The sequence below is a fragment of the Castanea sativa genome, chromosome 8 (genome assembly GCF_040712315.1).
Source record: "Castanea sativa cultivar Marrone di Chiusa Pesio chromosome 8, ASM4071231v1".
NCBI classification, from domain to species: Eukaryota; Viridiplantae; Streptophyta; class Magnoliopsida; order Fagales; family Fagaceae; genus Castanea; species Castanea sativa.
This window is the reverse complement of record NC_134020.1, coordinates 29,861,516-29,933,446: the sequence shown is the minus strand read 5'-3', so window position 1 is coordinate 29,933,446 and position 71,931 is coordinate 29,861,516. Positions and strand designations below refer to the sequence as shown.

The 71,931-nt window shown below is 36.5% G+C and overlaps 8 protein-coding genes across 8 annotated transcripts; 2 read left to right on the top strand and 6 right to left on the bottom strand.

Annotated features, from left to right (window-relative positions):
* Positions 1-2,758: 2,758 nt before the first annotated feature.
* LOC142605536 (18.1 kDa class I heat shock protein-like) lies at positions 2,759-4,583 on the bottom strand. The gene is made up of 2 exons (XM_075776939.1): positions 4,497-4,583; positions 2,759-3,142 (listed from the first exon to the last, which is right to left on the bottom strand). The coding sequence occupies exons 1-2, from the start codon at positions 4,581-4,583 to the stop codon at positions 2,759-2,761; spliced, it is 471 nt and encodes a 156-aa protein (XP_075633054.1).
* Positions 4,584-12,368: 7,785 nt separating this feature from the next.
* LOC142607964 (18.5 kDa class I heat shock protein-like) lies at positions 12,369-13,189 on the bottom strand. The gene has a single exon (XM_075779653.1). It carries the CDS (start codon positions 13,052-13,054, stop codon positions 12,587-12,589), a length of 468 nt encoding a protein of 155 aa, XP_075635768.1. The 5' UTR covers positions 13,055-13,189; the 3' UTR covers positions 12,369-12,586.
* A 15,158-nt stretch (positions 13,190-28,347) lies between these two features.
* Positions 28,348-29,121, top strand: LOC142607862 (17.3 kDa class I heat shock protein-like). Its single transcript, XM_075779511.1, has one exon. The coding sequence runs from the start codon at positions 28,461-28,463 to the stop codon at positions 28,941-28,943; it is 483 nt and encodes a 160-aa protein (XP_075635626.1). The 5' UTR covers positions 28,348-28,460; the 3' UTR covers positions 28,944-29,121.
* Positions 29,122-31,362: 2,241 nt separating this feature from the next.
* On the bottom strand, positions 31,363-32,236 carry LOC142608000 (18.5 kDa class I heat shock protein-like). The gene has a single exon (XM_075779699.1). It carries the CDS (start codon positions 32,045-32,047, stop codon positions 31,580-31,582), a length of 468 nt encoding a protein of 155 aa, XP_075635814.1. The 5' UTR covers positions 32,048-32,236; the 3' UTR covers positions 31,363-31,579.
* Positions 32,237-35,115: 2,879 nt separating this feature from the next.
* On the bottom strand, positions 35,116-35,972 carry LOC142607931 (18.5 kDa class I heat shock protein-like). The gene has a single exon (XM_075779615.1). The coding sequence runs from the start codon at positions 35,773-35,775 to the stop codon at positions 35,308-35,310; it is 468 nt and encodes a 155-aa protein (XP_075635730.1). The 5' UTR covers positions 35,776-35,972; the 3' UTR covers positions 35,116-35,307.
* An 11,913-nt stretch (positions 35,973-47,885) lies between these two features.
* LOC142605942 (18.5 kDa class I heat shock protein-like) lies at positions 47,886-49,708 on the bottom strand. The gene is made up of 2 exons (XM_075777369.1): positions 49,622-49,708; positions 47,886-48,269 (listed from the first exon to the last, which is right to left on the bottom strand). The coding sequence occupies exons 1-2, from the start codon at positions 49,706-49,708 to the stop codon at positions 47,886-47,888; spliced, it is 471 nt and encodes a 156-aa protein (XP_075633484.1).
* A 3,639-nt stretch (positions 49,709-53,347) lies between these two features.
* Positions 53,348-55,960, top strand: LOC142606168 (uncharacterized). Its single transcript, XM_075777562.1, has 3 exons — positions 53,348-53,730; positions 54,271-55,186; positions 55,820-55,960. Exons 1-3 carry the CDS (start codon positions 53,348-53,350, stop codon positions 55,958-55,960), a joined length of 1,440 nt encoding a protein of 479 aa, XP_075633677.1.
* An 11,606-nt stretch (positions 55,961-67,566) lies between these two features.
* On the bottom strand, positions 67,567-68,392 carry LOC142606732 (18.5 kDa class I heat shock protein-like). The gene has a single exon (XM_075778070.1). The coding sequence runs from the start codon at positions 68,228-68,230 to the stop codon at positions 67,763-67,765; it is 468 nt and encodes a 155-aa protein (XP_075634185.1). The 5' UTR covers positions 68,231-68,392; the 3' UTR covers positions 67,567-67,762.
* Positions 68,393-71,931: the final 3,539 nt, after the last annotated feature.

The following is a 71,931-nucleotide window of genomic DNA, read 5'->3' as shown; positions in this document are numbered from 1 at the left end:
ATCGTTAAATCTAATTCAATTTCCTCATATTTCTCCCAATTTTTGGGGGAATGAAAATTTGAGCTTTTAAGCGAATAGAGAGGAATGAGTGTTCCCTCTTACCCATTCCATTCCCTCCCATTTAAACTCCCAAACAAGGGAATGGACTTTCCATTCCCTCCATTAAAACTCTTAAATAAGGGAAGGGAAGGGAAGGGAAGGGAAAACTATTTTAAAATTATTCTTTTTATTCATTTCCATTTTATTCCCTCCTCTCAAACGTGGCCAAATAGATTGTTAAAGTCCAAGAATCACATTCATTGCCACGTCTAGGGCTATACATGTTTAGACTGAAATCGACAAACCTAGTTGGAGCTAAGTTGACAGCACCACTCCTAGCTGTTACAAAAATGCATGGGATGATAGTTAGAGATTTTGAAGAAAATCGATCATTGGCTAGTTCGATTGTCAATTCCCATTTCAAAATTTCTACAAAATCCTTATTGCACCATTGTTAGGAGTACATCCTGCATAAAACCCATTGTTTGGTGTATGGACTAAAACAAAAGTCCCTACTCCATCCTCATTCTTGGCTTTTCACTCATTTCTCTCTCTCTATCTCTCTCTCTCTCTCTCTCTCTCTCTCTCTCTCTCTCTCTCAAGTTGAATAAGTGCAGCAACATCATCCACAAGGTTCGTATGCCTAGCCTATGCCTCCATGCCTTGGATTGAGGACCTCTCTCACATACTTAGCCATTCATGCAAATTAGATTGGTAAGGTAACAAAGATTTTGAATTGATCTTTAGATCTATTGTGGTTTTTATGTTTTATGTTTTAGTTTTTAGATTTTGTGTTGTGTGCGTGTGCTTTGATGTTTTATTTTTAGATCTTGTGTTGGTATCTAACCATTGCACTAATAGAAATGATCGCCGATGTAATTGAGATTATGATTCTTGTGCCCCAAAACCAGCTGCATCAAACTATGTACCTTTAGAGCATTCACATCCGGGGGTGTAAAACACCCTCACTTACTATTTTAGCCACTAAAAACCTAAAAAATGCTCCAACTCGGTATGCAAATTCTAAAAATTTTAGAATCCGTGAACAGTAGGCACTTATATTTAGAACCTACTATTCACGAGTTTGTAAACTGAAATAATATTAATTCATTCATTCTCCCTCTCTGACCCTCTCAACTCTCTTCAACTCTCTTCTCTCTAAAACTCTCCTCTCTCAACTCTCTGCTTACTCGATGCTTGTGGGTTTTGTGTGGATTTTTCTTTGACTTTTTTTTTTGTGAGTTTCTGTGTATATGGTGTTGCCGTGGTGGTGGGGTGTTGTTGTGTTGGTGAGGTGGAGGGCGTGGGTTTGTGGATCGGTGGGGTGGAGGTCACAGTTTATGAATCGGCGTGGTGGAGGTCTAACCTTGCTTTGGGTAGATTAGCGGTCGTGAGTTTTTGTATGTTAGAGGTGGTGGTGGTGTGTGTGTGTGTGTGTATCGGTGATAGGGACTGGGGTTGTTGGTTTTTTTTTTTTTTTGGTGGTTGCATGGGGTGTGTGTGGTGGTGGAGTGGTGGGTGGGTGTTAGAGGTGGTGGTGGTGTGTGTATTAGTGGTGGGGACTGTAGGGTTGTTGGTTTTTTTTTTTTTTGGTGGTTGCTGTGGGGTGTGTAGTAGTGGGGCGGTGGGTGGTTGAGCTAATCGCTAATCTTTTTGGTGGTTGTTGGAGAGAGGAAAGAGTGAGATAGGAGAAGAGAGAGAAATTAGTTTTTTTAATATTATTTTATCAAGTAGTTTATATTATTTTATTAGGTTGTATGTAAAAATAAAAACTGAGATGTAGCAGGATGAGTTGTAAGATGGGTTAGTAAAATAGATAAAGTAGGTTTTTAAGATGTAAAATAGAACTTTTGTGGCCACCTGAATGTGAATGCTCATAGTTACATAAGTTTGTAAATATTTTGTAGTAAAATTTGTTCTAATTTTAGCTTCTTTTTTTTTTTTCTAAAATTTTATATTACTCTTATTAATCATCAATAAAAAGGAAAAATTATAATTATAATCGTAATGTACATTACATAAAAATATGCCAGTTCAATACTGTTCTCTAAAAGTTTTGCTAAAAAAAGTGGTTAGAAGTACTAAGAGACCGTATGAATAAATTATGGATTGTAAACTAGCCAACCGACTATTAAAAGTTTAGGATGGCATCATTTAAAGTTTAAGCATTCGTTTCATTTAAAATCCTACATCCTACAGAAATACATCCACCGGCAAATGGACCATCTCACCTATCCTTTGATTATAGGGTCATACAAATGACATGGTATCCAGAAAATTTCTATTTCTTCACTTCGAACACAAATTTGTTCCCTCAAGCTAGGTAACACCCTAGGAGTCTGGAGAAATAAGAATTTAGAACGCGACTTAGAAGTTCAAAACGTTGATGCGTTTTGCTCTTAGAAAGATCTGAAATTTGTTAGAAGCCACTAAAATCTGTTGCTCAATTAGATGATAGACACATGATTTTGTTTGTACGTTGGCAATTTGAGGAAGAAAGGGAGACTAAAACTAGAAATGGTAAAAACAATTTTAAATCATCTGTTCATGCATTCTTTAAAATTTTCAAAACAAACCGAAGCTACTTTTTTACGTACTCCCCAGATAGACAAATCAATCATCAAACTAACATACATGTACCAAATTTATTTTCTGCAATCACAATTTAAGGCCATAATTTATTCTAATTATTATGGTATAGAGGGACCAAAATCACAATTTAGCCGGAAATCTCAATGGACTTGACATCAAGCTTCTTCACCTCCACCTTAGGAACTGTCATGGTGAGAACACCATTCTCCATTGCAGCCTTAATCTGATCCATCTTCGCATTCTCAGGAAGCTTAAACCTCCTCAGGAACTTGACGCTGCTACGTTCCACTCTATGCCACGTGTCTTTCTTCTCTTCCTTCTCAACTCTCCTCTCTCCGCTTATTTGGAGCACTCTATCATCTTCAACTTCAACCTTCACTTCCTCTTTGTTGAGCCTAGGAAGATCAGCCTTGAACACATGGGCTTCTGGGGTCTCCTTCCAATCCACGCGGGTGTTAGCCAAAGCAGAAGTTTCCCTTGCAAACTGAGGTTCAGATGAGAATGAAAAATCCTTGCTTGTTTGGAAGTTTAGAGAGGGAGGAGAGCAGAGGGGAGTAGAGGAGAGGAGAGTAGTGGGGAGGAGAGTAGAGGGGAATGGTTATCCTCCACCTTGTTTGGATGTTTTTAAAATTAGTAAGGGGGAAGGGAGTAATTAGCCCTTCCTCTTATTTAGATGTTTTAAAAATTATGATAGAAATGAGAGGAAATGGTTTAAATAGACAAATTTACCCCTATTTGAAATTTTTTTTAATCTAATTAATAAAGAAAAATTAATCTTTTTTTGTTTTTATTTGTTCTTTCGCTGTTTGGATGCCAAGAAAAAAGAAAAAAGAAAATTTCAGGATTTCAACTCTTAAATATTTTTTTCTTCTTTATTAGTAATATTTTTTTTTCTCACTACAAGATTTTCAACTACCTACGATTGGACAGAAAAGCTTATTTACTGCAACGAATTGGACAGAATAGCTTGGTAAAAATGGCTTCGCATAGTGCAACGAATCGGATGGCGAAGATTTTTCGGTCGACGAAATCACCAATTCCTTCTGGTTCGGCACCAGCGGCATATCAATTCGGGTCCGATGACCCGTAGCGAATCCGAGTGGGCGTTGATGAACTCTGTCGAGCAGTGCACGGAGTTAGAGATTCCTCCTCCGAAGACTCCTGCTGCGATCGCCGCTAATGTGGTTTCGCTAGTGGATCGTCCTTGTCGAAACCAAACGAGTTCGACGAACTCCTTCATCTGCTGTTGAATCCATTTCCGATGGCTGCTGTTGATTCCGATGAGTACCGCACAGATCTCTGTTTGATTGGATTGTTTTGGTTCCTATTCTTGGATTCTGAATATTGATCAATTTTGTTTTGTTCTTATCTTCAATCATGGAGCAGCATGTTGATCATTTAGAAATAATATACAACAACCTAGACCTGGTGCTGTGTTTGATTCTTGAGAAGATGCTTTGAAAAGTTTTCAAAATCAAATAATTGATCCCCAATTTGGTTATTGAGGAAAATAATTGTTTAATTAGGTTTTTTAATTAGTAATCACTGAGGAAAATAATTTTTTAAGTAGTAGTCATTGAGGAAAAGAAAAGAAGGATCTATGTTAATTTTTTGGTTTGTAATTTTGTAAATTTAGAAAGGGTAAATTAGAGAATTCATTTGGTCAATAATTTATCTAATCTACTCTCCTTTCAAATCTCTCCAATTTGGGGGAATTAAAAGTGAGGGGTTGGAGGTAGTTGAAACCCCTCCAAATCCCTCTAAACCGCTCCCCCTCTTTCTTTAAAAAACTTCCAAACAAGGTAATTGAATTACTCTCCCTCCTTTTACTTTACCCCTCTCATTTTTTTAACTTCTAAACAGGCCATAAGTGGGTCCCAAATCTCGAGCAAGAATGGGTCCATGATGTTGCTTTGGCGGCGGCTACCAAAGAAGCTTGGAATTAGTGACATCTTAATTAAGAGCTATACTGCTATAGTACAAAGCAAAAACTTTGAAGTGATTGTTTGTTGGGATGCTTACAATGACACTTTCGAATTCTGACTAGTTTGAGAGAAAACAATGTGGTAGCAAATTTATAGGTTCGTGGGGGATTCTTAAAGTATTTTCTCCGGAGTTCTGGTTGTTGTTTTTCTTTTTCGTTTTGCTCAACAAATTTTCTGGCTGTTTCCTGATTTTTTTTTTTCAACGAACGTTCTAGCATCATCTATGTAAACCTTCTGCAGTTCCGTCATGTGGACCTGGCCCACCTGGGTATTTCGTGGTGCCACTGAGTCGCGTAGGGCCTCCCCACAATTGGATTAGCACAAATTTGGCAACCCATTTTCAATCCATGATTTTTTTTTTTTAAATCCTGTTTATTAACACTTTAAAAAATATATATATTTATAATTCCATAGTTATAATGATGGGAGCAAGAATCTAAACTCTGATTTTACTCCTAAAGGAGAGAAAACAATATTATTGACTCTTGACTCATGCATTAATATTCGAGTGCACGTAATGTGAAAATTCTTAGATACTTCATTGTGCTATCTTCTCTTACATTTATGGTGGTAAAATTCTTAGAATTATACGTATAATTATCTAAATATGTCACTCATGAAAAAATCAAATTAATTCTATTATAGTTTTTGAAGCATCAAAATTTAAATCACCATAAAATATATGGATCATTTTGAAACCAAATGCAATTCATTGTAAATGTGGTATTCATTTATTTGATAAATCAAAGTTACAACAATAGGAAAAGGAGGATTCCAACCTTGGTTATCTTTCTAAATGAGATCAAGTTATGCCGCAAAATTACATACTAGGAGGATAGTGGTGTAGGGCTGACCAAGATCCCATGAACTTAGGACCTTTCCTTGTAGAGAAGATATGAAGTTAATGTTTTGAGATCTTAGGGTTTTACTTTCCATACGAGGAGGATATGAATATGTAGAAGGATTTTTGGATGTAGTGTGCAAGTTCTTTCCATATAGGGATGCATGAGTGGAGAACAAGCAAATGGAGTGAGACTAAGTGTCGTAATAATCTGAAGGGGAAAGCAAGGTAGACGTTGCATCATAATAAACCTAAAGGGGACGTAGTACTTAAAGGGTAAAAGGAGACCGAAGGGCAATCCAAATTCGAAAGGTAAAAGAAGACTGTAGGGTAATCCAAACCCGAAGGGTAAAAGGAGACTGAAGGGCAATCCAAACCAGAAGGGTAAAAAGAGTTAGAAAATTTTGTAGTCAAAATATTCCTTTTCAAGTATCATATTAGTAAATTATTAATTGTTGTGCATGTATTAGTAGAGTTATAAACAAGTCGAGCCAAATATTAAAAGTTTAGGATTGGTTTATTTTGAACATGGACATACTTGAGCACATCATCAAGCTATAATACATATTCAAACTTAGATTATTTTTTTGTTCAAAAAATTTGAGCTTGTTCATGAGCTATTTGATTGATTTTTTCTTTTTCCACATATAATAAATACCACAACTGAAATTTTTTACCGCCTTCACGATTTTATTTTGATAACTTAAATATAGTTAAAAAATATATATTATTTGAACCAATTAGAATTTTTTTTTGTGTATTTATAAAATTAGATTTACCAAACTTGTACTATATATAATTTTTACAACAAAATAGACTATTTAATTCACCAATAAATTATAAATAACATGTGCAATTTAGTTTCTAATGAATTTATGTGTAAACTTATACAAAAGGAGCGATCACAAGGCACTCTCTTGGGGTAACCAAATTCTTCACATCCACTACAAAACAGTGTGGTAAACAAGATGTGAACATATGTCATAATTTTCGTTAGACCATCTATGCAACTATTTTCTTCATCTCTCTTTCTAAAAGAGATCAAGTATTTATTTAATTCATAAATTTAGGGACATAGAAAATTTCAAAACCTTTTCACAACCGTTGATAGGATTTGATATTGCAATTTCAAAACTTGATGTCTCAACAAATTTAGTAAAAAATTGTGAAAAGCCTTCCAAAATTGCATTTATTAAAATTTGAGGACCAACGAGTTATCAAGGAAGAAGAAAAAACCATAATTGGAATTTAAATTGGTAATGGAATATCACATAAAATAATAACAGTTCCATAATTTTCTTTAAGGACTATATTAGCAAAGAATAAAACAAGAAAAGTAGCAGAAGTATACTAAGGTATTGTGATAGGCCAAGAATTTATTGATCCCTTTGGTAAATTAATCAATTAATTAGCCAAGTTAAGTAATTAGATTCAATTACATGTAATAAGCGTGGTAACACAAACAAATCACCAACTAAGTTAAATGCAGCAGAAAATAAATTTGATGCAGGTGATTTGTTTATGAATGGAGAAAACCACCGAGGCAAAACCCCATCGGGTGAATTTAAGGTCACCACTCCCGAGAATCCACTATTATCAAAACAAGCGGTTACAAGTAAAGGAATCCTAGTATCTTATACCAATCTACGATTGAACCCTTACCCCAATACATAATTGGACTTGTAATTTAGTGACAATCTCTCCTTCCAATGCACGGCTCCTAGTACATGACTAATCAATCAATGCGCGAATCCCAGTACGCAGCTTACACACCAACTTGAGAAAGATGTTAGCTGCAAAGTTCTTCAGTTCATCTACATGATAAAGATTAAAAAGCTCATTGGTTACAAAACCCTACGACGTATAAATGCAGCAACTACTTCAAGAGAAATATGAACAAGGACAACTTTTGTTTTCGGTCACACAATGCATGTAACAACAATTGCACAACCCCAAGACGATCCTTAGAATAATCATTATATATGTCTAGGGTTGTGAGAAAAGAAACCTACACAAATAGCTTGGATATGGGTGAAAAACAGATCTAGAAATCTGATTTTCGTAAACCTTTATAGATAGGCTATCTGTCGAGCTGCTATCGAGCTTTGAGCAAAAAACTTCTTTTAAACCTCGATAGATTCAATCTGTCGAGCTATTTGTCAAGTTTTAAAAATACAGCAATTCTTCACTTGTTTCTTGAACAGATTTGCATAGCTTTTACTCTTGACTTGAACACAAAGTTGCTTGAAAACTTAAACCATCCTAGATCTACCAAATTATAAGTAAAGTGCATTTTGTCAAAGGATTAGCCAATTCTAAATGACATATGTACATAACAATTTTCACATATGTCCTAACAAAGTATAAATCATACAAAAGGAACAATCACAAGACACTCTCTCGAGGTAACCACATTCATCAAATCCAATACAAAACAGTGTGGTGAAAAAAAATGTGAACATATGTTATATTTTGTTATGTTGCTCTCTTGGCCTCTTCAATTTTTGTTAGATCATCTGTGCAACTATTTACTTCACAGAAGAGCCTTAGGTGGGTGGTCCAATCTTGAGTTATCATAATCATAAAGTAATTCAACAATATCCATTGTTAGAACACCATGAGGAGTTAGAGCATCCACATCAGTTGGTGGATAATCATCTATAATACAAAAATTCCTCCATTTTACACATTTTGGCCAAAAAATCACCCACATTAGTGGATGCAAAGTTGTGCAAAACTGCGGAAACTCATCCATGAGCTACAGTAGCCGTGTAAATAAACACAGCTACTGTAGCTCGTTCATTTATTTTTTTATCAATTTTCGGTTCGCTCGTTTTTTTTTTCTCTCTTCTCTGAGCTCAGAAACGTCTCTCCTCATCTTCTTATTTTTCCTCAAATGCACACAAACACACTCACACATAAACACATCCACACAAACAAATCAACACAAAGATACACTTGCTCAGAAAAAAAAAAAAAAACACAGAGATACACAAACATAGATCGGAGCTTGATCGGAACGATCGGTGCTTATGGAACGATTATGGGTCTTGCTGATCGGAGCTAGGGAGATCTCGAATCTGATCGGTGCTTGTGGATCGAAGCTAGGGAGATTGGTGCTCGTTAGTTGGGTGTGGGAGGCAAATCGGAACTTATGGATCGGAGCTAGGAAGATCGGTGCTCGTCGGTTGGGGGTAGGAGGCGAATCGGCGCTTGTGGATCGGTGCTCGTCGGTTGGGGGTGGGAGGCGAAGGCTTGTCAGTTGTGGATGGGAGGCGAAGGCTCTGTGGTGGAGGAGAGAGGGAGGGGCGAAGGAAAAAGGGAGGCCGAATTGGTGGAGGGCCGAGGCGGCGAGTTGGATCGGCGGTGAGGCGGGCTGGGTGAGGCCGCTGTGATGGAGAGAGTGAGGGAAGGAGAGGAACGAGTGAAATGGGTGAGACTTGAGAGCTGAAAATGTAAAATGGTAAAGAATCAGTGAGAGTGAGTATTAATAAATAATAATAAAAAATAATATTATTTAATTAGAATAGAGGTGTAAAATAGATAAACTGATGTGGGTGTTTTAAAAATGTGGTAGTGTAAAATAGAAAAAGTCGGTTTTTAGTGTAAAATAGATGAAATTTTTAAACGGATTGATGTGGATGCTCTTAGCCAATTAACCACAACTTGGGCATCAATTTCTAAAATTAATGAATTTATAGCCTAGATGCCATGCTAGATTTATCAAATTGCCCAATGTTCAGCCAAGTTATTGGTTTTGGTGCCTAATTTTAAAGAGAAACCTTTAATTCAATGGCCACAACTATTTCTAAAAACACCCCCCTAATGGTGAGCTTGCTATTTTTATGAATTTTATTCTAGTAAAAATCTTCACTGAGCATAATTTTGATAAAAGATGCTAAATATATTTTTATTAAATGTTTTTGTTCATGTCTAATATCAAACAATACAAATTTTTTATATTCGTTATAATTTAAAAGATAATAAGTTCTCCTAAAAATATTTACTATATGTAAAAGTTTATATTTTATGTGCAATATATTTATAAATTATAACTTACTCTAATAATAAAACGTTAAACTTTGTATTAAGCTTTGTATATGTATGTGTTGAGGACTAAAATTTCACAAAAAAGCCCATTCCATGAAAAGTAAGGAAAGACTATGGGTCTTAACAAAAGAAGGCCTGATTCATGAAGTTAAGAAGAACCATGAAGGCCCAAAGTCCCAAAAAAAAGGAAAAAAAAAAGAGAGAAAGAAATAATAATAATAATACTAAAGAGAGGATCCCGGTCAGATAAGAGGACATGCAGCAAAGATCTCGGTCAGAGGATATGCAGTAAGAAGAGCATCAAGGCCTAGGGACCTTGATGTGTCCTTTGAAGCCTTGAGAAGAGGAGCTTGGCTAACACATGGGAAAGCCAAGATGTATGTTTAGATTTCTAGCAAAAAAAGCCATTAAAAAATCCAGCAAAATAAGTATTTTCTTTGTAACCCATGGTCCAAGCTCATGGGATCCCGAGTGGATAGGAAGGGAGAAGTGTTTTGGTTGGTGGGGGAGTGATTTCTGGTGAAAGGAGGATCCCGAAGGTTTCTCTTGGTTCATATATGCTTGAAATACATGAACCAATGGAAAAACTTAGTTCCCCCATTTGCATGACACCTTCCCATAATTTCCTCTCAATTGTCACTTTTAACCAAAAATGCCATCCATTGCATTGAGCAGCCCACCTACTCATTTGACTTTCCAAAAAGGAATTTTTTATTTATAGCTAAAGCCAAATGCCTCTTTTGAGTTATAATTGCCTAAACAAGTTAAACCTCTGCCTAATGCACATTTTCGGGTTCTAGAGGACATGGTTTTACCCAGCAGACCAGGGACGTCCTCGCTTGGGGTACCAGACTATGTCCACTATAAAAAGAACACAAAAGCATAGTAGAAAAAGGGGGGAAAAGAGGGATTTAGATAGAGGAAAAAAGGGAGAGTTCAAAGGTTCAAATTAGAACTTTAATAGCCCAGCAAGGAGGAGAAAGAAAGAAACAAAATAAGAGAGCCAAGGTGGAGGAATTTGTCCCATATCCTTGAGATCATTCAAAATATCACTTAGACTCAAAAGAAACATATGCCAAAATATGTACACATCAGATATCACTCTCTCCCACAAAATCCTCCTCACCTAACTATCTTGGAAAGCAATGCCCAAGCAAAGCCACTTGGACTTGAGTTCCAAATCCCACAAGTCTTGTGCAAAAGCATTAAGTCTGTGAGAATTGGGGCCAGGATCCTCGTGACTGATTCATTCTCATGAAATTCATTTACATATATGTATATGTATTAAAATGTATATCCTAATATAAGAAAATAATAATTATTTGAAGATATGTGTGTTGTATAGTGTGTTCTTATGCAGGATCTATAGAGGTAAGGGAAAAGGACAAAACTCCATTGTATGATAAGCATGCAAAAAGATCGTATAGTTCAGAGAGTCAGCATTTTGGGATTACAGGCCTAGTACGTTCGGGGTACCACGACAGTACGTCCAAGGTACCAAGTGAAGGAACTCTTTTAAATGTTTACACAATAAAAAATAAGCCTTAAATATTCTATTTCAATCTCTTTCCCATAGTGAATATTATGAATAATTATTGTACTTGTTTCTTAAGAGTAAATGGTTATTTTATGATACTAAAATACTTATAATGGTATTTTATTACTTTGGAGGAATCGCATTTTTGCCTTGAGGAGCTTTATGTGACTTGCGCACAACTTGGTTTATAATCAGCCCCATTTAACTGCAGTGAATAAGACCCAGTCTCTTAAAACAATAAGTATTGGGTCCGTAATCCTTGTTCATACTTGGGCCTGTGTCCTAAAAAAAAAATAGAATCACAACTACACCTCCCTCAAGCAAAAATTCTCAGTTACTCTCCTATCCACCCACTTGCTTTACCCGGTTTCCTGAGACACCCATTGATGTTTAGTGTGCGTTTAGATTGGGCGTTTTACCCAATTCGCGTGTTCACTTTTTTTAGTGGGTTTTGGTAATACTGTTTACATACCACTAAACTCACTTTTTTCACAGATTTTTAAGTAAATTTAGGTCTCACAGCATTATTCACACTTTTAAAAATTATTTTACTACAATGTTTTCAGCAAACAAATAATATCCAAATACAGCCTCATAGTAACATAGGATCAGTTGGCGGAGTCCAGGTTATCAGTTTCAAAGTTTCTAGGGGGTTTGGGCATAGTTGGTGTAATTAGATAGTACTGTTCATGGGCCAATCATTATACGCATAATTGTAGATGCCTGGAACCAAGTTATTACTATTTTTTTTTTTTTGGCCAATGTGTTAGGCTTATATATTTTTAGTAATAAATGATTCGCTAAACAGTATTATTTTTACGCCCAAAAAAAAAAAAAATGTTTATTGAGTTATTATCCATAGAATTTTTCTTGTTTTAATAGATGAATAGTCTCTAGCTAGTACCTTCCAGGCTTCCGTATAAAAATGCTAAGCCACATCTAGATGGTTGATCAAAACGTTGATGAACTTTGCTCCTAGAAAGATCTGGTTGGCAATTTGAGGAAGAAAAGGTATTTGTTTTGACATTAACACTTTTGAAAAATGAATAGTGTTACAAATATTATCTCATTTTTTTTATTTGATAATAAACTTAAAATCAGTTAAAAAATTATCTTTTAATTTTTTTATTTAAATTAATTTGAAATAGAGTTATTTTTCAACAATTTTAGTAAAAAAACAACTCGGTTTCATACTAAATTAAGATATAATTTTCTTTAATATTTTTTTATACTACCAAATATTAGAAAATGCATAAACTTTTCCAATGAAACAATACACGGATGTAAGCAGCAATATTATTATTATTTTTTTGTGGAGAAAATGTAAGCAGCAATATTAAGCACTCTGTTTTTGCATTCCTTTGAATTTTCAAAACATTACAAGCTTTTCCATACTCCCCGTACAGCGTATACTTGGGGAAAAATCATGACAATTATCAAAGAAACATACATGTACTAAATTTATTAGCTGCAATCACAATTTAAGGCCATAGTTTATTCTAATTATTATGGTATAGACTATAGAGGGACCAAAATCACAATCTAGCCAGAAATCTCAATGGCCTTGACATCAGGCTTCTTCGCTTCCACCTTAGGGACTGTCACAGTGAGAACACCATTCTCCATTGCAGCCTTGATCTGATCCATCTTAGAATTCTCAGGAAGCCTAAACCTCCTCAAGAACTTGCCACTGCTACGCTCCACTCTATGCCACGTGTCTTTCTTCTCTTCCTTCTCCACTTTCCTCTCTCCGCTTATTTGCAGCACTCTGTCATCTTCAACTTCAACCTTCACTTCCTCTTTGTTGAGCCCAGGAAGATCAGCTTTGAACACATGGGCTTCTGGGGTCTCCTTCCAATCCACACGAGTGTTAACCAAAGCAGAAGTTTCTCTTGCAAACTGAGGTTCAGATGAGAATGGAAAATCCTTAAATGGGTCCCAAATCTCGAGCGAGAATGGGTCCAATATGTTGCTTTGGTGGCTACCAAAGAAGCTTGGAATCAGTGACATCTTAATTAAGAGCTAGAGTACAGAGAAAACGGTGTGACACTTGCTAATTCTGACTGGTATGGGAAGAAAGAGTGCGGTAGCGAATTTATAGGTTCGTGGGGTATTCTTCAGGCCTTTTCTGGGGAATTCTGGTTGTTGTTTGTCTTTTTCCTTTCTGCTTAATGAATTTTCTGGCTGTATCCTGACTATTTTCAACGAACTTTCTAGCATCTTGGTGAACCTTCTTCGGACTTGGCCCACTTGGGTATCTCGTGTTGCACACAGCCACTGATTCGTGTATTGGGCCTATCCACAATTGCCTTAGCACAAATTTGGCAACACTTTTTCATCCCAACCAAGATTTAATAAAAAAAGAAAAACTTTGTATTAAATTATTATTAGTATTATTATGATTTTATGGTCGAAGATATTTGAATTCTGATTTTGCTTCTAAAGGAGAGAAAAAAATATCACTGATATAAGACTCTTCGCCTGTGTATTAAAATTCAAGTGCACATAATGTGTGTGAATATATAAAGCCAGTCATGAAAAAAATCAAATTAATTCTTGTAAATTTTTCAAAGCATCAAAATTCAAATGTGCATAATATATATGGGTCATTTTGAAAATAAAGGCAACTCATTGTAAACATGTTATTTATTGATTGGATAATTTGATAGTTACAACAATAAGGAATGCTATGCCAAAGAGTTACAAGGCTCTTAGAAAAAATGGTGCTTATTAAAACTTTAAATTAAAGACACAAAAATTTCAAAACATTTTCACAATTATTGATATGATATGTTATTACGATTTTTACATAATAAAAGTGACGTCGGCAATGAGTTAATGTGAACGTGATATTATCTATAATGAAAACTTGATAGGTTAATGCTAACAAGTTATGTAAAAACATGTGAAAAATTGTCTCCAACATTGCTTTTATTAAAATTCGAGGAGCAACTAATAAGAAAGGGAGAAGAAAAAAATCATAATTGGAATGATAATGTAATGGACATCACATAAAATTATATCATTTCCATAATTTTCTTTAAGGAATCTATTATCTATATATATATATATTTTTTTTTTGAGAAATAATTACAACATACTACTAATCCTGCAGCTCGAATCCTTTTCCCCCTAGACTCCCAAGGACTTTATACCTGGAGAGATGCCAATTCAGCTACAAGACCTTTGATAATCTATTATCTATATTAATAAAGAATAAATCATAGCAAAATTGCAGTAAGGTAATTTATTAGATAATTATTAATTGAGGTGCATATCATATTAGTAGGGTTGTAAATAAGTCACACTGAATATTAAAAGTTTAAGTTTGCTTAATTTAATTTAATTTCAATCATGATGCAAGTCCAAACACGTCATCAAGCTATAATATATATATCTAAACTTGGTTTATTTTCTTGTTGAAGAATTTCAAGCTTGTTCACAACAAGCTATTTAATTAAGTTATTTTTTACCACATATAATAAGAACAAAAATTAAAATTATTTACCGCCTTCACAATTTTATTCCAATAATTGATAACTTAATTATAGTTACGAATATATCATTTGAGTCAATCTATAATAAATATATCATTTGAATCAATTAGAAAGACTAGTTTTCATTGTACAGTTATAAAAATTAGATTATCAATCTAATTCTCAAAAAGAAAAAGAAAAAAAAGATTTACCAACCTTGTACTACATATAATTTTTAGTACAATATGAACTATTTAAATCACCAATAAGTTTTAAACACAATAGTTTAGTATCTTATGAATTTATTTATAAACTTATACAATTCAACCTCAAGTATATATAATTATAGGGTAAAATACATAAACTAACCCCGAGGTTTGGGCTCATTCCAAAAAAGTCCAAGATTTTTTAAAACTAACCAAATTGGTCCCTAAGCACAATTTGGTCCGAAACGGTGTGACTCCCTTTTCTCTCTCCTCACTCTTCTCTCTTCTCTCATATTTCTTACTTCTTTTCCCTCATTCTATCGCGCAAACCAAAAAAACAAAACCCACCACAACCCAAAAATCTACTCGTTGAGATCACAACCACCGCCTCACCACCATTGTTACAAAGCCCAACACCACGAACCAAAACCATAAATCAGAACTCAAATCACCATAGACCTATACTCACAACCACCTAAACCATCCAACTGTCACGCCCTGAACCCAAATAAGAGCTAGGCACGTGACAACAGCCACACACTTATAAAGTTTATACCTTACAAGTGTGAAGTGTCTTCTTAACAACTAAAGAATTATCCTCAAAGAAAATTTCATCAATAAATTTACAAATATCCTCAATAATGCAATTCTCAAAAGATCTCCAAATAAACACCCAATTAAGAAACTTTTCTTCTCACCAAGGGTGAGCTATTCTTAATCATTTAGAGTGAATTTTCCTTTTGCAATATTGAGCAAGCTTGTTTAGGTATCAATTCTCCGGATTTTCAGCATGGATGGTGAATTCATTGAAAGACTATAAAGAATCAACTTGACTGAGGAGGAGGGGGTAGTATATCAAGTCAGGGCAACCTGGAGAAAGAAATACTAGAAGAGTGTTCCTTAAGCCTTTTGGGACGTTTCCTCACAGCCCAACGATATAACCAAAAGGCGGCAAAATCACTACTAAAGACAGTATGGAAACTGGGGTACGATCTCAGGATTATTGACGTCAGGGAGGGACTGTTTCAATTCAAGTTCACTCTGAAGAGTTAGCTGAAATGGGTCATTAACAAAGGACCGTGGAGTTTTGATGACCATCCTTTGTACTTCGAAGATGGGAACGAGTATGACTGCAGCTTCAGTAACCTTCCAAACGATTCCAATGTGAATTTAGATTTGGGGCCTACCATTTGACTTACTCATAGAGGAGACGGGTAGAGATATTGGGATGGGGTTGGGTGAAGTAGTGGAGATTGATACCATAGCGTTCATGTCGGAACAAGCTCGATTTATTCGCATAAGAGTTGAGCTTCCATTGGACAAGCCTATCCATAAGGGGGGGGGATTGTATCTAGCCCTGAGGGAGATAAAATCAGAATTGGCTTCAAATACGAATGCTTGGCTGGTCTGTGCTACCGATGTGGACTCTTCGGACATGAAGCAAAAGCTTGCTCCAAACTATGGACCAAGGACTGGATGACTTACAATATGGTGAGTGGCTGAAGGCAGGTCATTGTCGAAAGGAGGAGAGCACTACAAGGGGTCAGGCAAATCAGAGGAGGACATCGACAATGAATGGAGTGCCAGAGAAAGCCAGTGATGCGAAGGAGCCACCTCACGCACCTCAGCATCTGAAACTGCTAATTAAATTGGCAATGAATGCTAATCATGAGACCATTGTAGACAGCTGTCAAACGGATACCAGTGCACTAATGGAAACCGAGTCATTAAGGGGAGGATTATTTGGAGCAAAAATATCAGGATTGACCTCTATCCAAACCGACATAATAAAGGAGGGAGTAGTTGGCTTAGTTGAAGTAACGGATTCAAACCCAACTAATGACCTAATTAATATACCAGTGGAGTACGTATCTGATGCTAGCAACCCACCTGTAGCTACTAGTAAACCACGTGAGGCAACATGTGACTTGGGAAAAAAAAAACACAAACTCAGGCTGGTAGTAAGGGTGCTACGTAGACAAAAATTGAGAGAAAGATAGGGCCTACAACAATAAACTCTACGGCTACACTCACCATCGGCTCCAAGAGAAGGTTGTCTATGGAGGAAGCAAGACTTAGCTCAGAGATTGGGTTGAGTGGCAAGCAGAACAAAGCACAAGATGCAACTCACATCAAGCTATTTTCAACAGCGGAGGCTGTGGATTAGCCCCGCCAACAACAATGAATCTATTAAGCTAGAACTGCTAGGGGCTTAGGAACCAACGTGCAGTTGATGTCCTCTCTCATATTGTGAGGGAAAAAGCTCCCAATGTTTTGTTTTTCATGGAAACAAAACAATCAGTTAAGGAGATGCGGCGGATCCAAGTTGATTTACCCTACCACTGCATGTTAGTTGTACCAAGTGCACAGAGAAGAGGTGGCTTAGCGTTACTATGGAAGGAGGATGTGGATTTACACATACAAACCTACTCACCCAATCACATTGATGCCCTCATACGGAATGGTTCAGATCCATCACGGAGATTAATAGGCTTTTATGGATGGCCGGAAGAACAAAGGAAGAGAGAATCTTGGAAACTCCTAAAACACCTGCACACAAGATTTTCAGTCCCATGGTTGTGTTGTGGCGACTTCAATGAGATTTTACAATCCTTAGAGAAGCAAGGATGTCTACCAAAACAACAACAACCAATGGTGGAATTTCGGGTTGCACTTCTTCATTGTGGTTTGGTGGACCTTGGTTTTCAAGGAATAGTTTTATATGGAATAATGGACGTCTTGGGGATGCTTTTGTTCAAGAAAGGTTGGATAGAGCATGTTCAAAATTAGAGTGGAGATCTCTTTTTTCCTATGCAAAGGTCATTCACATCCAATCTTCCTATTTAGATCACAATCCGATACTTGTCAATATATACTTGCCTAACCAAATATGCAGGAAGAAAAAAAACACCAAGAAGGTTTAAGGAAAAGTGGGCACAACATGAAAGGTATGAAAAGGTGGTCCGGGCTGCTTGGGAGGCCGAGAGTGGGGTTGGCAGCCCTATGTTTCAGCTATTTGAGAAGATTAGAAAATGTAGACAAGACTTGATTTAGTGGAGCCGTAACATAGTGGGGAATTTCAAAGAAAAAATAAAAAAGAGGTAGTTGGCCTTGGAGGAATTATCTTTACAAAATGACCCAACAAACCAGCCAACAATTAAAGCACTGAAAATTGAGATTAATGCACTCCTCCACCAAGATGAAGTTTGTTGGCGTTAGAGGTTAAGATTCTTTTGGTTACCGGCAGGCGGCAAAAACATGAAAATTTTCCACCAAAGAGCCAGCCAGCGACGTAGGAAAAACCATATTTCTGGAATCATGTCTCAAATCGGGGTATGGTGCTAGTCTGAGGATCAGATAGTTGAAACTGCCATCAATTACTTTCAGAATATATTCACATCCTCCAACCTAGCGGACTTTAGTGGGGTTTTGGACTCAGTGGACCACGTAGTCACTCCAGCTATGAACACAACCTTACCCCAAAGGTACACATCCGAGGAAGTCAAGCAAGCATTGTTTCAGATGCACCCCTCAAAATCACCTAGATCGGATGGTATGCCCCCTTTCTTTTTTCAAAAGTTTTGGCATATAATGGGTCAAGATGTTACAGTAGCAGTTCTTTCAGTTTTAAACTCTGGTCACATGTTGCATAAGATGAATTTTAAACATATTGTATTAATCCCAAAAAATAATGAATTGAAAACCATGGCTAATTATAGGCCCATAAGTTTGGGGAATGTAATATCCAAAATTGTTTCCAAGGTTTTAGCCAATTGTTTGAAACATGTCCTCCCTATGGTGATATCTGATGCACAAAGTGCTTTTGTACCTAATAGGCTTATAAGTGATAATACTACTGTAGCATATGAGTTGTTACATAGGATGAGGAATCGAAGAAAAGGAAGAATGGGACAAATGGCAGTCAAGTTGGACATTAGCAAGGCCTACGACCAAGTAGAGTGGGGCTTTCTACGCCAGATAATGTTGAAGCTTGGTTTTGACCTTAAATGGGTCTATTTGGCCATGGAGATAATCATAACAACCTCATATTCAGTCCTAATAAATGGGGAGCCACGAGGATTAAAAAAACCATCAAGAGGACTAAAGCAGGGTAAATTATGAAAATCTAGCCAACATGGGGTGTGCATCTCTCACCTCTTGTTTGCTGATGACAGCCTCTTATTTTTCCAAGCCACTGTGGAGGAGTGTCAAAGACTACTCAATCTCTTGGGGATTTATAAATCTTAAATCCTGTAAATTATGTTTAACTATTCAGTGTTCATTTGGTTTTTTTTTTTGGCATATATATATTTATATTGTGTGTGTGTGTACAGAAGATGAATGTGTAAAGGTAGAAGTTGAATTAGGGGGCTCCCTCAACTCTGATGTACTTCGATCCATGAATGTAAATATAATTGGTTGAGCAACCTCTTTATTAGGGTTGTCCAGAGACCCGGCCAACCCGACCCACCCGCCGCCGTCGACCGAACTCGACCTGCCGCCGACCGATCTGACTTCTCCGGCGGTCGGCAACGAGTTTTTTCCTTAAAAACCAGAGTTTTGTGGGTTGGACGTCGGTTTCCTTCTCCAGAATCTAATCAAAACCGATCCGACCGATCCACACGATTACTGGCGATATTTGGTAGATCCGGTGAGATCTAGACCATTTTCGTCAAGATCTCAGCGAGATTTCACTGGATCTAGCCAAGATCTTGCCAAAAATGACCAAGATTAGGCTAGATCTGAAGAAACCTCAAAGATTTTCACCATTTTCATGCACGATTTTCGTTGTTTTCACGTCGTTTTTCACCATTTTCGAGCTGGTTTTCACCATTTTCTGGATTTTTGACCCCGACCGACCCGTCCGCTGCCATCTGATGGTCTGATCCACCCGATCCGTTCACTTCGGCGGTCGGCGACGGGTTCATTTTTTTGCCACCCAATTCCGGCCGGTCGGTTCCGGGTTGGGCACAAACCCGATTCGGACCGACCTATGGATAGCCCTACTCTTCATTGCAGGAACGCACAATATTAAAACCTTAGAGAGCGCAGCAAAGTAAATTACATCAAGTGGGACTTTAGCATCATTCACAATAGGAGCCAATTTACTCCGAAACTGATAAAAGAGTTAAAATTTAGATGTCATCTGAAAATTATAAAAAGATAATGGAACACTGAACAATGAACGTTACTTTTATTAATTACGGGCATAATGCATAACCTTATCATTGTCAATATTATAATAAAATTAAAAACATTATTTGTGACGCTGAGTCATCCCTTATTGAAAGGCCAAAATGTTGCTTCGGAGCAACTTCAAATTATACCTGCTCCCACGTTTGGTATTTCAAGTTCAGCTACTGCTTTCCATCCAAAAAAATAAAATGTCAACTATTGCTTTCAGCTTCCTTGTGATCTATCTTCCTCTGTTTTCTTTCATGGACCAAGAAGAAACATATTAAGCATTCATTCATAAGCTAAAATCACCATTCCATTTCCTTAATCCAAGTTAGTCTTCATTTGATCCACTTCTGTTGGGCTCCTTTCGTATCATGTCTAGTAAGTATTCGACAACTTCAGACATTAGTGGCCTGAATTCTGGCTCAAACTGCTAATTATGCTTGATGTTCGGATATCAACTTCATTTGGAGTAGAAAACAAAATCAATTTTTCTAATAAATGCAATAATGTCTCGTATAAAATTAGTTTGGAACTCCAAGCTGATTCTATTTGAACTTTTAACGCATTTCATCTTAACTTGAGTGTACCCAAAGATCATTGAATTATTGGGCTCTGCTACTTTCAAAGAGATTAGATCCATTCGGGGTACTAGTGTGAAAGATGAGATCTAGAAATTGAAGAACACTGTTTCCAGTGTTCAAGCTATGTAAGGTTTCCATGTGCAAAAGCGGGTCACTTTGTAATTAAACTTAAATGAGTGAATTTCATGTAATAGGAGTAGCTATAGTTAGTGGCTGGTATTGATTTTATTGATGCTAGTGCTTAATTGGACACCAATTTGATTTCCAAAAAACTTTTATTATTAATGAAGCAAAGTCTTTTATTTGACTTTTTTGAGGAAATATGAAGATATAATAGAACCTTGAAATAAGTTCATAAAGGAAAGAAAATATAAAAGTCCAATATCATTTGCGTCTTTGAAGCTTCTTCTTCTTTGATGACTTGTGTTTTGTAGCTTTTCAACGATTGATTAGATCTCGAAGGAACATGTTATCGTCACTTGGTTATGCATCTTCAACATTAGAGGCAGAATTCATTGATGGGATGACACCATTATTGTGTTCCTGTTTTGATCTACTTTCATCATTATTTGTGCTTGTTAATGGTTTTGTATCCAAAACTTGAAATTTTTTTTTCTTAGAAGTTTGTTTTACGTTTTTCTTGACTTCATAATTCTACAATGCTTCCTACACCAACGAATGTTTATTAAAGTACATAGTAGATCTTTTTTTTGAATGAATTTGCAAATAAATGTAGAAGTAGAAAGCTTACTGTTGTGATATCACCATTTTTTTTTTGTTTTTTTTGTGGGTGGGTCAGCTGGATCATTATTTGTGCTTGTGGATGGTTTTGTATCAAATACTTCAAATGTGTTTTTGTCAGAAGTCTGGTCTGGACTTTCCTTGATTTCATCATTTTGCAGTCATTCTTAAAACACAATATGCGGTTTAAAGCATAATATTTGGATTTGCAAATAGGCTTAAGTTTGTAATAGTTGACATCTTACTGTTGTAATATGATCAAGTTTCATTGTCGTTTCGTCATTTGAAATGTTGTCAAACACCTTTTCAATTGTATATAACTCCCATTCTACCTTCCAATTATAGTCGTTAAGCTTTAGTTGGAACACAAATGTTTTTCCAGTGAGATTCATTTCATTTGGTAGGGTGGAATTTGCATTCATCTGATAAAATATTAAATATAATTTTGTATATTCTTTTCAAATTAAATGAAAGATTATATATGCTAATTGTATGGTCTTACAATTGCATATTTGTTTGATAGTTTTCTTGCTATTGTGTGAAGTAATTTTTCAGCTTCCTTGTCAAACAAAATAAATACAGCATGCTCTGTTCCATCATCAACGTTGAGTTGAATTCTATACCTGCATGTATAAATATATAATTTGTTTCATTTTTGTTTGATAAATATATATATATATATATATATATATATATATATATTTATATATATTGTTTAATTTTTACATATATTGAATAATTCTAAAATTGGTAATTTATATTTTACCTTGGAATTGGAAAATTAGAGTTACTTTTGCAATGGTTGTACTAGAAATCATTTTCAAATTTAACTTTTTTGTTGCACTTTGCGCATCCAATATAGTACCATCCAAAGTTTTTTTCAATATTTTCCATTGTTGCAAGGCATGTGAAGACATTTTCCTACAATATAAAAGAAAAAAAGAAATGTATTTAGTGTTAAGCTTATTGATAACTAAATATATTATTGGTATAACGTTATTGGGAAAAAATGTTGAGTACCTGATCATCTGACGTCCATTCCAAGGATGTTATTTGCTTGATTGTTTTTTTATTTTGTGTGATTTTTTTTCAATTGATATTTCTTGCTTGAATTGTAGAGGAATTCCTTCAATTTCAGTCTATTCCACATTTCTTTGATGGTAGAAGATTTAAATCAAAACATAGTGAATAATTATTTGATATGAAGATTGTATTGCACTAAATAAAAGTATCAAGATTATTTTTAAAATAATAAATTAGAATAAAAGTATGGTATGGAAAATCTAAATACCTATCAATCAATGTTGCAGTTTCAAGTATTTCTAAATTGATGTACACTTTTGTTGCACTTGTAGATGACAAATAGTGTTCCCTTGTATTTAATAAAAATATGTTAATTATGTAAAAAAAAAGATATGTTTAAAAGTTATTACCTCTAAATGTTTTCACAATAGTAGATGTCACTATTATGACAAAGGGCCCAGGATTGTTGTTGTAAAAATTGTCCTCAATTTGATTTGATGTTGGTCCCAGAGAGTGATTCTTATTTTAATTTCTTTGTTGTAAACAAACATGTAAGTGATAAAGAGCTTGAAGTAGTATTATGCAATGAATCCATATGTACATGCTAAAGCTTACTCTGGATTCATGATGTTTATATTTCTCATTGGGACAGTAGATCCTTGAACATGAACATTTTCTAGTGGTCCAACACCAACTATCTTTCCAATGATGTCTGTAGCAAATAAAGTTGATTAAGTAATTTGAAACATAATTATTTTAAAATAAATTTGAGACTTTTTAGGCAACCTGTGAATTGTTTGTTATTGTCAAAGCGATCCACGATTGTTTGGTAATCAACAAATTCAAATTTATGCTTAGAGATAGTAACTTCAATCTCTTTTAGCTCCTCAATAATTGTTGTACATAGAAAGTTTATTTTCTTCTCTTTACTTAGAGGCCGATAGCTATATTTTTCCTTTTAAGTATCTACTCTACAATTTGACAGTGAATATAATTGTCCTTCTCGTAGTTGTGCCTGAAACTTCTTAACATTGTTTTTTTGAATTGTAGCATTTATTTTTTCATCTTGGTAGTTAAATAAGCAATTTGTTAGTCACAATTTTAGTTTTAAGGTGCGAGTTGAGTAAAGAAAATATGACAAAATAGATTCTCAATTCAAATCTAACCTGTTCATCTATAAGAACCATGTCCAAACTGATTAGTTCTAGATTTTTTCGGTTGACAGCTTCCCACATTCTTGAAAGTCTGACTCTTAGCTTCCAATTCTCATTTTTATTTGAAAGTTGCTTGATGAGATTGTAACTCATTTTTGGAACAAATAATATAGTCATTAGTTGGACCCAATTGAGTTGAACTATTGTTAGAATGGAAATAGACTAATAAAATTCAACGATTTATATAACTAAGCATATCTAAAATTTCTAATGATTTTTATTCATCTTATGAAATAGAAATAAATAGTTTTCAGATGTAGTATACATACCTTGTACATAAGGAAAATTTATCTTTCCAAAATCTTGTAGTTGAAAATTTTGTCTCTATTGTTGCAAAGTAAGTTCTCTTGGTAGTTGTAATTTGTATGGTATGGTTATGAAATAGAAATAGGTATCATAAATGTCTTAAATAGTTATAGATGCGGTTAAATTGGTGGTATGTGAAAGGTTTTCCCCCTCCCCTCTAATGTTTCAAGGGAATATGAAGACATTTATTTATTTTAGTCTCAATCAATTAATGATTTGGTTGTAACCGAAGTAATAATGGCCTTACTTTTTAAATATAATGTATTTAGTGGTTAGGTCAATTAGTTGATACCAGGATGGAATCTTAATTTGATATGCGCAAAAAGGAGATATAATTTAAAATTTAAAATTTATATTATATATATGGTGCTCTTGCCTTTTTGAATATGGTTTTTGAGTCATTGGTTAATTAGGTGGGTTTTTCTTTTGTAATTTTGTTCTGCTACTAAAGGTTAGTGGTAAGGATCTTCCAATCAACATGAGGACATATAAAAAAAATTTTAACAGAAAATTTGTGACTTTTTAAAGAGTAGAAAAAAAAAACTGCTGTAATTATTTTCTTCATAATTTTCATTGTTTAGTTATAAATATTTAAATTAAAGCATAAGAATATGTAAATGCAAAGTTTAATGTAAATTTAAAACCATCCATGATATGATGAATATGTATAGACAATTTTTGTAGTTTTTAATTTTTTATGAATTATTATTTAATTGTCTAGTTATTAATGTCTAAATTAAGTAGATGAACTTTTTAAATATAAAAATGAAATACATGAATATGTAAAATCCTCTCACACGTTATTCTTACAACCAAAGAAGGTGCCATTTCACTCATTGGTTTACTACATGATTGATGGTCTTGGTATGTGGCATAAAAGATTCTTCCTTCCCCTTATAATTTTTTTTGAGACCCTAGCAATATATATTTTTTAATATAAGTGCCTAGTGTTTTGTCAAATAATAAAGTGTCGTCATAGGAATAGAAAAGTTATTCAATATAGGGGTAATTACACATAACCCACTTGTGGTTTGGGCAAAAATCACTTTGCCTACTAGTGGTTTGAAAAGTATCACTTAACCCACTTGAGATATGTTTCGTTTGTTTTTCATAACCCACATCTGTTAAAATCAGGGGTAAATAAGTATTTTTGCTTAAATTTTATGTTTCTCTCCTCCCAAAACAAAAAATAAAACAAAAATGCAAGAGAACCAATTTTCTCTTTCTCTCTCTATTCACACAAATTTTGAACATACCCAAAAAACCACAGAACATGAAGAACATGAAGAATCTACCAAAGCCATCACCACCACTACCATTGAAAGTCCACAGAATCGGAAAAAAGAAAACCACAACACCGGTCACCACCACCAAACCATAACAACCCACAAATCACTAGCCACAACCACCAAGATCCACACCCATTGCCATTGCCAAACCCACTACTGAATCACCAGTCACCACTACCAATCAAACACCACAACCCAAGAACAATCTTCAAAACCCAAAAATGACCAAGAAACCACGACCCAAGACCAATCTTCAAAACCCAGAAACATCGATCAAACCCAAGACCCACAACTCACACGATATAACCATCGATCAAACCAAGACCACAGAAACATCGATCTAAACCCAAGACTCACAACCCACACAATATAACCATCGATCAAACCAAGACCACAAAAACATCGATCTAAACCCAAGACCCACGTGATATAAACCCAGAAATGACCAATCTTCAAGCCATCGTCGTTAGTCTTCTAGCCTCTACCGTCGCCTTTGCCGTTTTCATTGCCATTGAGATAGACTTGGCTGAGATGGGAGAGTCGATTACGACGACGTTTGGCAAAACCTAGATCCAACCCAACGTCATGTTCCTCCTCAAAACCCAGACCCAAGCCAACACCGTGCTCCTCCTCAAAACCCATACCCAACCAACACAGCCAACTCCTGCTCCTCTACAGTCATCACCCAAGCCACCACGACCCAAAGCTACCAACGATTTGAACTGGAGTGTGAAGATGAGAGAGACATGGACAAAACAGAGAGAGAGAGAGAGGGGCAGAAAGAGCGTGAGGAATAAACTAATGTATAGAGAAGAAAATACGTTAATGGGTTAAGTAAAATTTTCCTTTTGTGTTATTTTCTTTTGAGTGTGTACCAAAAATATAGTTTGTGATTTATTGGAGTTCTTAAGACAAGTTTCTAAATTCTTACAAATAACATCTTTTGATCTTATTTTCTCTTGTTTTAGTGTCTTTTTTTTTTTTTTGGGAGGAGAGAGACATAAAAGGGGTGTAGAAATACATATTTACCCCTGATTTTAACAGAGGTGGGTTATGGAAAACAAACGAAACATACCTCAGGTGGATTAAGTGACACTTTTCAAACCACGGGTAGGCAAAGTGATTTTTGCCCAAACCACAAGTGAGTTATGTGTAATTACCCCTTCAATATAAATCATAAAAATTGTGAAAGCGATAAATAGATATTTTGTCAATTTTAAAACAATGGTTGAATAGAAATTAAATAATTGTGGGAATGGACCATTTGTTATGCTAGTTATTTAGATGTAGAATTTTTTGTAGGTTCTATGAAAATTTAAAACTATTCATGCTTTCAATTATTACAAATTATTGATCAAATGAAAACAACAAACTTGATACTTAATTCCCTATTATTTATTTCTATTTAATTCATGAATTCATCATTTGGGTGTCATTAAAAAAAATTAAAGTCATATTTGTTATGGGTCGATGCAATAGCAAAGCAAACTGAAACTATTCAAAAAAAAAAAAAAAAATACAAACTTGCACACAATGATACAAAAAGAAAGAGGGTGTTTTTAAGATAATACCCAATTGTGATAATCAGAGTCCACTGGTAGCGCATGTAAAAAAATACTTGTAGTCAACAACAGTAAGCGTCATTATAGTAAAAGACAATTTCAAATAACTGGCGGATAATATAAACACCCTACCAATAGTATGAGGACTATTGTAGCAAAACATTTCATTTTTAGAGAGACCTGAAGAAATATTCCAGCTTTTGTGAACTTGGAATTTAATAGATAATCTGTTATAATTTGGTAGTAACCAAAAGATAATATAAAAATTATTTTAGCACACGAAAAGATAATATAATCTCAATTTTATAATAACGTTTTCATTAATTGAGAGTTGGACATACTTTACAAAACAATCCAGCTGTTGAACTTGCAATTTAATAGATAAATCGTAATACATTGATAGAAAATATGAACAACCAACACAACCAAAAGAAAATATGAAAAATATTTTAGCATAGCCTTTTCATTTTATTTATAATTAAGATTTAGAAATACTTGAAGAAACAATCTAACTTAAAAACATGTAAATTAACAAGTAACTTGTAAGCAACTGGTGGGTAAAATTGTAATCAAAATGGTAATAGGTGTCCACATCATTGAACACGAAGACCTTTTTCTTTTTCTTTTTTGATGAATGAACACAAACACTTACATGCAAATACATGCTCAGAAACTCAAAAAAAGAAAAAGAAAATTTATGTCATCTATCTATAGTGTCTTCCTGCTTGGTAAGTAAGTTCACAACAGTATCATGAAGACCATTTTTGTAAGACTATTTGGAGACCCAAAAGCTTAAACTAAAATAGTTTTTTTGACCAAACTCATTTTTTTTTAATCTCCCTCCATTCTTTCTTTTAATCTACCTTTGTATTTACTAAATTATTTTCCAATCTCATTTGATAGTCATCTCAGAATCTGAAAATCATGTGGTTCTAAAGAATTTGAGAAATTTTTTATTTCTAAAATTTCTCTATTTTTTCAACTTGTCTGGGTTCTATATTCTTTTGTACTGTGGGATTGTAATTCAGTAAAATTTCATATTGAAAGATAGACACCCTACCTGCTAATGTGACTCCATAGTTTCTACAAACCTTCATTTATTAACCGTCATTATAGTAAAAGATCATTTCAAATAACTGGTAAATAATATGAACACTCTACCAATAATATGAAGAGTATTTTAGCAAAACATTTTATTTTAGAGAGACTTGAAGAAATATTCCAGCTTGTGTGAACTTGCAATTTAATGGATAACCTGTTATAATTTGGTGGAAACCAAAAGCTAATATAAAAATTATTTTAGTACACTAAAAGATAATATAATGTCAATTTTATAATAGCTTTTTCATTAATTGAGAATTGGACATACATTAAGTATTTGCATTAAAACAGACCGAAATTATTTTTGTTCCAGCAATGAAAAATCTGTGAATTTGTTTTCATTTTTTATTTTTTTATTTATGTTTCATCATCTAACAAATATTAATGTTGTAACAAAAAGCGAAAATCTTGAGTACATTAGAATTAATAAAACAACAAACTGGTAGAATTGTTACCATCTTTTTCCCCTTAGTTTCATTTCTCAATGTATCAGCAAAAAAACCCACAATGTGCTCACAAAGACAAAAGTAACTCCTACACGATTCTCAGGAGTGCTAGAAAGTTCCAAAGAAGCAAAATCACATAAACAGGCCTAGACTATGCTAGAATGCTCTTGGGACCTTAATAAATACCCAACCCATCAACTATTTTTACCATCCAAATTTCTCAGCTATAGCAAGTAGCAACCAATCATCCTATAGTCTCTGATTCCAATCACAACATTCACAAGTTCAAAATGTCGCTGATTCCAAGCTTCTTCAATGGCCGACGGAGCAATATCTTTGATCCATTCTCGCAGGACATCTGGGACCCATTCAAGGATTTGCCATTCCCTTCATCTTCATCTCTGTATGTGCCTCAGTTTCCGACAGAGACCTCTGCTTTCGTCAATACCCGAATTGATTGGAAGGAAACCCCAGAAGCCCATGTGTTTAAGGCCGATCTTCCTGGGCTCAAAAAAGAGGAAGTGAAAGTCGAGGTTGAAGATGATAGAGTGGTCCGGATTAGCGGAGAGAGGAAGATAGAGAAGGAAGACAAGAATGACACGTGGCACCGTGTCAAGCGCAGCAGTGGCAAGTTCTTGAGGAGTTTCAGGTTGCCGGAGAATGCGAAGATGGATCAGATTAAGGCAGCGATGGAGAACGGTGTTCTCACTGTCACTGTTCCGAAAGAAGAGGTGAAGAAACCTGATGTCAAGGCTATTGAAATCTCTGGTTGATATTTTGTGGATCATCTGAGCCTCAACTAATATAGTAGCATCTTTGGTTGGCAATACTAGTAGTTTGATAAAATATTGAGAAGCCTGTGTGTATATTTATGTGCTGGGGGAACGTGGTTAATCTCTCAGCTGTGTTTCAAGTATGATGATTTAATAACTAATTAACATATAACTATGTAAATTGTGTATCTATTTTTGTATATTATGTTCATATGTGGTGTTCCATTGCGTCATTAGTTTCTTGGTTGCTTGAAAGAGTTAAAGCAGATGAATTCAAAAGGATCCATGAAAATAATACAAGCTAAAGGGCATGCCTAAGGGCCAAGAAAATAAAATCAGGCAAGGATAAAAAATTGCAATTCTGTCACCTAGTTCGGTTACTTTAAATTAGTGGTTGTATACATATATAACTACTTGGCTTGTATAGTTGGGCAATACATAGCGATGGAAAAAGTAAACTTTTGTGTGTTTTTGTAAAATGCGAGATTTTGCTAGGGGTGAAGTGAAATATTCACCTTTTTGCTACCAAGAAATGCCTATAAATCCAAATGATCGATTGGAAAATGTGAATGGTTTTGTCATTGTGGAGCGGTGCAATACTGACAAGGATCTTTAACGTGTGAAACCATTACAAAATCAGATAGTCACAACCATTCCACCCTACAACACTGTAAAATTCAGCAAAAAAAAAAAAAAACACTGTAATAGAAAATTGACAAACAGCATTAGTAAGGTTTCTCCATTTTGTAAGCAACAGTCAAAAGTTTTCAATTGTTGAAGAAAAAAAATAAAGATTCCTTTCATTACTTGAGTGACTTTTCAAGTGGTATGTATAAGAACAGTAAAGATTCCTTAATTATTCAAGTAGCAGACCAATCCACACAAATACCTAGCCTTAAGTGGCCATGCTTAATAACAAATTAATACAAAGTAAATAATGAATAGTTCTTTGAGATTTGAGCTTGATCATCCAGTAAAACAAATTGATGCTGACTCCGAATTTAGAGAGATAGATGAGACTATGAGAGTGATGGTACAGGAAGAGTACAACCATATATGAGGTGGTGTGTATTCCGATCTTTTGCTAAGCATGGAAATGAGGCACTAAATTAATTTGATTTTTACCTTTTCTTTTCTTTACTGATTTTGCCTTTCCTATCCGTTACTACATAAATAGGTATAATTGGTGACGAAATTCAGGTGAGGAAAATATTTTTGTCACCAAAAGGTCTTGGTGCTCCTCAAAGTAAGGCTGTAATTATAAGAAAGAAAATTTTTGGCAACAAAATGCAATTTTCGTCTATTAGTGCTACTCAAAATAAGGTGCCAATCAAAAAATGTGTCATTTGAGTGTTTATTGGCAAGGGAGAAGATTGTTTGTGGCTCGCCTAATAATCTTTAGTGTACATTTGCTGTCCTATAATGTAGTTTTTCTCAAGTTCTTCATTATCATCTTTCCGGTATTAATGCTCCATAGGGGTTGTATGATCAAAAGGTTGTGTTTCTGTAAGTTAGGCATGTCTTGTCCTTGTTTGAAAATGTTGCAGTTTCTTATTGAACTCTGTTTTGTTTTGAACTTTCCTAACAAGTTATGAGATGCAAGGATGGGGGATGTTCTATAAAATATGAAAATATAAATGCCTTCTAGAACTCTGCTTGCGCTTGTCAAGTGTCAGTCTTTCTATCTTATTATGAGAAAATTGACATCACATTTTTAGAGCCCTCTGGTGCTTTTATCCGATTAGTGCTCAGGTTTTAGAGACTCAAAAACTCCTTGAGGAGGCTGGATGGCTCCTAGAACAATTAGAAGAAGTATCATTGGTTGTAGGGTGCAGAGTAGCAACTAGCAACATGCTAAAACTGTGTTCTATAATTGTGATCTAAGGAGTTGTAGACAATATTTTTCATTCTTTGAAATGCTCATATTATCTTTGAGAAATAGGAGTGTCCCGCCTCACTTTCCTCCATTTTTCTTCCTTGACCTTCTTAGACCGGAGTCTTTTGAAGCTGGTTGGTTGGAATTATTTTTGGGCCACTGGGAATCTGGATATCTTCTTTCTCTATCAAGGTGCTAGAGTTTGGAGCCGTGACCACTTTGTCTTTCTCATTGTCCAACCAGAAACTGAGTGTAATTGGTTTTTAAGCGTTGACCATAGTACAGCACACATGAATATTGCGGAACTCAGCCAATAGCAATCGTGCTCGTAGCAAGTTCTCGAACGTTTTAGAACCCCCAATGAAAGAATTAATGATAATGGATCACCGAATTTTAACAGATAATTGACTTATAACAGATTAGATTTCATGTTTTTCCCCGCAATAAACCTCATAATTCCAGAATAACTCTGCTTGGAAGTTAGAAATTTGATGAAGAAACGTAAACCGATTAAAATTGAAAAGGGTCGAAGCGATTTCAGCAATCTTTTTCTTTAATGTATTTTTCTGAGCAAAACAAAGCTTCTACATAATTTTGAACTGTCTACACAGAGAGACGCATCATGGCAATTATAAAATGAACTTTCTCATCGAAACCTTCTCACAAGTAAACCCAAATTTATTTTCAGTAATCACAGCTTACGACATACATTTACATGTTTAATATAGTATATAAGATCTGGTAATTAGCAAATCCTAATTTAGCCAGAAATCTCAATGGCCTTGACATCAGGCTTCTTGACTTCCACCTTAGGGACCGTCACAGTGAGAAAACCATTCTCCATGGAAGCCTTAATCTGATCCATATTTACATTCTCAGGAAGCCTAAACCTCCTCAAGAACTTGCCGCTGCTACGCTCAACTCTATGCCACGTGTCTTTCTTCTCTTCCTTCTCCACGTTTCTTTCTCCACTTATCTGGAGCACACTGTCCTCTTCAACTTCAACTTTCACTTCCTCTTTTTTAAGCCCGGGAAGATCAACTTTGAACACATGAGCTTCTGGGGTCTTCTTCCAATCAACGCGGGTGTTAACCAAAGCAGATGTTTCTCTTGCAAACTGAGGTTCAGATGAGAGTGGGAAATCCTTAAATGGGTCCCAAATCTCGAGCGAGAATGGATCCAAGATGTTGCTTCGGCGGCTACCAAAAAAGCTTGGAATCAGCGACATCTTAATTAATAAGATCTTATAGCTAGCACAGAAAAGCCTTTGATTTGAACTGGTTGTTTGTAGGGAAAGTTTAGAATGACACTTGCGACTTCGAATTGGTTTGAGAAGAAAGGCTATTTGTGTATTTATAGGTTTTTAAAGGATTCTTCAAGTGTTTTCTCGCCAATTCTGGTTGTTGTTCGTCTCCTCTAGTCTCGTTAACGAACTTTCTTGTACTTACCAGTTTCTAGAATCGTTGCGAACCTTCTGTTGCTAGGCCGCTTGGGTACTTGGCTCCCAGTGCCACGAATACGTGTATTGGGCCTAATCAACAATTCTGGGAACCCAAATTTGTTTTACATAACCCAAAAAAATAATGAAACAAAACAATAAAGAACATTAAAAATTATTAGGTACTGACCCATTATTTCTTTCTTTAATTTTATATGGCCCAATCCATATACCTTTAATAGGAAATTTTGAGGGAGTGGGGTACTGAGAGGCTGAGAGCAAAAAAGAGAGCCTATATAAGCTTAGGTATGAAAATGTAAAGGAACGTCCCATAAAATTATATCAATTCCATATTAAGTACTCCTATATTAGCAAAAAATAAAGCATAGAAAAGTAGCAAAAGTAGACTAAAAGCATATGTAGCATAGGTAGACTAAGGTTTTTATTTGATAATTATTAGTTGCGGTGCATATTAATAGGGTTGTAAATAAGGTAATTAAATATTTAAAGTTTAGGTTTGATTAATTTATTTTATTTCAATCACAAGCAAGCTATAATACATATCCAAGATTGATTTAATTTTCTTGTTGAATAAATTCAAGCTTGTTCATGAATTATTTAATTAACTTTTTTTTTAAAAAAATTTCACATATAATAAACACCGCAGCTAGAATTTTTTACTTCCTTCATAATTTTATTCCAATAATTGATAACTTAATTATAATTACAAATATATAATTTGAGTAAATCTATAATAAATATATCATTTGAGTAAATTAGATCATTCTACATGTATAAAAAATTAGATTAATCAACCTAATTCTCTAAAAAAAAAATACCAACCGTGTACTATATATAATTTTTAGTGCAAGATGGACCACTTAAATAGTCAATAAATTATAAATAACAGTTTAGATCTCCCACTCTCATAGGCCTGGATCCAGCGCGTATAGTGTTATTATGGTTATGTCAAAGTGGAAGACACCAATTTACGTTGCTCCTTCAACCCATTTTTTGTTCATAAAAAAAGTATATTATTATATTTAGTGTTGGCATGTTTAATATATAGTTGAACTTAAACATGAACTTGATCATTTTAACCCCCCCTAATTTATTTTATTTTTCTTAATATACTTATGCATGTTCAATTTTTTTAAGAAAAGTACTTTCAAATTTTCGTCCCCACAAATTATTTCTTTGAACATTATAAAAATATAATGGTTTAAAGTTGACAATTTTATTCTAACTCTTAACTTTTTAGCCAATAAAATATTTAAAAAACCTAGTTCTATTGCGAATTAACCAAAAAGTTTTTTTTAAAAAAAATCACATTTTTTCTGTGGTCTTTAGGAGATTAAGAGGAGTTTTTTTTTTTTTGGTTGGTGTTTTTCATTACTTTTGCAAGTTGTGAGCAATGACCAAGCCCTATCTTTCACATCATTAACTACTCTTTTATATGAAGCTATAATAAAAATATATAAGTTTCTTTCTTAATTGCTCTATTTCCATTCTCCAAAATTATTTAATATCTTTATCACTAAATTTTAATTGATTTCCTATTGTTTGAGGCAATGTTTATAAGAGTAAAACTTAAATACAGTACCTTAACTACCATTCCTTATGTATTCTTCTTATATTTTGTTGTCTGTCTAGTTTGATAACTTAAACAAATGGCGTAAAAATACTATTTTTTTTTCTCTTTTATTCCCCTATCCTGGGAGAGAACATTGAATAGAAACCCATGGCATTAGATATCTCCAATTTCTCACCCCCAATATGAACCAAATTGAAGCCAAGAAAGGGTAACAATGCCAGTGGGTAAAGAGTAAGAAAAAGAAAGTAAGGGATGTGAAGGAGAAGATGCAGATGAAGAAGTAAAAGTAGTTCTTGATTTTGGAGATTTTGAAGAGATTCAAAAGTGGATTTGAGGAGATTTTGCACGTCAAATTGTGGTGGTCATTGATTTTAGAGTTTTGGACTTCCTAGAAGCCGCGAGAGAAAGAAAAGATCAAATTTTTTTCTATATTTTTTGGCTAGGGCTTTTATGTTTGCTTTTGATGATGATCTGTAGTTATTTTTCAGCTGAAGGAATAGATCCTAGAATCCAAGAGATCTAAAGCCATGACCATGGGTCCTCTTCAGTACAAGAAAAAGAAAGAAGGAAAAAAAAAAAAAAAGTATTTTTAATTTTAATACCGTTTATATGAGTTGTTAAACTAGATAGATAATAAAAATTTAAGAGAAAACTTAAGAAATAATAAATAAAGTACTGTAGTTCAATTTTATCCTATTTATAAACTATATTTTATGATAGATCAATGAATATTAAAACTGTTTTTGAATTGTTTATAAAGAGGACCAAAAGGTTGATTTACAACTATAGATATTAGAGATATACATAAACTAACCAAAGGAACTTCTCAACCGTCCTATGATTCTATATTCGTACCTTTGACATGCAGGCATACTGTAGCACGCATAAAGTTCTTCATTTCTGCGCTTTGAACAAAATTTTCTCCCTCTATGCTTGTGGAGATCTAAGAAAACAAGAAGTGAGGGTAGAGAAACCTAAGAGAATGGTTGGAAATGGGTATTCCGGCAAAGTTACCTACCAACTACTTCTCACAGATCCTGTAGTTTTTTAATTCTATTTTTCCGGATTACATAGACCTTTTTATTAAGGTATTATCCACATAATTTTTCTTGTTTTAATAGATGAAGAATCTCTCCTTGCGCATAAAATGCTAAGCTACATTATGATAGCTGATCAAAAAGTTGATGCCCTTTGCTCTTAGAAAGATCTGGTCGGCTATTCACAATTTGAGAAAGAAAGGGAAACCAATTAAAACTGATAAGCACTCTTTTTGCATTTCTTACAACTTTCAAAACATTACAAAGCTTTTACATACATATTCCCTAGTACAGCGTACAGTTGGGGACACATCATGACAATTATCAAAGAAACATTGTACTAAATTTATTTTATGCAATCATAATTTAAGGCATGTCTATATTAATTAATATTGCAATATAGGGACCAAAATCACAATTTAACCAGAAATCTCAATGGCCTTGACATCAGGCTTCTTAACCTCCACCTTAGGAACAGTCACAGTGAGAACACCATTCTCCATGGAAGCCTTAATCTGATCCATCTTAGCATTCTCAGGAAGCCTAAACCTCCTCAAGAACTTTCCGCTGCTACGCTCCACTCTATGCCACGTGTCTTTCTTCTCTTCCTTCTCCACTTTCCTCTCTCCGCTTATTTGGAGCACTCTATCGTCTTCAACTTCAACCTTCACTTCCTCTTTGTTGAGCCCAGGAAGATCGGCTTTGAACACATGGGTTTCAGGGGTCTCCTTCCAATCAACGCGGGTGTTGACAAAAGCAGAAGTTTCTTTTGCAAACTGAGGTTCAGATGAGAATGAGAAATCCTTAAATGGGTCCCAAATCTCGAGCGAGAATGGGTCTAATAGGTTGCTTCGGCGGCTACCAAAAAAGCTTGGAATGAGCGACATCTTAATTAAGAGCTTTAGTACTGCAGAGAAAACCTTTGAAGTGGTTGTTTGTTGGGATGACTATAGTGACACTTTCGAATTCGGACTGGCTTGAGAGGAAACAACGAGGTAGTATATTTATAGGTTCGTGGGGATTCTTCATGTATTTTCTAGGGAGTTCTCAGTTCTGGTTGCTGTTTGTCTTCTCTGCTTTTCTTGACGAACTTTCTGGCTGTTATTCGATTTTTTAAACGAACATTCTAGTTTCTGTTCTCTAGCATCTTTGTGAACCTTCCGTGGACCAGGCCCACTTGGGAATTTTGTTGTCCCATTGATTCTTGTAATAGGCCTCTCCATAACTGGGCTTACACGACTTGGGCAACATATTTTGAACCCAACCAAGATTAAAAAAAAAAGAAAAAAACTTTTATGTAATTTTTTTTTTTTATCATCTGTGAATTAACATTGGAATGCACGAAGTTAGTGTGAATGAATGTGCCAAAAAAATCATATTAGTTCCCTTAAATTTTTAAAAGCACCAAAATATCAACTTAAAAGTGGCATTTACTAAAAGTAATAAATCCAAGATGGATACAAAATTTCGTAAAGCTTGTTTTACAACTACTAATATAACATGTTTTGATTTTTACATAATTAAATTATATTACAGCAGGTTTATGTGAAAATTATGTTACTCCAATTAAAATTTGACACCTTTATAAGTTGTGAAAAAATTGTAAAAAAATAGAACGATGCTAAGAACATCCTTTGCTATATATGACTTACAAATTAATATGTCATCGATTATAGCAAAGTAAATAAAACATTCATAAGGGCTCCGTTTGGGATGTCATAAGGGAATGGAATGGAATGGAATGAAATGATGATAAGGAAATGAAAATGAATGGAATGAAATGAAATGTATTTAAGTAAGAGAAATGAATGAAAAAGAATAGAATGAAATGGAATTAAGTAACCTTAATTTGATGTTTTAAAATAAAAAAATGAAAATGAATAAAATGTAAGTAATCTTGTTTGGGAGTAACATGGAGGGAATAACATGGAGGGAGTGTAATGGAATAATTTTATGACAATATTACTATTAGATCCCTATTTTAAAATAAAAGGTTGAATATATAGGGGTATTTTGGGAGTTTTAGTAAAAAAATCGTTAAATCTAATTCAATTTCCTCATATTTCTCCCAATTTTTGGGGGAATGAAAATTTAAGCTTTTAAGCGAATAGAGAGGAATGAGTGTTTCCTCCTACCCATTCCATTCCCTCCCATTTAAACTCCCAAATAAGGGAATGGACTTTCCATTCCCTCCATTAAAACTCTTAAATAAGGGAAGGGAAGGGAAGGGAAGGGAAAACTATTTTAAAATTATTCTTTTTATTCATTTCCATTTTATTCCCTCCTCTCAAACGTGGCCAAATAGATTGTTAAAGTCCAAGAATCACATTCATTACCACGTCTAGGGCTATACATGTTTAGACTGAAATCGACAAACCTAGTTGGAGCTAAGTTGACAGCACCACTCCTAGCTGTTACAAAAATGCATGGGATGATAGTTAGAGATTTTGAAGAAAATCGATCATTGGCTGGTTCGATTGTCAATTCCCATTTCAAAATTTCTACAAAATCCTTATTGCACCATTGTTAGGAGTACATCCTGCATAAAACCCATTGTTTGGTGTATGGACTAAAACAAAAGTCCCTACTCCATCCTCATTCTTGGCTTTTCACTCATTTCTCTCTCTCTCTCTCTCTCTCTCTCAAGTTGAATAAGTGCAGCAACGTCGTCCACAAGGTTCGTATGCCTAGCCTAGGCCTCCATGCCTTGGATTGAGGACCTCTCTCACATACTTAGCCATTCATGCAAATCAGATTGGTAAGGTAACAAAGATTTTGAATTGATCTTTAGATCTATTGTGGTTTTTATATTTTATGTTTTAGTTTTTAGATTTTGTGTTGTGTGCGTGTGCTTTGATCTTTTATTTTTAGATCTTGTGTTGGTATCTAACCATTGCACTAATAGAAATAATCGTCGATGTAATTGAGATTATGATTCTTGTGCCCCAAAACTAGCTGCATCAAACTATGTACCTTTAGAGCATTCACATCCGGGGGTGTAAAACACCCCCACTTACTATTTTAGCCACTGAGAACCTAAAAAATGCTCTAACTCGGTATGCAAATTCTAAAAATTTTAGAATCCGTGAACAGTAGGCACTTATATTTAGAACCTACTATTCACGAGTTTGTAAACTGAAATAATATTAATTCATTCATTCTCCATCTCTGACCCTCTCAACTCTCTTCAGCTCTCTTCTCTCTAAAACTCTCCTCTCTCAACTCTCTGCTTACTCGATGCTTGTGGGTTTTGTGTGGATTTTTCTTTGACTTTTTTTTTGTGAGTTTCTGTGTATATGGTGTTGCCGTGGTGGTGGGGTGTTGTTGTGGTGGTGAGGTGGAGGGCGTGGGTTTGTGGATCGGTGGGGTGGAGGTCACAGTTTATGAATCGGCGTGGTGGAGGTCTAACCTTGCTTTGGGTAGATTAGCGGTCGTGAGTTTTTGTATGTTAGAGGTGGTGGTGGTGGTGGTGTGTGTGTGTGTATCGGTGATAGGGACTGGGGTTGTTGGTTTTTTTTTTTTTTTTTTGGTGGTTGCATGGAGTGTGTGTGGTGGTGGAGTGGTGGGTGGGTGTTAGAGGTGGTGGTGGTGTGTGTATTAGTGGTGGGGACTGTAGGGTTGCTGGTTTTTTTTTTTTTTTTTTGGTGGTTGATGTGGGGTGTGTAGTAGTGGGGCGGTGGGTGGTTGAGCTAATCGCTAATCTTTTTGGTGGTTGTTGGAGAGAGGAAAGAGTGAGATAGGAGAAGAGAGAGAAATTAGTTTTTTTAATATTATTTTATCAAGTAGTTTATATTATTTTATTAGGTTGTATGTAAAAATAAAAACTGAGATGTGAAGGAAAAATTCTGGTTTTGCATCTCATGCAAAACCCACAACGGAAGCGACGAACAAAGATCTATTTCATTCATGATTGATAACATGCACTATGTAAATTTCAGAATTTAAGAACAAGATGGCGTACCTTGGTATGGGAAAATTCAAAACAAAGATTAGAAGCACTTGGGAACACTTTTAATCTTCACTTCAATTCCACTTTACGCCCAAGATGTGTGGTCTCTCAATCAGTTTTTCAAAGGGAGAATGAAAGTGTGTCTCACACTCTCTCACACACCGTTTCTTTTTCTTTTCTAATCTCTCCTAATAAAAATTCTGTATGTTTCTCCCTTTATAACTAACTGATTATCTAATTGGGTTGGCCTATTGGGCCTTTCCAATTGGGCTTTAGTGTGTGGCTTGGAGTGGGACCAAAAGGGACCAATAAGACACTAGCTCCAATGGGCCTTGACTTTTCCGTCAACTCTTGACAAGTCCAAAGTTACTATTAATTATATTTAATACCACTATATAAATATAATTGCACTCTAGGCCTTATTAAAAAATTATATCCCAAGACTTTATTATACACGTAACCCCTTCATAAAATATTCGTAGTAACACAAAGTCATAAATGTAGACTGCCACTTTGTAAATTACTACATCTTATCCTTGAGTACCCGGTTTAATTCTTTAAAGTTATTCATTATATATTTATGAAATCCAATTTCATAAATATATACTTTAGTAATTTCTTACTAAAGTGGTTAGGCCTAACTCTCTGAATAACTGAAACCATTAAACTTATCTCAAAGGAATATTTTATATCTCTATCAAGAGACTATGAATTCCATCTTGAGAATATATGTTCCATCAACACTAAATGTGGCTGCCCAACATGCGAGGTTTTGACCGTCACTTCAGATCTCACTCCTGATATATCAAAGCAACCTACACTTCATGATCAGGTCCATTATTCTCTCAGGATTAAGAGTTCATGCAAATAGAAGTCGTGAGATTTATTATTTATTTGACAGTCGTTAGAAGAATAATAAATCTCACAGCGGTCCAGTTCAATATGTTTCAACTCTTAAAACATATCAACATATCAACTAGAAGTTTCCACTTCCATGATCAAGACAAATCATCTTAGTTGACATGTTATAGTCTTCGCAGATGAAATGCCCAATTTCATCACCGACTACGAACTATAAATTCTGAGTTTACAAAGAACTTGTGATTTACATCTTCTGTGACTTTTCACATAAATCACATACAATGCATCTCATGGACTATATGATAATGTCCCATATTCATGTTACCACTATTTTAGATAATAATAAAACAACTTTATCAATCACAATATTAAGTCATACATCATGTCATACATAATGTCATACATAATATCATACATAGCATCATACAATAGGATTTAAGGGCACTAATCCTAACAATCTCCCACTTGCCCTAAAGACTATTGTGCATTAATCTAACTCCCATTCCCTCCAAATGTGACTCGAAAGTCCTTTGAGGTAAGGCTTTGGTAAAAGGATCTGCTAGATTATTTGCACTTTCAATCTTTGCTACCACAACATCTCCACGAGCAACAATGTCTCGAATGATGTGGTACTTCCTCTCAAAGTCTGAATCTGTATAGCCAATGGGAATCAAATCCTCACTATGGTAAACAAGCATATAATCTCTCGTTCTCCTAAGATACTTGAGAATATGCTTTACAACTTGCCAATGTTTTGGTCCTGGATTTGATTGATATCGGCTGACCATGCCAACTGAATAACAAATATCTGGTCTAGTACAAAGCATGGCATAGATGAGACTTCCCACTGCAGAAGCATAGGGAACTTGTCTCATCATATTTTCTTCCTCTTGAGTCTTAGGCCTTTGGTCATCAGACAGAGGAACTCCATGTCTAAAAGGAAGCAATCCTTTCTTGGAGTTTTGCATGCTAAACCGTTCTAGAACCTTATCTATATATCCAGCTTGTGATAAGCCTAACATCTTATTCTTGCGATCTCGCCAAAGCTTGATCCCTAGAATAAAGTTAGCCTCACCCAAGTCCTTCATATCAAATTGACTTGACAACCAAATTTTAACCGATGACATTACCCCTACATCATTCCCAATGAGTAGAATATTATCAACATAAAGCACTAGGAACATTACTACTTTGTCTCGATGCCTTTTGTACACACATGGTTCATCAAGATTTTGTTCAAAACCAAATGACTTGATTGCTTGATCAAATCTGATGTTCCATGACCTAGATGCTTGTTTAAGTCCATAAATGGACCTATTCAACTTGCATACCATATGCTCTTGGTTCTTTGCTATGAAACCTTCTGGTTGTAACATGTATATTTCTTCTTCAAGATTGCCATTAAGAAATGCAGTGTTGACATCCATTTGCCAAATCTCATAATCATAATGAGCAGTAATGGATAAGAGAATTCTGATAGATTTAAGCATGGCTACTAGCGAAAAAGTTTCATCATAATCAATACCTTCTTTTTGTGTATACCCTTTCGCCACTAGTCTTGCTTTAAAGGTTTCAACCTTTCCATCTATCCCTCTCTTTCTCTTGTAAACCCATTTGCAACCAACAGGTTTAATGCCGTCAGGCGCCTTTACAAGATCCCATACATGATTGGAATCCATAGAATCCAATTCAGATTTCATAGCTTGGACCCAATGATGTGCATCTATATCATTTATTGCTTCATCATAAGTATAAGGATCCGATTCAGCCTCTTCTGAGATAGCCTCATAAGTTTCTCCCAAACCTATGAATCTTATAGGAGGCCGAACAATTCTCCCACTACGACGAGGCACCTGTGTACTAGACATCTCATGAGTAGTATCTTTTGGTGTATCTAATACAAACACATCATCCCTAGTTTCATCCATTGGTTGTTCAACTACAGGTTCATTCATTTCAGCCAAGACAACTCTACTTCTCGGAGTAAAATTATTCATATAGTCATTTTTCAAGAATTTGGCATTTGTGCTAACAAACACTTTATTATCCTTATGACTATAGAATAAACCTCCAACTGTTCCTTTTGGATACCCTACATAAAATACCACTTCTGTTTTAGACTGTAACTTGTCAGACTTTCCTTTCAACACATGTGCTGGACAACCCCAAATATGGAGATGTCTCATACTAGGCTTACGCCCATTCCACAACTCTACAGGTGTTTTAGGAATAGACTTCGAAGGTACTAAATTCAGAAGATACATTGCAGCATTTAAGGCATATCCCCAAAAAGAAATTGGTAGAGTCGAATAACTCAACATGGACCTAACCATATCTAAAAGAGTCCTATTCCTTCTTTCTGCTACACCATTTTGTTGTGGAGTTCCAGGTGCAGTCAACTGGGATATAATCCCATTTTCAGTCAAGTAATCCTTAAAATCACCAAGAAGGTATTCGCCACCTCGATCAGATCGAATGGCCTTTATGTGTTTACCCAATTGATTTTCAACTTCAGCCCTAAACTCTTTGAACTTTTCAAAGGCTTCGGACTTCCGTTTCATTAGGTACACATAACCAAATCTAGAGTAGTCATCAGTAAAAATAATGAAATACTCATAGCCACCTCTTGCTTGGATTGACATAGGACCACATGCATCTAAATGTACTAGTTCTAGCAAATCTTGGGCTTTTCTACCCTTTGCATTAAAAGGTTGTTCGGTCATTTTACCTTCCAAACAAGATTCGCAAACTGGAAAACCATCAAAATCCATGGGCTGTAAAAGTCCATCTTTGATGAGTCTTTGAATCCTACTTGAATTAATATGACCTAAACGCAAGTGCCATAGATATGCATCACTAGTAGAAGGAAACTTTCTCTTTAATGATTTCACATGAGAGTTACTATCTAATTTAGAATTGTATAATTCATGCTTATCAGGAGTTAAAATATAAAGACCATCTACAATATTGCCTGAACATATAAACACTTTATCCTTCTTTATTACAACATTGTCTTTCAGGATAACACAATATCCATGTTTACCTAAGTAAGTTGCAGAAATTAAATTCCTACGAACATTAGGTACATACAAACAGTCTTCTAATATTAAAACTCTAGACTTAAAACACAAATTAAACACTCCAACTGCTTCAACCGGAATCTTGCTCCCATAAGCCAAAGTAAGAAATAGTTCTCCTTCATTCAACTTTCTGGTCTCCTGGAACCCCTGTAAAGAATTGCAGATATGATTAGTACAACCTGAATCCACACACCAGGAATCTGTTGGATTCTGTACCAAACATATTTCAAGAAGAAATGAACTTTTCATACCTTTATTCTTGACAGCCTTGAATGTTGGACAATTCCTCTTCCAATGTCCTTTCTCACCACAATGGAAACACTTTCCTTTGGTTTTCTTTCCTTTGTTGGCAACCCCTAAGGCAATTTGTTTACCATCTTTCTTAGTGAAGTCCTTCTTCTTCTTCTTCTTCTTACCCTTGCCTTTCGACTTAGGTTGAGAAGTAGAAGCTTCACCCACATTGGCTTCAACACTAGAAGTACCAAGGATGCCTTCCGCCGCCACTAACTCATTCATTAATTCAGACAAAGAATAAATCTTTTTGTTCATATTATAATTGAGTCTGAATTCCTTGAATGATTCTGTAGTGACTGGAGTATCATATCCACTTAGGATTCTCCATCAATGTCGGCACCTAAAACTTCTAATGTGTTCAGATTAGCAATCATCCTAAGAAAATGCTCCCTCACAGAACTTCCTGCAGCCATTTTGGTATTATAAATTTGTCTCATGGTTTCTTGCCTTGCAGAACGGCCTTGCTCACCAAACATCTCCTTCAGACTATGCATTATGTCCGAAGCCAGTTCTACATCCTGCATTTGATGCTGTAGAACATTTGAGATAGATGCTAAGATGTAGCACTTGGCCATCTCATTAGATTTCTGCCAACGATCATATCGCTGTTTTTCCTCAAGAGGAGCATCTAATGAAGGAAAGTTAGGACATGGTTGAGTAAGCACATATTTGTGCTCTTCAGGAGTAAGAACAATGTCCAAATTTCTTTTCCAATCAACATAGTTGGATCCAGTCAGTTTGTTTTGGTTAAGAATAGAAACAAGTGGGCTAAATGATGCCATGACAAAATCTGAAAATAATAAACATGAATATAATAAGTAAATTGGACATTATCAATTTAGCATAAAAGCATATAATATGGAACCTTAATAAAACCATAAAATAATATATGCAACGACAACCCAATCTCATATTCAATATCCCTCAGCATAGAGTGAACATAAAACACTATGATTGATTGAGAACTATTCTCATTATTAGTGCTATCATGATAACTCTTATCAAACACTAATAATATGCTGTTTGATATTTAACCTCTAAGTAATAATTGTAAGAACTCAGCATAGAGGATACTAAAATACTTAGTCTAGTGTATACCATTGTCTAGAATCATGTGTAACCACATCTCATCCCTTTAACAGGCTTATTTTATAGTACCATGATAAAACACCCTCCGTATGGAATGCAAAGCTTGAAGCTAAGACAAGGTGTTTATCAAACCACTATAAACCAAGAAATTCAATCTTGTAGGATCATGAAATAAATACTCTCCGCATGGAATGCTAAGCTCGAGGCAAAGACAAAGTATATATTTCACACTACTATGAACTAACAATGGAGGCCGTGAGATCCAACCCTTGAATCTCTCTCCCACTAGATATTTTAAAATAAAGGTTTTTAAGATTAAGTACCATAATAATGCTAGACACGTTGAAAAAATAATCCTAATCTAATTATGAATAAATTTCATTAAACTAGCATTAACATATATAAATATATATATATATATAACGTAATAAAAACCCTTATTACATATAAAAATTCATATTATATTATATATAATATAATATACCAATTAATATATGTAATATATATTTAATTACATTATATTATATATATATATATAACGTAATAAAAAACTCATATATTATAAAACAATATTATATTATATATATAATATAATATAATATATAATATATGATTATTATATTATATTATATATATACAACAATGGTACTATTAGATGGTGGAATCCTACATACACGGATCCCATATTTCACCATGGCATAAAAGACAAATGATGCAAGCCATGCATTTATTGCCAAAAGACAAACTCATGTACAAGGCAAAACTAACATGTGAATTCAAAAGCCATGCATACAAGAAAGTGATATCTGACAACAATTACACCATTCGGTCTAATGTAAATGACAAGGATTCGAAAGAATCCTTATATTACTTCCTTAAAGATCATTAATGTAACCGTGGGCCATGAAATAGAAACAAAAATGTCAAACCCGAAACAATACCATTACAACCAATTACATTCAATAACCGCCCCATTTCAATAACTACCCATTCGAATGAAGCATATATTGAATGTAATATGTAATAATCATATTGAAGGAACCAATTGAAGGACCATGCAATCCAAGTACTGTACGGATATATATCTATATATCCACCAAGTCAAGGCAATCCATCAATGCAATCTACAAACTATGATGACCAAGGATATATATATATATATATATATATCTACATATCGGCCGAGTCATATATATAGGGAAGTTAAGATACAATGCTTTATGTAGATGGCCATAAACATCTAGTTTTTCTTGCATGGTTCCAACAAAGAAACAATTCCTTTTTCAAATTCTAAAATTCAACCACACACTATACAATCATGATATGAAAACTTGGCTCTGATACCAATTGAAGGAAAAATTCTGGTTTTGCATCTCATGCAAAACCCACAGCGGAAGCGACGAACAAAGATCTATTTCATTCATGATTGATAACATGCATTATGTAAATTTCAGAATTTAAGAACAAGATGGCGTACCTTGGTGTGGGGAAATTCAAAACAAAGATTAGAAGCACTTGGGAACACTTTTAATCTTCACTTCAATTCCACTTTACGCCCAAGATGTGTGGTCTCTCAATCAGTTTTTCAAAGGGAGAATGAAAGTGTGTCTCACACTCTCTCACACACCGTTTCTTTTTCTTTTCTAATCTCTCCTAATAAAAATTCTGTATGTTTCTCCCTTTATAACTAACTAATTATCTAATTGGGTTGGCCTATTGGGCCTTTCCAATTGGGCTTTAGTGTGTGGCTTGGAGTGGGACCAAAAGGGACCAATAAGACACTAGCTCAAATGGGCCTTGGGCTTTTCCGTCAACTCTTGACAAGTCCAAAGTTACCATTAATTATATTTAATACCACTATATAAATATAATTGCACTCTAAGCCTTATTAAAAATTATATCCCAAGACTTTATTATACACGTAACCCCTTCATAAAATATTTGTAGTAACACAAAGTCATAAATGTAGACTGCCACTTTGTAAATTACTACATCTTATCCTTGAGTACCCGGTTTAATTCTTTAAAGTTATTCATTATATATTTATGAAATCCAATTTCATAAATATATACTTTAGTAATTTCTTACTAAAGTGGTTAGGCCTAACTCTGCGAATAATCGAAACCATTAAACTTATCTCAAGGGAATATTTTATATCTCTATCAAGAGACTATGAATTCCATCTTGAGAATATATGTTCCATCAACACTAAATGTGGCTGCCCAACATACTGAGGTTTTGACCGTCACTTCAGATCTCACTCCTGATATATCAAAGCAACCTACACTTCATGATCAGGTCCATTATTCTCTCAGGATTAAGAGTTCATGCAAATAGAAGTCGTGAGATTTATTATTCATTTGACAGTCGTTAGAAGAATAATAAATCTCACGGCGGTCGATTCAATATGTTTCAACTCTTAAAACATATCAACATATCAACTAGAAGTTTCCACTTCCATGATCAAGACAAATCATCTTAGTTGACATGTTATAGTCTTCGCAGATGAAATGCCCAATTTCATCACCGACTACGAACTATAAATTCTTAGTTTACAAAGAACTTGTGATTTACATCTTCTGTGACTTTTCACATAAATCACATACAATGCATCTCATGGACTATATGATAATGTCCCATATTCATGTTACCACTATTTTAGATAATAATAAAACAACTTTATCAATCACAATATTAAGTCATACATCATGTCATACATAATGTCATACATAATATCATACATAGCATCATACAATAGGATTTAAGGGCACTAATCCTAACAAGATGTAGCAGGATGAGTTGTAAGATGGGTTAGTATAATAGATAAAGTAGGTTTTTAAGATGTAAAATAGAACTTTTGTGGCCACTTGAATGTGAATGCTCATAGTTACATAAGTTTGTAAATATTTTGTAGTAAAATTTGTTCTAATTTTAGCTTCTTTTTTTTTTCTAAAATTTTATATTACTCTTATTAATCATCAATAAAAAGGAAAAATTATAATTATAATCGTAATGTACATTACATAAAAATATGCCAGTTCAATACTGTTCTCTAAAAGTTTTGCTAAAAAAAGTGGTTAGAAGTACTAAGAGACCGTATGAATAAATTATGGATTGTAAACTAGCCAACCAACTATTAAAAGTTTAGGATGGCATCATTTAAAGTTTAAGCATTTGTTTCATTTAAAATCCTACATCCTACAGAAATACATCCACCGGCAAATGGACCATCTCACCTGTCCTTTGATTATAGGGTCATACAAATGACATGGTATCCAGAAAATTTCTATTTCTTCACTTCGAACACAAATTTGTTCCCTCAAGCTAGGTAACGCCCTAGGAGTCTGGAGAAATAAGAATTTAGAACGCGACTTAGAAGTTCAAAACATTGATGCGTTTTGCTCTTAGAAAGATCTGAAATTTGTTAGAAGCCACTAAAATTTGTTGCTCAATTAGATGATAGACACATGATTTTGTTTGTACGTTGGCAATTTAAGGAAGAAAGGGAGACTAAAACTAGAAATGGTAAAAACAATTTTAAATCATCTGTTCATGCATTCTTTAAAATTTTCAAAACAAATCGAAGCTATTTTTTTATGTACTCCCTAGACAGACAAATCAATCATCAAACTAACATACATGTACCAAATATATTTTCTGCAATCACAATTTAAGACCATAGTTTATTCTAATTATTATGGTATAGAGGGACCAAAATCACAATTTAGCCGGAAATCTCAATGGACTTGAAATCAGGCTTCTTCACCTCCACCTTAGGAACTGTCACAGTGAGAACACCATTCTCCATTGCAGCCTTAATCTGATCCATCTTTGCATTCTCAGGAAGCCTAAACCTCCTCAGGAACTTGATGCTGCTACGTTCCACTCTATGCCACGTGTCTTTCTTCTCTTCCTTCTCAACTCTCCTCTCTCCGCTTATTTGGAGCACTCTGTCATCTTCAACTTCAACCTTCACTTCCTCTTCATTGAGCCCAAGAAGATGAGACTTGAACACATGGGCTTCTGGGGTCTCCTTCCAATCCACGCGGGTGTTAGCCAAAGCAGAAGTTTCCCTTGCAAACTGAGGTTCAGATGAGAATGTAAAATCCTTGCTTGTTTGGAAGTTTAGAGAGGGAGGAGAGCAGAGGGGAGTAGAGGAGAGGAGAGTAGTGGGGAGGAGAGTAGAGGGGAATGGTTATCCTCCACCTTGTTTGGATGTTTTTAAAATTAGTTAGGGGGAAGAGAGTAATTAGCCGATCCTCTTATTTAGATGTTTTAAAAATTATGATAGAAATGAGAGGAAATGGTTTAAATAGACAAATTTACCCTTATTTGAATTTTTTTTTATCTAATTAATAAAGAAAAATTAATCTTTTTTTTGTTTTTATTTGTTCTTTCGCTGTTTGGATGCCAAGAAAAAAGAAAAAAGAAAATTTCAGGATTTAAACTCTTAAATATTTTTTTCTTCTTTATTAGTAATTTTTTTTTCTCACTACAAGATTTTCAACTACCTACGATTGGACAGAAAAGCTTATTTACTGCAACGAATTGGACAGAATAGCTTGGTAAAAATGGCTTCGCATAGTGCAACGAATCGGATGGCGAAGATTTTTCGGTCGACGAAATCACCAATTCCTTCTGGTTCGGCACCAGCGGCATATCAATTCGGGTCCGATGACCCGGAGCGAATCCGAGTGGGCGTTGATGAACTCTGTCGAGCAGTGCACGGAGTCAGAGATTCCTCCTCCGGAAACTCCTGCTACGATCGCCGCCAATGTGGTTTCGCCAATGGATCGTCCTTGTCAAAACCAAACGAGTTCGACGAACTCCTTCATCTGCTGTTGAATCCATTTCCGATGGCTGCCGTTGATTCCGTTTCGTACCGCACAGATCTCTGTTCGATTGGATTGTTTTGGTTCCTATTCTTGGATTCTGAATATTGATCAATTTTGTTTTGTTCTTATCTTCAATCATGGAGCAGCACATTGATCATTTAGAAATAATATACAACAACCTAGACTTGGTGTTGTGTTTGATTCTTGAGAAGATGCTTTGAAAAGTTTTCAAAATCAAATAATTGATCCCCAATTTGGTTATTGAGGAAAATAATTGTTTAATTAGGTTTTTTAATTAGTAATCACTGAGGAAAATAATTTTTTAAGTAGTAGTCATTGAGGAAAAGAAAAGAAGGATCTATGTTAATTTTTTGGTTTGTAATTTTGTAAATTTAGAAAGGGTAAATTAGAGAATTCATTTGGTCAATAATTTATCTAATCTACTCTCCTTTCAAATCTCTCCAATTTGGGGGAATTAAAAGTGAGGGGTTGGAGGTAGTTGAAACCCCTCCAAATCCCTCTAAACCGCTCCCCCTCTTTCCTTAAAAAACTTCCAAACAAGGTAATTGAATTACTCTCCCTCCTTTTACTTTACCCCTCTCCTTTTTTTAACTTCTAAACAGGCCAAAAGTGGGTCCCAAATCTCGAGCAAGAATGGGTCCAGGATGTTGCTTTGGTGGCGGCTACCAAAGAAGCTTGGAATTAGTGACATCTTAATTAAGAGCTATACTGCTATAGTACAAAGCAAAACCTTTGAAGTGATTGTTTGTTGGGATGCTTACAATGACACTTTCGAATTCTGACTAGTTTGAGAGAAAACAATGTGGTAGCAAATTTATAGGTTCGTGGGGGATTCTTCAAGTATTTTCTCCGGAGTTCTGGTTGTTGTTTTTCTTTTCCATTTTGCTCAATGAATTTTCTGGCTGTTTCCTGATTTTTTTTTTCAACGAACGTTCTAGCATCATCTATGTAAACCTTCTGCAGTTCTGTCATGTGGACCTGGCCCACCTGGGTATTTCGTGGTGCCACTGAGTCGCGTAGGGCCTCCCCACAATTGGATTAGCACAAATTTGGCAACCCATTTTCAATCCATGATTTTTTTTTAAAAATCCTGTTTATTAACCTTTAAAAAATATATATATTTATAATTCCATAGTTATAATGATGGGAGCAAGAATCTAAACTCTGATTTTACTCCTAAAGGAGAGAAAACAATATTATTGACTCTTGACTCATGCATTAATATTCGAGTGCATGTAATGTGAAAATTCTTAGATACTTCATTGTGCTATCTTCTCTTACATTTATGGTGGTAAAATTCTTAGAATTATACGTATAATTATCTAAATATGTCACTCATGAAAAAATTAAATTAATTCTATTATAGTTTTTGAAGCATCAAAATTTAAATCACCATAAAATATATGGATCATTTTGAAACCAAATGCAATTCATTGTAAATGTGGTATTCATTTATTTGATAAATCAAAGTTACAACAATAGGAAAAGGAGGATTCCAACCTTGGTTATCTTTCTAAATGAGATCAAGTTATGCCGCAAAATTACATACTAGGAGGATAGTGGTGTAGGGCTGACCAAGATCCCATGAACGTAGGACCTTTCCTTGTAGAGAAGATATGAAGTTAATGTTTTGAGATCTTAGGGTTTTACTTTCCATACTAGGAGGATATGAATATGTAGAAGGATTTTTGGATGTAGTGTGTGATGAGGGTAAAACTAACATGACGGTCTGGCTGGTATGATTAAATTAAGGTAACGGGCAATATGGTCTAAAGAGGACGGATCGGTTGTAGACGGACGGAAAGAATTTATGCATCGCTCTCCAGGCTACCTTAAACCACGCCATGAAATTAGGGCTGACATGGCCTTGAGTGTGATTCACGCAAACGTAAGTACGAAGAATTCTTGCGCTACACATTAGCCTTAATCAAAGGAATTTTATAAGGAAAGGAATTCTTGAAGGTACGAGAATGGAAAGAGTTTTAATCATGAAAGGAAAGAGCTTGGTAATAAAGGAAGAAAATGCCGACTCTACGCCCCTATAAATACATCCAAAACCCCCATGACTAAAGGTACGCACATTTGACCCAACTCTAACACTTTAGGGTTGAGAAGAAATTCTAACTTGACATTCGGAGGGTTTTTGGCCGGCACCACACCGGTGCTCTCTTTTAGGTCTCTTTGTTTTCTTTTGCAGGTTTGAGTCGAGTTGGAGAGTGCTTGCAACTTACTGGTGATATTCTCAACCTCATTAGTTGGCGCCGTCTGTGGGAAACGAGAGTGAAAGGAAAACTGATTCAGCCTTTGCTCTATTCCAAAGACGAAAAGTTGCATGGTACTCACCAGATCAATGGCGACAGTCAACGATCAGGGTGAAGAACCGCATGCTACAGCGCTAGAAAGACAAGTTTGGACGCTTGCTGCTGCTGTCGAGCGCCTCACTAAGCAAAATAACGACTTGGAAGAGCAACTACGGCAGATGACCGCACGCCAAAGTGCACCACAGGAGGACCAGGAAGTCGCGAGCCCGGAGGGGAGGGATGCCGTCAGGCCTGAAGGTAGCACCGCACCGACAAGACAGGAGCGGCAGGAGACAAACCCGCCGTCTGCTTTGGACTCCATGCCACCTCATATCACCGCTGAGATGCAGGAGATGAGGGAACGCATGGATGCGATGATGAACGCCCTTAAGGGACGGGTATCCAGCAACCTAGACGACCTAGTCCACAGAACGGATTCGCCCTTCACGGCTTTGGTGAACATGTGCCCCGTTCCTCCGAAATTTCGTATGCCCCATGTGGAAAACTACGACGGATCTAAGGACCCGGTGAATCACTTGGAGTCCTTCCGAACCCTAATGCATCTTCAGGGTGTACCGGATGAGATAATGTGCAGGGCTTTTCTCACTACTTTGAAAGGACCTGCAAGGGATTGGTACAAAAGGCTAACACCAAATTCCATCGGCACTTTCAAGGAGTTAGGCGCATAGTTTGTGTCACACTTTATTGGAAGCCATCGTCACAAGAAGTCAATTGCCTGTATACTGGGTATTAAGCAACGCGAAGACGAGACACTAAGGTCCTATATAGCCCGCTTCAATAAGGAGTCCCTCTTGATAGACGACGCAGATGACAAGATATTGGTGACAGCGTTCACGAACGGGTTATAAGAGGGTAAGTTCTTGTTCTCTCTATGTAAAAATGACCCAAAGACTATGTCCGATGTATACTACAGGGCGACAAATTATATGAACGCGGAGGATGCCCTATTGGCCAGGGACGACTATAAACCAAAGAAAAGGGAAAGACAGGAAGATACGAAACCAGATGATGGACGAAAAACGGCAAGAACCAGAGATCGATGGGAAGATCGGAGATCCAAACCACCTTCGGGGAGGTTTACGAGTTTCACCCCCCTCACAGCCCCGATTGACCAGGTATTAATGCAAATCAAAGATGAAGGGACCCTGACATTCCCGGGCAAATTGAAGGGAGATCCGAACAAAAGGCCACGTGATAGATACTGCTGCTTTCATCGTGACCACGGCCATGATACGACGGACTGTTATGACCTGAAGCAACAGATCGAAGCCCTCATCAGGCAAGGAAGGTTGCAGAGGTTCGTGAGGAAAGAGAGAACGGATCAACCCCAGGAGCAGGGTCAAAGACGGGAAAACGAATGTCCCAGACCACCGGTAGCGGACATACGGATGATAATAGGGGGCAGTACTCCAACGGGGTCGTCTAAAAGGGCCAGAAAGACCTATTTACGGGCAGTACAAAATGTCCAGTCAACGGGCTCTACACTTGAAAGAATACGGCGAAACGACTCCAGTATCGAGTTTTCTGAAGAAGAGGCCCAGCGCCTTCACCACCCTCATGACGACGCCCTTGTGGTTAGTATATAGGTCGGGGACTTCAACGTCCACCGAGTTCTAGTAGACAATGGAAGCTCGGCGGACATCCTCTACTACCCCGCGTTCCAACAGATGGGGATTGCAAAAGAGCGACTGGTCCCGGCATGCACACCCCTCGTTGGCTTCGGGGGAACCCAGGTCCATCCTTTAAGATCCGTCACGTTGTCAGTGACGGTAGGAGACTACCCGCAGCAAATAACCAAGGATGTGTCCTTCCTAGTGGTTGATTGCTCCTCAGCGTATAATGCCATACTCGGACGACCCACTCTCAACACATGGAAGGCCGTCACTTCTACCTACCATCTAATGATCAAGTTCCCCACCGAACATGGAGTTGGAGAACTGCGCGGAAATCAGGTGGCCGCATGGGAATGTTACGTGGCCATGATGGAGATGGATGACCATGTACAAGCAATGAACATCGAAGAACAGAGAACAGCAGCAGAACCCGTGGAGAGATTGGAAGAGGTGCAACTGGACGATTCAAGGATCGACCGGACCACCAGGATAGGGACCTCGATAGACCAAATGGTTCGACATGCGCTTCTGCTGTTCCTCAAAGAGAACCAAGACGTATTCGCATGGAGCCATGATGACATGCCAGGAATAGATCCATCAGTCATTGTCCACAAATTGAACGTGTCACCTTCGTTCTCTCCAGTTCGGCAAAAGAAGCGCGTATTTGCCCTCGAATGGGATCGTGCCGCAGCAGAGGAAGTACAGAAGCTACGGGAAGCAAACTTCATACGGGAAGTATACTACCCAGACTGGCTGGCGAACGTGGTGATGGTCAAAAAGTCAAATGGGAAGTGGAGAATGTGCGTCGACTTCACGGATCTGAATAGAGCGTGCCCTAAAGACAGTTACCCGCTCCCACGCATTGACGCCTTAGTGGACTCCACCGCTAGACATGAGTTGTTGAGCTTCATGGACGCCTTCTCAGGGTACAACCAGATCAAGTTGGAGGAAACAGATCAAGAGAAAACATCGTTTGTGACAAGCCAAGGGCTTTTCTGCTACAAAGTGATGCCGTTCGGACTGAAGAATGCAGGAGTCACGTACCAGCGATTGATGAACAAAATGTTCGCGCACCAGATTGGCCGGAACGTCCAGGTCTATGTAGATGACATGCTGGTGAGGAGTGTAAAGGTGTCGGATCATCTGAGGGACCTACAGGAGACTTTTAACACTCTTCGAACGTATAAAATGAAACTGAACCCAAGCAAATGCGCATTCGGAGTAACCGCTGGAAAGTTCCTAGGATTTATGGTGTCCCAACGGGGCATTGAGGTCAACCCCGAGAAAGTGAAAGCAATTATGGGGCTGTCTCCTCCAAGGACGGTGAAGGAGGTGCAAAGTTTGACGGGGAAGATTGCAGCTCTAAACAGGTTTGTATCAAGAGCAATGGACAAATGTCTGCCTTTCTTCAAAACACTAAGAAGATCTTTCAAATGGACGGACGAATGCCAAAAGGCCTTTGAGGAGTTAAAAGCATATCTCTCTGCCCCGCCGCTGCTTAGTCCGTCCACACCAGGGGAGGAATTGTTTATGTACCTTGCCGTCTCATCAGCAGCCGTAAGTGCGGCTCTCATCAGGGAGGAAGGGAAGATACAGAAGCCTGTGTACTTTGTAAGCCGAGCGCTAAGGGGTGCAGGGGAGAGATATCCACGGATGGAGAAACTTGCCTTCGCTCTTATAACCGCGGCACGAAAACTGAAGCCCTATTTTCAAGCACATCCCATAATAGTCCTAATGGACCAGCCCCTGCGAAGGGCAATGAATAATCCTAAAGCTTCCGGACGGATGGCTTTATGGGCGACTGAGTTGAGTGAGTATGATATCCGATACCAGCCACGAAAAGCAATGAAAGGGCAAATATTGGCAGACTTCATCGTCGAATTCACTACGACTGAGGAACAGGGGGTAGAAGAGACGCCCACATGGAGAATTCACATAGACGGGTCCTCCAATAAGCATGTGGGAGGAGTCGGAGTCGTACTCCACGCACCGGAAGGAGATAAGATCGAATGCATGATCCGTCTAGAGTTCCCCACTACGAACAACGAAGCAGAGTATGAGGCCCTGGTGGCAGGATTGGAACTTGCGATAGCAGCTGGGGCAAGGAAGGCAGTAGTCTACTCCGACTCTCAAGTCGTAGCCAGCCAAATTAATGGGAGCTATGAGTGCAGGAACGAATGTATGAGAAGGTACCTCGGAGAAGTGAAGGAACTAGCAAGTAACCTCCAATTCACGGTAACTCAGGTCCCAAGAGAAGAGAATCAAGAGGCAGACCGACTCGCTAAGGCTGCTTCGGCCGAACCCATGATCGCCCCAGAACAGGTATTGTCCTTCATCCAACATTCATCACTACTAGATAACGTTCGGATACAGGAATTAAGCACTAAGGACGATTGGACGGCTCCGATCGTGGCGTACCTCAAGGACTGGAAGCTGCCAGACAGCAGGGAAGACGCGAGAAAATTGAAGGTTAAGGCTGCCCGATTCGTACTGATTAAAGGCATCCTCTACAAAAGAGGATTCTCCCGACCGTATCTAAGGTGCGTCGGCCATGACGAAGCCAACTACGTGATGAGGGAAGTTCACGAAGGAATTTGTGGAAACCACTCGGGATCAAGGTCTTTGGTGCACAAGCTACTCCGAGCAGGGTACTACTGGCCGACAATGCAGAAGGATGCGCATACGTACGTCAGAGCTTGCGACAAGTGTCAACGGTTTGGCAATCTCATTAGACAGCCAACGGAGGAACTCACACCCATAACGGCCCCATGGCCATTTGCACAATGGGGGTTAGATATCATGGGCCCATTTCCAATAGCAGCAAGACAACTGAAGTTCTTGGTGGTTAGCATCGACTACTTCACCAAGTGGGTGGAAGCCGAAGCCCTTGCAACTATCACGGAGAAGAACATTCGCGGCTTTGTATGGAAAAGTATTGTTTGCCGATATGGGATCCCGAGAGTGCTCGTTTCCAACAATAGGAAGCAATTCGACAACGATGCATTCTGAGACTTCTGCTCTCAGCTGGGAATCAAGAACCACTACTCGTCGCCCGCGCACCCACAGGCCAACGGACAAGTTGAAGTCACGAACTGGTCCTTGCTAAGAATTATCAAGACCCGACTCGAGGGGGCGAAAGGCATATGGCCAGATGAACTACCAAGTGTGCTATGGGCGTACAGGACAACGGCAAGGACGCCAACAGGAGAGACACCGTTTTGATTGGCGTTTGGTGCTGAGGCCCTCATACTGGCAGGAGTGGGGTTGACGAGTTACCGCGTGGAAAGCTATGACGAGAACAAGAATTTTGAAGCATTACGTTTGGAGCTCGACCTTCTCAATGAAGTTAGGGCAATAGCAGCCCAGAGACTGGCACGGTACCAAGACATGATGGCGAAACACTACAACTCCAAGGTTCGACGCCGAGACTTCAAGGTTGGAGATCTAGTGTTACGAAGAGTGCTTGGTGCTACGAAGGATGCATCCTTAGGAAAGCTGTGTCCCAACTGGGAAGGCCCGTACAGAATCATCTTATGGCACAGGAAAGGAACGTACTACCTAGAGACGTTAGACGGAAGGAAGTTGGGCCATCCCTGGAACACGGAGCACCTGAAGAAGTACTACCAATAGTACAGCAATCAGAAGACGATATCTACTGCCTAATTTTTTGTTAAATTTTTAAAAAGCCATAGCTTTTACTTTTCTACTCATGTTTTCGTTTCCATTAACAATCTGGTTTGTTCAACTTATGAGAGGAATTTTTATTTAGAAAATACGGAATGCATGCTGTTGAAAAAACCTACAAGTCCACAAAGTGGACGGATCATCCAAAAGATGAACAACCTACAAGTCCACAAAGTGGACGGATCATCCAAAGGATGAGAGACCTACGAGTCCACAAAGTGGACGGATCATCCAAAGGATGAGAGACCTACGAGTCCACAAAGTGGACGGATCATCCAAAGGATGAGAGACCTACGAGTCCACAAAGTGGACGGATCATCCAAAGGATGAGAGACCTACGAGTCCACAAAATGGACGGATCACCCAAAGGATGAGAGACCTACGAGTCCAAAAAGTGGACGGATCATCCAAAGGATGAACAACCTACGAGTCCATAAAGTGGACGGATCATCCAAAGGATGAACAACCTACAAGTCCACAAAGTGGACGGATCGCCCAAAAGATGAACAACCCACAAGTCCACAAAGTGGACGAATGAGCAACCTACAAGTCCACAAAGTGGATGGATAATGAAAAGATAAAAATATACAAGTCCACAAAGTGGACGGGTTTTTCTAAAGGGCAAAAACCATATGTGGACGGATCCACTGAAGAGTTGAATAAATAAGCAAAAAAGCAAAATTCAATCAAAATGAACGGATAGTCCAAGACACACTGAAGATATCAACCAAAGCATAAAATGACAGATCAAAATATTAATGGATTATCGAAGAAATACAAATGATACCGTACAGTTCGACAAAAAGGAGTCCGAAAGAGTTTAACAGAATACAGAATATGAACTTGTTACTTATAGCTACAAATTAAACTAATCTTTAACAATGACGGGTTCCTCAGGAACTTCAGGCAACGGCTGGACAGACTCAGTGACGGTCGTTTCTTCTATAGTTTTAGTAAACCCGTCTTCATCTGGAACCTCGCTAAAGAGTTCCTCAATCCCTTCAGAATCGACGGTGTGAGCAGGGGTTCGGGCCTCAGCATCTATGGTTATATGAGCTAAGTCCAAGTCAAGGAACGATGCCTTCACTTGACGGAAGCAATCATCGAACCCGTCATTAAAGGAGGAACCCAGCTCCGTCAGAAGTGCGTCGGAATCTCGATATTCTCTGACGGCATCAATTTTTGCCTGCTGAATGTCGTCGTCATGAGATTTCACTTTCTTCCTGAGCAGCTCCACCTCCTTCTCTAAGTTTTTGTGAGCCTGCTCGGAGAACGCCAGCTTCTTCTCATGACGGACCCTCCACAACTTCAATTCGTCCAGCTCTTCCCCCGTCACCTTTGCCTTAGCACGAACTCGCTCAAGGGCTCTTTCCTGAGCCAGGCAACGGTCTGACAAGCCCTTGGCCATTAACACACCCTGCGACGGTTCGATTAGAAATCAATTCACGACGGTAAAGAACGAAATAAAGTTATGGGCTTATGACGGAAGCTAACCTGGGCTAAGCTATACAGACAAGAGTCCCCCATGGTCTTGGTGGCATGGTACCCCAAGTCCTCATAATCGTCATCGGTGATGATGGAACCTATACGACGGAGAGCATATTGGGGGTCTTCGCGAAGCAGGACGGGGGGTTTCTCCTTCACGGGGTCCGGTTTGGTCATAAAACCCTTCCCCTTGCCGATTCCAAGCTTAGGGGCTGGTTTCGTCATGCTGGACCCCTGACCGGCAGGTAGACCCGTCACAATCTTTTGCTTCTTCGAATGACGGTCCAACCTCTCGACGGATGGCCTTTTAAGTGTCGAAAGTGACAGATCTGCCTTTGAAGCATCGCTCCCTTTCTTCTTCTTGGCTGCTTGTTTGATGAGCGCCCGTCTCCAAGCATCGTCCATTTCTGCAAAGGGAGACGGTCAATAAAAGCAACATAAAGCCAAATTATCGACGGAAGGATTCCAGCACTTACATTTGCGTACACCTGTGTCGTATCTTCTGGCGACGGGTGTAGGTTCAGGACCGTCACAATACCAATGCAACGTGTCCAAGGTGACGAGCTTCGACCAGGTCTGTTCAGACAACTTTGTCTTTTGGAAAATTTTCTCTAAGAAACCAAACTGTTCGGTCGAGATAGGTGGACAGTCCCTCGCTAAAAAAAAAAAAAAAAAAAAAAAAAAAAAAAAAAAAAAAAAAAGGTTAAGAGAAAATTCATGAAATAAATGACGGTTAATGAATAGATGGGCTCGTACCAGACGGGGGCATTATACCCCACGTTTTATCAACCGGCATGTAGTCGTCGTCGCCTGGGCGACACATCCAGCTATCCCCTCGAAGGAAGAAGTAACGACCCTTCCAGTTACGGTTGGAGTCTGGGGTCTCGGATACTAGCCTAAGTACCGGACTCCTCGGTACAAAGCTGTACATCCCTTTAGACTTTGTGATTTCGGACGGACGGTAACAATGAAAAAATTCTTCCACTGTTAACCGTCTAGCACCGTCAGACATGACGCCATACAGTACCTCGACGCTCAGGAAAACCCGCCATGCGTTCGGAGATATCTGGGTGACGGCTAGACCTAGGTACTGGAGGAGACGACGGTGCAATGAACTTAAGGGGAATCGGAGACCCGCTTTTAGCATTTGCTCATAGACACTGACGTCTTTGAGGCCGCGGTAATAACATTTTTCTGATTTGAATGGTAGACGGATGGATATGGTGTCGGGTATTTGGTATTTCTGCCTCAGCGTGTTGAAGTGCGCTGGTTTAATGGTTGACACAAAGTCATTCACCATCCACAAAGGGAGCAGGATGAACTCCCTGAATCTGTCAGGACCAATAACCGATTGGATCGGGGGGTCGACACCGTCCAGGTTGTCAGTCGAGTCATACTCTGACCCGTCCGTATCTTGCCCTTCATCTTCCCCATGGGAAGGAGAGCTAGTCGACGGTTCCCTCTCCCCGCTGGAGGTGTCTTGGTCTGCTTGATCGGACGGGAACACCTCTTCATAACCCGCTCCTTCGCGGGCACAAGATTGACTACTTGACGCCTCACTAGACATCTGACACCTACATATGACGGGTAAAGGAAGCCTAAGGCTCTAGATTTATACCGACGACGGGACCAACAAGGGAAATAAAGAATGAAACGTTGTATAAGGATAGCTTACAAGCAGACGGCGAGAGAAACTTACAAGTAGACGGCGAGATTCTCGCGACGGAGAAAGTTATCACCACGTTGCTTCCCGGCTTCCAAAGGAGACGGTTGTTCTCTGAAAAGGTGTGACGGTTGCGCTCTGATCAGAAAATTCCCTAAAAAGTGTAAAAATGAATACGGTGGGTGATATATATATAGAGGGAACGACGCGGTAAACGAAGCGACGCCTCGATTCCAGCAAACAACCATTGAAATCTCCCCACGTGTCCCTGAGCATTTATGACAGCTTCCAGCCTGTCCGTCAGAAACTATAACTGTCATTCCGTGAAACCGCTTCGTAGAGGTGACGGTATCACGGAATGAGGGGGCATCTGATGAGGGTCAAACTAACATGACGGTCTGGCTGGTATGATTAAATTAAGGTAACGGGCAATATGGTCTAAAGAGGACGGATCGGTTGTAGACGGACGGAAAGAATTTATGCATCGCTCTCCAGGCTACCTTAAACCACGCCATGAAATTAGGGCTGACATGGCCTTGAGTGTGATTCACGCAAACGTAAGTACGAAGAATTCTTGCGCTACACATTAGCCTTAATCAAAGGAATTTTATAAGGAAAGGAATTCTTGAAGGTACGAGAATGGAAAGAGTTTTAATCATGAAAGGAAAGAGCTTGGTAATCAAGGAAGAAAAGGCCGACTCTACTCCCCTATAAATACATCCAAAACCCCCGTGACTAAAGGTACGCACATTTGACCCAACTCTAACACTTTAGGGTTGAGAAGAAATTCTAACTTGACCTTCAGAGGGTTTTTGGCCGGCACCACACCGGTGCTCTCTTTTAGGTCTCTTTGTTTTCTTTTGCAGGTTTGAGTCGAGTTGGAGAGTGCTTTCAACTTACTGGTGATATTCTCAACCTCATCAGTGTGTAAGTTCTTTCCATATAGGGATGCATGAGTGGAGAACAAGCAAATGGAGTGAGACTAAGTGTCGTAATAATCTGAAGGGGAAAGCAAGGTAGACGTTGCATCATAATAAACCTAAAGGGGACGTAGTACTTGAAGGGTAAAAGGAGACCGAAGGGCAATCCAAATTCGAAAGGTAAAAGAAGACTGAAGGGTAATCCAATCCCGAAGGGTAAAAGGAGATTGAAGGGCAATCCAAACCAGAAGGGTAAAAAGAGTTAGAAAATTTTGTAGTCAAAATATTCCTTTTCAAGTATCATATTAGTAAATTATTAATTGTTGTGCATGTATTAGTAGAGTTATAAACAAGTCGAGCCAAATATTAAAAGTTTAGGATTGGTTTATTTTGAACATGGACATACTTGAGCACATCATCAAGCTATAATACATATTCAAACTTAGATTATTTTTTTGTTCAAAAAACTTGAGCTTGTTCATGAGCTATTTGATTGATTTTTTCTTTTTCCACATATAATAAATACCACAACTGAAATTTTTTACCGCCTTCACGATTTTATTTTGATAACTTAAATATAGTTAAAAAATATATATCATTTGAACCAATTAGAATTTTTTTTTTTTTGTGTATTTATAAAATTAGATTTACCAAACTTGTACTATATATAATTTTTACAACAAAATAGACTATTTAATTCACCAATAAATTATAAATAACATGTACAATTTAGTTTCTAATGAATTTATGTATAAACTTATACAAAAGGAGCGATCACAAGGCACTCTCTTGGTGTAACCAAATTCTTCACATCCACTACAAAACAGTGTGGTAAACAAGATGTGAACATATGTCATAATTTTCGTCAGACCATCTATGCAACTATTTTCTTCATCTCTCTTTCTAAAAGAGATCAAGTATTTATTTAATTCATAAATTTAGGGACATAGAAAATTTCAAAACCTTTTCACAACCGTTGATAGGATTTGATATTGCAATTTCAAAACTTGATGTCTCAACAAATTTAGTAAAAAATTGTGAAAAGCCTTCCAAAATTGTGTTTATTAAAATTTGAGGACCAACGAGTTATCAAGGAAGAAGAAAAAACCATAATTGGAATTTAAATTGGTAATGGAATATCACATAAAATAATAACAGTTCCATAATTTTCTTTAAGGACTATATTAGCAAAGAATAAAACAAGAAAAGTAGCAGAAGTATACTAAGGTATTGTGATAGGCCAAGAATTTATTGATCCCTTTGGTAAATTAATCAATTAATTAGCCAAGTTAAGTAATTAGATTCAATTACATGTAATAAGCGTGGTAACACAAACAAATCACCAACTAAGTTAAATGCAGCAGAAAATAAATTTGATGCAGGTGATTTGTTTATGAATGGAGAAAACCACCAAGGCAAAACCCCATCGGGTGAATTTAAGGTCACCACTCCCGAGAATCCACTGTTATCAAAACAAGCGGTTACAAGTAAAGGAATCCTAGTACCTTATACCAATCTACGATTGAACCCTTACCCTAATACATAATTGGACTTGTAATTTAGTGACAATCTCTCCTTCCAATGCACGGCTCCTAGTACATGACTAATCAATCAATGCGCGAATCCCAGTACGCAGCTTACACACCAACTTGAGAAAGATGTTAGCTGCAAAGTTCTTCAGTTCATTTACATGATAAAGATTAAAAAGCTCATTGGTTACAAAACCCTACGGCGTATAAATGCAGCAACTTCTTCAAGAGAAATATGAACAAGGACAACTTTTGTTTTCGGTCACACAATGCATGTAACAACAATTGCAGAACCCCAAGACGATCCTTAAAATAATCATTATATATGTCTAGGGTTGTGAGAAAAGAAACCTACACAAATAGCTTGGATATGGGTGAAAAACGGATCTAGAAATCTGATTTTCGTAAACCTCTATAGATAGGCTATCTGTCGAACTGCTATCGAGCTTCGAGCAAAAAACTTCTTTTAAACCTCGATAGATTCAATCTGTCGAGCTATTTGTCAAGTTTTAAAAATTCAGCAATTCTTCACTTGTTTCTTGAACAGATTTGCATAGCTTTTACTCTTGACTTGAACACAAAGTTGCTTGAAAACTTAAACTATCCTAGATCTACCCAATTATAAGTAAAGTGCATTTTGTCAAAGGATTAGCCAATTCTAAATGACATATGTACATAACAATTTTCACATATGTCCTAACAAAGTATAAATCATACAAAAGGAACAATCACAAGACACTCTCTCGAGGTACCCACATTCATCAAATCCAATACAAAACAGTGTGGTGAAAAAAAATGTGAACATATGTTATATTTTGTTATGTTGCTCTCTTGGCCTCTTCAATTTTTGTTAGATCATCTGCGCAACTATTTACTTCACAGAAGAGCCTTAGGTGGGTGGTCCAATCTTGAGTTATCATAATCATAAAGTAATTCAACAATATCCATTGTTAGAACACCATGAGGAGTTAGAGCATCCACATCAGTTGGTGGATAATCATCTATAATACAAAAATTCCTCCATTTTACACATTTTGGCCAAAAAATCACCCACATCAATGGATGCAAAGCTGTACAAAATTGTGGAAACTCATCCATGAGCTACAGTAACCGTGTAAATAAACACAGCTACTGTAGCTCGTTCATTTTTTTTTTTTTTATCAATTTTCGGTTCGCTCGTTTTTTTTTTCTCTCTTCTCTGAGCTCAAAAACGTCTCTCCTCATCTTCTTATTTTTCCTCAAATGCACATAAACACACCCACACACAAACACATCCACACAGACAAATCAACACAAAGATACACTTGCTCAGGAAAAAAAAAAAACACAGAGATACACAAACATAGATCGGAGCTTGATCGGAATGATCAGTGCTTATGGAACAATCGTGGGTCTTGCCTGATCGGAGCTAGGGAGATCTCGGATCTGATCGGCGCTTGTGGATCGAAGCTAGGGAATTCGGTGCTCGTTAGTTGGGGGTGGAAGGCGAATCGGCGCTTGTGGATCGGAGCTCGGGAGATCAGTGCTTGTCGGTTGGGGGTAGGAGGCGAATCAGCGCTTGTGGATCGGAGCTAGGGAGATCGGTGCTAGTCGGTTGGGGGTGGGAGGCGAAGGCTTGTCAGTTGCGGGTGGGAGGCGAAGGCTTGTCAGTTGCGGGTGGGAGGCGAAGGCTCTGTGGTGGAGGAGAGAGGGAGGGGCGAAGGAAAAAGGGAGGCCGAATCGGTGGAGGGCCGAGGAGGCGAGTTGGATCGGCGGCGAGGTGGGCTGGGTGAGGCCGCTGTGATGGAGAGAGTGAGGGAAGGAGAGGAATGGGTGAAATGGGTGAGACTTGAGAGCTGAAAATGTAAAATGGTAAAGAATCAGTGAGAGTGAGTATTAATAAATAATAATAAAAAATAATATTATTTAATTAGAATAGAGGTGTAAAATAGATAAACTGATGTGGGTGTTTTAAAAATGTGGTAGTGTAAAATAGAAAAAGTAGGTTTTTAGTGTAAAAATAGACGAAATTTTTAAACGGACTGATGTGGATGCTCTTAGCCAATTAACCACAACTTGGGCATCAATTTCTAAAATTAATGAATTTATAGCCTAGATGCCATGCTAGATTTATCAAATTGCCCAATGTTCAGCCAAGTTATTGGTTTTGGTGCCTAATTTTAAAGAGAAACCTTTAATTCAATGGCCACAACTATTTCTAAAAACACCCCCTAATGGCGAGCTTGCTATTTTTATGAATTTTATTCTAGTAAAAATCTTCACTGAGCATAATTTTGATAAAAGATGCTAAATATATTTTTATTAAATGTTTTTGTTCATGTCTAATATCAAACAATACAAATTTTTTATATTCGTTATAATTTAAAAGATAATAAGTTCTCCTAAAAATATTTACTATATGTAAAAGTTTATATTTTATGTGCAATATATTTATAAATTATAACTTACTCTAATAATAAAACGTTAAACTTTGTATTAAGCTTTGTATATGTATGTGTTGAGGACTAAAATTTCACAAAAAAACCCATTCCATGAAAAGTAAGGAAAGACTATGGGTCTTAACAAAAGAAGGCCTGATTCATGAAGTTAAGAAGAACCATGAAGGCCCAAAGTCCCAAAAAAAGGAAAAAAAAGAGAGAGAAAGAAATAATAATAATAATAATAATAATAATAATAATAAAGAGAGGATCCCGGTCAGATAAGAGGACATGCAGCAAAGATCTCGGTCAGAGGATATGCAGTAAGAAGAGCATCAAGGCCTAGGGACCTTGATGTGTCCTTTTGAAGCCTTGAGAAGAGGAGCTTGGCTAACACATGGGAAAGCCAAGATGTATGTTTAGATTTCTAGCAAAAAAAGCCATTAAAAAATCCAGCAAAATAAGTATTTTCTCTGTAACCCATGGTCCAAGCTCGTGGGATCCCGAGTGGATAGTAAGGGAGAAGTGGTTTGGTCAGTAGGGGAGTGATTTCTGGTGAAAGGAGGATCCCGAAGGTTTCTCTTGGTTCATATATGCTAGAAATACATGAACCAATGGAAAAACTTAGTTCCCCCATTTGCATGACACCTCCACATAATTTCATCTCAATTGTCACTTTTAACCAAAAATGCCATCCATTGCATTGAGTAGCCCACCTACTCATTTGACTTTCCAAGAATGAATCTTTTATTTATAGCTAAAGCCAAATGCCCATTTTGAGTTATAATTGCCTAAACAAGCTAAACCTCTGCCCAATGCACATTTTCAGGTTCTAGAGGACATGGTTTTACCCAGCAGACCAAGGACATCCTCGCCTGGGGTACCAGACTATGTCCACTATAGAAAGAACACTAAAGCATAGTAGAAAAAGGGGGGAAAAGAGGGATTTAGATAGAGGAAAAAAGGGAGAGTTCAAAGGTTCAAATTAGAACTTTAATAGCCCAGCAAGGAGGAGAAAGAAAGAAACAAAATAAGAGAGCCAAGGTGGAGGAATTTGTCCCATATCCTTGACATCATTCAAAATATCACTTAGCCTCAAAAGAAACATATGTCAAAATATGCATACATTAGATATCACTCTCTCCCACAAAATCCTCCTCACCTAACTATCTTGGAAAGCAATGCCCAAGCAAAGCCACTTGGACTTGAGTTCCAAATCCCATAAGTCTTGTGCAAAAGTATTAAGTCTATGAGAATTGGGGCAAGGATCCTCGTGACTGACTCATTCTCATGAAATTCATTTACATATATGTATATGTGTTAAAATGTATATCCTAATATAAGAAAATAACAATTATTTGAAGATATGTGTATTGTATAGTGTGTTCTTATGCAGGACCTATAGAGGTAAAGGAAAAGGACAAAACTCCATTGCATAATAAGCATGGAGAAAAATCGTATAGTTTAGAGAGTCAGCATTTTGGGATTACAGGCCTAGTACGTTCGGGGTACCACAACAGTACGTCCGAGGTACCAAGTGAAGGAACTCTTTTAAATGTTTACACAATAAAAAATAAGCCTTAAATATTCTATTTCAATCTCTTTCCCATTGTGAATATTATGAATAATTATTTTACTTGTTTCGTAAGAGTAAAGGGTTATTTTATGATACTAAAATACTTATAATGGTATTTTATTACTTTGGAGGAATCGCATTTTTGCCTTGAGGAGCTTTATGTGACTTGCGCACAACTTAGTTTATAATCAGCCCCATTTAACTGCAGTGAATAAGACCCAGTCTCTTCAAACAATAAGTATTGGGTCCGTAATCCTTGTTCATACTTGGGCCTGTGTCCTAAAAAAAAAAATAGAATCACAACTACACCTCCCTCAAGCAAAAATTCTCAGTTACTCTCCTATCCACCCACTTGCTTTACCCGGTTTCCTGAGACACCCATTGATATTTAGTGTGCGTTTAGATTGGGCGTTTTACCCAATCCGCGTGTTCACTTTTTTTAGTGGGTTTTGGTAATACTGTTTACGTACCACTAAGCTAACTTTTTCACAGATTTTTAAGTAAATTTAGGTCTCACAGCACTATTCACACTTTTAAAAATTATTTTACTACAATGTTTTCAGCAAACAAATAATATCCAAACACAGCCTCGTAGTAACATAGGATCAGTTGGCGGAGTCCAGGTTATCAGTTTCAAAGTTTCTAGGGGGTTTGGGCATTGTTGGTGTAATTAGATAGTACTGTTCATGGGCCAATCATTATACGTATAATTGTAGATGCCTGGAACCAAGTTATTACTTTTTTTTTTTTTTGGCCAATGTGTTAGGCTTATATATTTTTAGTAATAAATGATTCGCTAAACAGTAGTATTTTTACGCCCAAAAAAAAAAAAAAAGTTTATTGAGTTATTATCCATAGAATTTTTCTTGTTTTAATAGATGAATAGTCTCTAGCTAGTACCTTCCAGGCTTCCGTATAAAAATGCTAAGCCACATCTAGATGGTTGATCAAAACGTTGATGAACTTTGCTTCTAGAAAGATCAGGTTGGCAATTTGAGAAAGAAAAGGTATTTGTTTTGACATTAACACTTTTGAAAAATGAATAGTTTTACAAATATATTCTCATTTTTTTTATTTGATAATAAACTTAAAATGAGTTAAAATATTATCTTTTAATTTTTTTATTTAATTTTATTTGAAATAGAGTTAGTTTTCAACAATTTTAGCCAAAAAACAACTCGATTTCATACTAAATTAAGATATAATTTTCTTTAATATTTTTTATACTACCAAATATTAGAAAATGCATAAACTTTTCCAATGAAACAATACACGTATGTAAGCAGCAATATTATTATTATTATTTTGTGGAGAAAATGTAAGCAGCAATATTAAGCACTCTGTTTTTGCATTCCTTTGAATTTTCAAAACATTACAAGCTTTTCCATACTCCCCGTGCAGCGTATACTTGGGGAAAAATCATGACAATTATCAAAGAAACATACATGTACTAAATTTATTAGCTGCAATCACAATTTAAGGCCATAGTTTATTCTAATTATTATGGTATAGACTATAGAGGGACCAAAATCACAATCTAGCCAGAAATCTCAATGGCCTTGACATCAGGCTTCTTCGCTTCCACCTTAGGGACTGTCACAGTGAGAACACCATTCTCCATTGCAGCCTTGATCTGATCCATCTTAGCATTCTCAGGAAGCCTAAACCTCCTCAAGAACTTGCCACTGCTACGCTCCACTCTATGCCACGTGTCTTTCTTCTCTTCCTTCTCCACTTTCCTCTCTCCGCTTATTTGCAGCACTCTGTCATCTTCAACTTCAACCTTCACTTCCTCTTTGTTGAGCCCAGGAAGATCAGCTTTGAACACATGGGCTTCTGGGGTCTCCTTCCAATCCACACGGGTGTTAACCAAAGCAGAAGTTTCTCTTGCAAACTGAGGCTCAGATGAGAATGGGAAATCCTTAAGCGGGTCCCAACTCTCGAGCGAGAATGGGTCCAATATGTTGCTTCGGTGGCTACCAAAGAAGCTTGGAATCAGTGACATCTTAATTAAGAGCTATAGTACAGAGAAAACGTTTGAAGTGGTTATTTGTTGAAAAAGCTTACAATGACACTTGCTAATTCTGACTGGCATGGGAAGAAAGAGTGCCGTAGCGAATTTATAGGTTCGTGGGGGGATTCTTCAGGTATTTTCTGGGGAATTCTGGTTGTTGTTTGTCCTTTTCCTTTCTGCTTAATGAATTTTCTGGCTGTTTCCTGATTATTTTCAACGAACTTTCTAGCATCTTGGTGAACCTTCTTTGGACTTGGCCTACTTGGGTATCTCGTGTTGCACACAGCCACTGATTCGTGTATTGGGCCTATCCACAATTGCATTAGCACAAATTTGGCAACACATTTTCATCCCAACCAAGATCTAACCAAAAAAGAAATCCTTTGTATTAAATTATAAGTATTATTATGATTTTGTGGTTGAAGATATTTGATTTTTGATTTTGCTTCTAACAGAGAGAAAAAATATCACAAAGATATAAGACTCTTCACGTGTGAATTAACATTTAAGTGCACATAATGTATGTTTGAGTATCAGATTATGTCAGCTAGTCAATAAAAAATTAAATTATTTCTAGTAAATTTTTCCAAGCATCAAAATTCAAATTAGCATAATATATACCGGTCATTTTGAAAATAAATGCAACTCATTGTAAACATGTTATTTTATTTTATTTTATTTTATGGGAAATACCGAAAACTTTATTAAATCAAAGAAGAGTGAGTTACATCTAAAATCGAAGCTTGGTTTAGGAAACAGGGCTCCTCTTCTAACCAGACTGAAAAGTCATCTATGCCTAAAGCATATTTAGCTAATAAATGAGCTGGTCTATTACATTGCCGAAGGACATGTGAAAAAACAACCTGTCTAAACTCTTGATAAACCAACAAAGAGCTAGAAATAATAGCAGCCACAGATGAAGGAGGTGGAGAGAGTTCCTTTAGAGCAGTGATCACCAAAAGGGAGTCACCTTCAAGAATAAAGTCATGTATACTAAGTTCTTTAGCAAATTGCAGACCAACCTCCACTGCTTTTGCTTCAATTTCTACTGCTTTGAGAGGAGCCCAAATTTGATAATTTGATAGTTACAACAATAAAGAATGCTATGCCAAAGAGTTACAAGGCTCTTAGAAAAAATGGTGTTTATCAAAACTTTAAATTAAAGACACAAAAATTTCAAAACCTTTTCACAATTATTAATATGATATATTATTACGATTTTTACATAATAAAAGTGACGTCGGCAATGAGTTAATGTGAACATGATGTTATCTATAATGAAAACTTGATAGGTTAATGTTAACAAGTTATGTAAAAAATTGTGAAAAATTGTCTCCAACATTGTTTTTATTAAAATTTGAGGAGCAACTAATAAGAAAGGGAGAATAAAAAAAAATTATAATTGGAATGATAATATAATGGACATCACATTAAGGAATCTATTATCTATATTAATAAAGAATAAATCATAACAAAATTGCAGTAAGGTAATTTATTAGATAATTATTAATTGAGGTGCATATTAGTAGGGTTGTAAATAAGTCACGCTAAATATTAAAAGTTTAGGTTTGCTTAATTTAATTTAATTTCAATCATGAAGCAAGTCCGGACACATCATCAAGATATAATATATATCTAAACTTGGTTTATTTTCTTGTTGAAGAATTTCAAGCTTGTTCACAACAAGCTATTTAATTACTTTTTTTTTTCGCATATAATAAGAACAACAATTAAAATTATTTACCGCCTTCACAATTTTATTCCAATAATTGATAACTTAATTATAGTTACTAATATATCATTTGACTCAATCTATAATAAATATATCATTTGAATCAGTTAGAAAGACTAGTTTTCATTGTACAGTTATAAAAATTAGATTATCAATCTAATTCTCAAAAAGAAAAAAAAAATTTACCAACCTTGTACTGCATATAATTTTTAGTACAAGATGAACTATTTAAATCATCAATAAGTTTTAAATACAATAGTTTAGTATCTTATGAATATATTTATAAATCTATACAATTCAATCTCAAGTACATATAATTATAAGGTAAAATACATAAACTAACCCTGAGGTTTGGGCTAATTTCAAAAAAGTCCAAGACTTTTCAAAACTAACCAAATTGGTCCTTAAGCAAAATTTGGTCTGAAACGGTGTGACTTCCTTTTCTCTCTCCTCACTCTTCTCTCTTCTTTCATATTTCTTACTTCTTGTCCCTCATTCTATCGCGCAAACCAAAAAAACAAAACCCACCACAACCCAAAAATCTACTCGTTGAGATCACAACAACCGCCTCACCACCATTGTTACAAAGCCCAACACCACAAACCAAAACCATAAATCAGAACCCCAACCACCATAGACCCATACTCACGGCCACCCAATTGTCACGCCTCGAACCCAAGTAAGAGCTAGGCACGTGACAACAGCCACATACTTATAAAGTTTACACCTTAGAAGTGTGAAAGACCTTCTTAACAACTAAATATCCTTAAAGAAAATTTCATCAATAAATTTAAAAATATTCTCAATAATACAATTCTCAAAAGATCTCCAAATAATAATCTTCCAATATCAAAATAAAATTAAACTAAATCCTTTAAATCTAAAGTTCTATACAAATAGTAATTTTAAACATAAAAGGTCAAATCTTATTCCATTGATTTCCTAAACTTCACTCATGCGCATATCCTAGTAGAAGCCCAAATATATGCTACTCTTCCTGATCAGAATCTGAAAGGGGAAAGAGGGGGGTGAGTTGACAACTTAATCACTAACCAAAGTCCTAATAAGTTATATAAAGCAAATAGATCTGTAAAATAAGAAGTTGTATATAGATCAAATATTTTAAATCTTGCAAATATATCATAGATGAATTAGAAATGAATATGTTTTCCAAGTATATCAAAGCTATAATTTACAATAGGTTCCCAAAAACACAAAAGCAATTTCAAGGACTTTAAACAATTCAAATATTCAACATAATTCATATTCTTAACAATCCTTACGACTATGGTCACACTATATCCCTGTGATGGGGCATCAGATTCAGATGAAACTAGTTCTGTGCTAATGTATATCCCTCATTAGCTGGGTCTAGAAACACAATAGGCTCGTGATGCCCCAGATAGAACTCGTTTCAGTACCAATGAATAACCCCTATTAGCTGGGTATTAGAGTATCAATGAATAACCCCCATTGGCTGGGTGTCAGAGTCAAAACATAGTTAGATTGTCTAAAACCATATTATATCAAATCATAGTTTAAACAAAAATATATTTCATTCAAATACATATATAAAATCATATATTTAGTAAATCAAATATATTTGTCATAATTCTTTATTCTTTACTTTAAATCAATGTACGAGTCCACAATCACTACACGAGATGAACCTTGGTTTGGTGAATTGAAGTTGGCCTTAGCTAAACTATCAAAATAAACTTGTAACAACTATAAACAATTTTCAATAGTTAAAATACGCAAAATAAATCAATTAGGATAAGGTTACTTACCTTAGCTAACTCACCACAAAGAACTTCTACCTAACACTTTCTCTAAAATCCTTAGATATCACCTAAACAATTTTCAAGCACTATACTCAATAATCAAATAATTCAAGAAAAGCTTATAATAGTACTCACCTAAAAGAGAGACTACTAAAAACAATAACTAATAATTTCTC

What these genes read in the sequence shown, in the direction of transcription:
- LOC142605536 (XM_075776939.1), bottom strand. Translation starts at nt 4,583, where the DNA reads ATGTCACTAATTCCAAGCTTCTTTGGTAGCCGCCGCCAAAGCAACATC. An exon ending in AGATTTGGGACCCACTTATG is followed by an intron (nt 3,143 to 4,496) that starts GCCTGTTTAGAA and finishes CAAACAAGCAAG; the next exon opens with GATTTTTCATTCTCATCTGA.
- LOC142607964 (XM_075779653.1), bottom strand. Translation starts at nt 13,054, where the DNA reads ATGTCACTGATTCCAAGCTTCTTTGGTAGCCACCAAAGCAACATATTG.
- LOC142607862 (XM_075779511.1), top strand. Translation starts at nt 28,461, where the DNA reads ATGTCGCTGATTCCAAGCTTCTTCAATGGCCGACGGAGCAATATCTTT.
- LOC142608000 (XM_075779699.1), bottom strand. Translation starts at nt 32,047, where the DNA reads ATGTCGCTGATTCCAAGCTTTTTTGGTAGCCGCCGAAGCAACATCTTG.
- LOC142607931 (XM_075779615.1), bottom strand. Translation starts at nt 35,775, where the DNA reads ATGTCGCTCATTCCAAGCTTTTTTGGTAGCCGCCGAAGCAACCTATTA.
- LOC142605942 (XM_075777369.1), bottom strand. Translation starts at nt 49,708, where the DNA reads ATGTCACTAATTCCAAGCTTCTTTGGTAGCCGCCACCAAAGCAACATC. An exon ending in AGATTTGGGACCCACTTTTG is followed by an intron (nt 48,270 to 49,621) that starts GCCTGTTTAGAA and finishes CAAACAAGCAAG; the next exon opens with GATTTTACATTCTCATCTGA.
- LOC142606168 (XM_075777562.1), top strand. Translation starts at nt 53,348, where the DNA reads ATGAACATCGAAGAACAGAGAACAGCAGCAGAACCCGTGGAGAGATTG. An exon ending in AACGTGGTGATGGTCAAAAA is followed by an intron (nt 53,731 to 54,270) that starts GTCAAATGGGAA and finishes GTCTCCTCCAAG; the next exon opens with GACGGTGAAGGAGGTGCAAA. An exon ending in CAAGTAACCTCCAATTCACG is followed by an intron (nt 55,187 to 55,819) that starts GTAACTCAGGTC and finishes TACTTCACCAAG; the next exon opens with TGGGTGGAAGCCGAAGCCCT.
- LOC142606732 (XM_075778070.1), bottom strand. Translation starts at nt 68,230, where the DNA reads ATGTCACTGATTCCAAGCTTCTTTGGTAGCCACCGAAGCAACATATTG.